The following is a 72,089-nucleotide window of genomic DNA, read 5'->3' as shown; positions in this document are numbered from 1 at the left end:
TTTGGGTTTTGAGACTCTAATGACTCTGAAGCTATTATACTTTTCTTATACCAGGAAGGAAAATTAATTAGATCGATAACAACATGTTAGTCCAAATGACATAGTCAGCAATACCATAGCATCAAGCACAGCTTAGAAAATGACAATTTGTGATAGTTATTTATCTATCACTTTTAACTATGTGAGTTAAATTAAAACCAAGGACAAACCCAACATAAGTTTATAATGAATAAACTCTTCAATATAGCATCTTTCCCCTTTGGGGTGGGGAGTTAAAAGGAGTTGGGGAGGGAGGGACAGGTAGAAAGAACAGGTAAGATTAGCAGTGAGGCCAGAAGACACAGAAAGATCACACAAACTCTTAAGAAGTTGTTAAAGGCAAGAGAAAATGGCAGAATGAAAGAACAAAGATGTGAGTAGAATCACCTAACAGCAACAGGGAGGCTAGATACCAAATTTACTTTCCTTTAAACCTAATGATAATGAAGAGAAGGAAAAAGAGAAGAAAGAACAATAAGGGAGAAATCCGAATTCAGTGCAGAAAGGAACAAATGGGGAGATGAGGAGCAATGTGAGACAGTGAGAGAATGAGTGAAAGAGAAAGAAAAGATAAAAGAAAGAAAAGTAAAACTTTGCAGAGTAGAAAAAAGTAAAAATTAAGAATCAAAAATAAGAAAAAAAATTTTTTTTCTTTTTTGCAAATAGTAATAGAAATTATGGGCCTCCTTCAGGATATGTCTCTGCTGTCCCAGTAGGCAACGTAGGAATCCCTGTGCATACACAAGTCAATGAGTCTCAGCAGCCCAGCAGCAGACCAAGTACAGTGGTCTGATGTGCCTTTATTGCAGAAGTTCTCTTTACTTTTCTGCTGAGCTTCAGTTTTCTTCCAGAAGCCTGAGAAGCCCTCTTTCTGTTACTAACTTCTGCTCTATCTTGTGGCACTCAGGACAAGGGTCTTTATAATCTCCTGTGCCTCTGTAGTGTGGGACCAGGTAGCAGAAAGGCCAGAAGGTAGGCAGGGAAATGAGCGTTGGAGGCGCCCGCGGACCTCACCGTGCCGTGGGCGTGGCCCGGGACGGCTGCAGGAGCTTCAAGCTGCTTGTCTTGTCTCACGGGGCGGTTGCTGCAGCTTCGAGAGCGTCGGGTGGGGATCGACTCATCATTTTATGAATAGGCAAGTATAAGAGATGAGTTGTCCATATGTGTGTGCTTCATTCATTTTATAGACAGTGCTGGGCACAAAGCACAATGAAACCTGCCATAGTACTTAACAGATGCCACGCATAGTAAACATATGAACTATCTTTAAAAATACAGAGAATGCTTAAATTTTAAAAAATGTGTTATAGTAAAAGACACATTGTCGTGACTCTCCCTCAAAATTCTCCCTTTCTCTTTGAACACACTCATCCCATTGTCCTTGCCACTTCCTGCAGCAGCTCTGGAGTCCTCTTTCCTGAGGGTCTTCAGTTGCACTGTTGTTTCCTCAATGTTTTGGAGGGATTTAAAGCATTTCCTTTTTGTGGTCATTTTGACTTTGGGGAAGAGCCGGAAGTCACACAGTGCCAGATCCGGTGACTAAGGTGGATGCGGAGACAGCGTCGTGTGTTTACGAGCTGCCTTTCTGCTGGGTGGTGCTCAGCAGCAGCAGTCACTGTGTTTGTGATCACAGCTGGTAAAGACCGTCAGGACAGAGGACTCCAGAGCTGCTGCAGGAAGTGGTGAGGACGGTGGGATGAGTGTGCTCAGAGTGAGGGGAGGAGTCTGAGGGGAATTACTGGCAATGCATCTTTCACTGTAATACATTTTTCAGTGTAAACATTCGCTGTATATTTGGGTCATACCTCACAGAGTAAGAGGCAGCAGTAAGTGTAACCCAGGACTCTTCTGACCCCTGGACCAACTGTTCTCACCATAGATCCTAAATATGGCAGAGCTCCCATCTGTTTGGCTTCTGTTTCTCCTCTGTGCTTCTCAGAACTGCAGCCAGTCTCATGCCATTATGCCCAATAGAGGCTGTTTTCTCTGCTGGAATGACCCGCCTGGCCCCCACTCTCCACCCCTTCTCCTCAACCACTCATGCTTTTGTATCTTTCAAATATCTTATGTCAGTCTTTTTGTATTTGCTTCATTAACAAACCTGTCCACACAGACAGGAGGATCTCTGCATGAATGCCAAAGAAAGAAGCATTTGAAAAATAAGATACAAAAGGAGGAAGCAGAAAGGATGCAGGTGCTGGATACGATGGCGTCACGTGGCCGGAGCTCCTCCAGCTCATCCTCGCCACCTCAGTCAGTCTCTCCTCCCGCTGTTTGATCAGCCCCCGTGTTCTGGGACACACGTCCCACTCCTGTGCAGCAGGCTCTGTCCTGGGCACAGAAAATACAACGCAGCACTGAACAAGACATGCTCCTCATCTCCGTGAAGTGTGTCAAAAGGGGATCAAGTTGCAGATCAGATTTTCATTTTGCCAAAGGCTTTTCTGGCAGACTGGACAGGATGCATTGGGAGACCAAGTTACCATTAGGAAAGCCCGTTCAAAGGCGCCACCATAATCCAGGTGAGACGGATGAGGAAATAAGCAGGGAGAGGGGCAGTGAGATGGAAATGGTCAGGATCGGTCCCAATAACCACAGGTCCCTTTTCTGGAAAATTTTCTGTGGTCTAGGAACTGTGCAATGCTTAGCATACACTCTCTCCTTCCATCTTTAGAAAACTCTCTAAAGAAGATAAGGTCCTCCTTTAATGGAGGGGAAATTGAGAGATCAGTCTTGTGCCAGGGGGCTCACAGGTAAGACCCATCAGTGCTGGGATGTGAACATGGGGATGTTGGTGTCCAGAGACTGAACTTAAATGGAAATTGGAGTTGAGCCTGATAGAGAGCATGACCAAGAGGGAGGATGTGGGGTCCCCAGATGCACCCTGTGTCCCCACGCACTTCTTCCCAGGCTGCTGCCTCCTGGCTCTTCCCTGCTTGCCCTCTCGTGGACACATCAGCCCAAGTGATGCCTGAATCTTTCCTGGATCCTGTGTGCTACGCTCTTCATTTTCCAATCAACTGATTGCCTCTGTCTCCTAGAGGAGGTGGCCATGGTTCTTGCTGAGATAGGAGCTGCAGGAACTGCACACCTCTGATCCTTCTGGACCCATGGAGATGTTAGTTTTTCTGCAGCCACCCAGAGGGTACAAGGAGACCAAGTAGGAGGAGAGGGGGTGAGATTAGAGTAGATGGAGTGGGTGGTTAAAAGATATATTTAATTTTTAAAGAAACTGCCAAACTTTTTCCTAACATGAATATCATTTTGCTTATTAATCAAAATATAGGGGAGTTTCTGTTGCTCTCCATCCTCACCAGCACTGGGTATAGTCAGTCCTTTTTATTTTCACTATCCAAGAGACACAATGGTGTCTCCTTGTGATTTCAAATTACACTTACCTAGTGGTAATTGCTCTTGAACATTTTTTATGCCTTTTGGGTATTCATATACTTTCTTTGATAGTGTCTGTTCAAAATTTTTAACCATTAAAATCGAGTTGTTGTATTTCTTATATTTGATTTGCAAGAATTTAAAAAATATATTCTGGGGAAGCTGTGGTTTTGGTATGTACGTCTTGCATATTTCTTTCTAGATTAACCCTTTGGTATGCCATAATTTTGATACTACTGAAAATATTGTTGCTTTAATGGACAATGTCACGAATCAGATTTCAGAGTTAAAAAACAAAATTAATTTTAAAAAATATGACTTCAAGGTATGCATTTAAGTAACAAGATAGTACATGAATAGATATATTTACAGGAAAAAATAAATGAATTGATTTTAATTTCTCAAAGATTTGTCCCAGGATTTCTGTAGATACAAAAATCCTTGGTTCAAGTCCCCTGTATCAAGTATTGTAGTGGTTTTATGTATTTTATACACTTTGTTCAGTGTACTTTAAATCATCTCCAGGTTGCTTATGAGAAATATAATGTAAATGCTATGTAAATCACTGTCATATTTTATTATTTAGGAAACAAGGACAAGAAAAATACCTGTAAACATTTGATACACACACAGATTTTTAAAAAAATATTTCCAATTTTCAGTTAGCTGAATTTGCTGGTACAGAATCCATGAATATGAAAGGTTGACTATATTTAAGGTTGATTGAAATTAGAAAAATATTCAGGTTGGTTCTGTAGCAGGGTGAACATTTTTGGTCAAATGGAAACAGGAAGGGGATATAACCCTTGGAATCATTCTACAGAGATGGGCACGCTCTTCCCATGCCATGGCCTACTTCTGTCTGTGTCTTTTCCAACAGACTCTGGGCATCTCAGAGATTGACATTCTGACTTTACTGCAGCTCCCCACTTGCTGCTGTATCTGTGATACACTGACACATTTGCAAACTTTTTTTTTGCTATGAATGACAAAAAAGACCATTTGAATGTGCTTATCTCTTTATATAAATTGTGTAGTCCAGAGAGCATTTATGTGCAGACCGCTGTGCTTTAAATAGTCCCCTACTCCTAGTCTTTACTTTGTCTATCACCATTGTATGCCCGGAAAAGCATTTAATGGGCTAGGACATCTCTTCAAGGCCAAGGCTGAAGATTTTTTTATGTTCCAGTGTTCTGTGCTTCATTGATGTCTGAAGACTTCTCAGAGAATCCTAACAGTTACACACTGACAGGTGTAAATCTCACAGATTATTTTTCACAACACTGGTATACATTAAAAATTAAGTCTTCTGGACTTAGTGATGAATAACACATCATCAATTTCTTTTTCCTTATTTATATATGCTTGGCAGCTCACGCATAATATGATTATCTGATCAATAAACAAATGCTTTTTGAAAAATGGAACATAGTGCATTTTAATATTCTATGGACATGAATTTCAGAGCAATGTGATGCTTGGCAAAGATGATGCTTTTTAAATTTAGAATTATTTTATAGAGTGGAAAGGATTGTATTTGCTCATCTTGCCCCATTTAAATTGTATCCATCCAGCTCCATTGCAGGTTACAAAAGTCACTTGATTTTATGAAGGAGCTGTTTCTGTCTATTGTACTTTTATCCTTCAGGACCCACCCAAAGACATTTCAAAGGAAGACTCTCTTCTCTGTCCCATCTGCTCAGAAAAACTGAAATATCTTCTATTATATTCTGCTAAACTGCTATGTCTTAGTCATTTTCTCATTGCTGGGACTTCATACCTGATATCAATAACTTAAAAGAGAAGAGGTTTACTTTGGTTCATGGATTTTAGAGGATTCAGTCCACGGTGGTTAGGCCTACAGAGAAGGAAGAGTATGGTGGGAGGGTCTGGCGGAGGAGAGCTGCTCCTGTCATGGCAGACAGGAAGCAGAGAGAAGTGAGGAGCCAGGGAGAGAGATGCACCCTTCCAGGTCATGCCCCAGTGACCGCCTCTAATCAGACCCCAACTCCTAATAGCAAGTCAGCTACAGCACCCCATGATCCAATCACCTTCCAAAATCTCCACCTCCAAACATGAGTCTTTAGGGGGCCCTTTCAGGTCCAAACAACAACATGTTCTGTGTCTCCATCAAACCTAGTACCTCACTGTATTAGTCTTAAGTGTACAGCTATTTTGAAAGATGGAAAATGGCAAGTGATTTTTGGCATTCTCAATGCCATTATAGTTAGTGGAGTATGTAATGCTGGCTGAATGTTGCCAAGTCTGAAAAGCACATCAGGATAATTCTGGAACAGAGAAGAAGGCAAAGGGCAGCTTGCAATAAGCTAAAAGGCTCATGACCCCCTGCAATGAGCTGTGTTGGCACCCCGGGGCTCCCTTTTACTTGTTTGGATTCTAATGGGGTGTTGGCAAGGCAGAGGAGTAGAAGGCAGAGGGCAATTTCTGAAAGTAGCTGTGCGCCATCCTGTCCATACTCTGTGCTCTGCATTCGGGAACTCTTAATTTAAGGATTGGTGAGAAAGTCACTCAAGCTATTTCAAAGAGTATGTTTTTAAAAAGATGCCTGGCATGGTGTCTAGGCTGTCAATCTTGGTAATTTCTAGAGCTGGTTAATCCAAGGTGAGCCTGCTCCCAGTTTGACTCCATCCGGTGAAGCCCAATCCTGGCGCTGTGCATGAGTGAAGCCAGAGAGAATTCCAGAAACAAACACTCTTTCTGGTGAAAAGGGGATCCAGCGCTTTTAGTTTAATTTTATTCTTTTAGTTAGAGTAGGGGAAACCCTGTTTCTTTTTTGCTTTCTCTCCCTAAGCAAGTCCTATATTCATACACTGTGATGCTACCTTATGTTTGAAAGTGTAAAATAATAGTCCTAAGCAAAATGTGAAAAATAAATATGAATATTATACATCATACAATAAAGACTAAATTGCAAAAAAATTGAATAATACAATTTTAGGTTTGAAATAAACTTACAGAGCATTTTACTCCAATTCATCATTATATATATATAAAAGCAGAACCCACAATAACAAAAGATAGTCTAGCCAGCCAGTTGGGGTAGCATAGACATCAAGGCTGGGCTCAGGATTTTTATTGTTCAGACTAGTATTCTTTATATAGCAGCATGTAATTTATTTCAGTATCCTTTGGCCATAGAGCACAACTACTTTTGCACATATTGTATGTCTTCCTCAATTAATACTAAAATACACAAGTCCAAGATATCTTTAATCTCAATATGTCCATAATTTTTTTAATGAAGATGCTTTGAATAAAAATATCTAAATATAATAGCTTATTATTCTAACTTAATTTAAATATACATTCAAGGAAAGCCATATTTTTTATCATGAGAAACCTCTAAAAGTGCTTTGGGGAGCCAGAACTTTATTGAATTTTAACCAAAAATGACCTTGCATCAAGATCCTTGAGGGACTGTGACCCTGCCCAGGATGGTCATCTGGCAGATTCTTGAATGAACTCAGGATAAAGTGGGTGGAGAGTTTTGCTTCAACATCTCCAGATCTGACTATCAGTAGTTCCTGCTTTGAATATTCTCTTTAATGTTAACTTGAAATTGCTGTCCAGATCTCCAGAGAATTTTGTAATATTGTTTGTACCTCACTTTGTAGATGAAAAGGACATTTGTCCCTACTTTGCACTTTTAGGGGATAATGCCTAATCACATTTGCAAACGCATTAAAAGGCCTGGCAGTTAGATTCTCTTTGATAAATTCTGAGTTTAAGCTTTGGTTGAATCCATTCTGATTCAATCCTGCTGGCAAATGACAGCCTTGAGAAGCTGAAATATAGGGTGTGACTGTGACATAGATGGCTCATGGGAACAATTTCATCCCAATTAAACTAAGCAAACATTGCCTTTGGACATTCTACGTTTTCTTTGAATGATGTAGTAACCAAAATAATACCTTCACCTGGTAGAGCAGGAAACTGAGGCTCAGAAAACACTTCTGAATTATCCACATTTACCTGGCCTACGAAGTATGATCAAAGTCTATGGTCAATGTTTAAATTTTAAAAAGATCAGAGTAAAAGACACATTGCCATGAATCTCTCAAAATCCTCCTCCTGACTTTGAACACACTCACCCCATCATCCTTGACACTTTCTGCAGCAGCTCTGGAGGCTTCCTTCTTGACTGTCTTTAGCTGAACTGTCCTGGCTGCCTCAGTGTCTGAACTGATGGAAAATGTTTCCCTTTCATGGTCATTTTGACTTTGGGGAAGAGCCAGGAGTGGCAGTGTGCAGGATCTGGTGATTTAAATGGATGAGGATACACCATGTTTTGATTTGATAAAAATTGCCATAAAAAGTTTGAATTGATTCAGGACATCAAGAGAGCCACAAAAAGACACTCAAGAAAAAGGACTTCCAGAACCATTTTTGAAAGTGGCAGAAATGATGGGATAAGTGTGCTCAGAGTAGGGGATTATTTTGAGGGCAACTGATGGCAATGTGTCTTTTCCTGTAGTAAATTTTAAAAAAATTTAATTTACACACTCATCATTTTTTAAAATCACACCTCATAGAGCAGAGACAGAATGAAAAATCAAGACCTGTGTTCTTAATTATCTCATTTCACCTCTGTGCTTTTGTGTGCCAGTGGTTGTGTTCACTGGTACGTATGTGTATTTCTTTCTTGGTGTATAAAAGCATTTGAGAAATGACACAATCAAAGAGTCACATTTTAAAAATGTTCCTCAGGACTGCTCATTACCTAAATGTATAGCATAAAGAAAAAAGGAGAAAAATTCAGTTGCTTTGTTTTTCAATAGAATGTTCATAATCTAATGCCTCAATCAATGCAAAATTGGCCTGATTGAAATGGAATAGCCATATTTCACCGTATTTAATAAGCACTTTGTGCTATTTTATTGAAAAAGCCTTAGCTTAATGTCTGCTCATTAAGACAGATTAAGGTCCTTTGAGGTGTTGAGGATTGCTCACAATTCATAAAAGCTGTTTGGAGAGCATTCCCTGACTGCCCTCCACATTTGCACAGTGATCATCCTGTAAAAGTCAAAACTTCCTGGGCCATAGAGTTTACTCCTCTTCACTGCAATCTACTCCAACATCTCACATTCTGTACAGTGAGAAAGGACTTTCTCATACTAAGCATATTTTCTATGTATTTGTCCTTTTAATTCCTAATTTCCCCTCCACTTGAATGAATACCTCAAAGATGTCTGAAGTTTGTCTTCTGCTTGGCAGTTTAAATTCTTTCATTTTGTAGTTCCTTTTAAAATATGAATATTTATCTAAGTATTGATCCATTAGACATGCAATATTCACAGGCTATGATAGAAATAATAGCATTATATAAACCATAGCCCTTGCTCTGAATGCTTTCCAAACGCTAACTGTCAAATCTTTATAATGACCCCGTGAGTGAAGTTCTGGCTCTCAGGCCCTGCAGCTACTCTACTGGTTTTCCTGGGTCTGCAGCTTGCAGAGGGTAGGAGGTGGTGCTAATAGTCTCTATAAGATCAAGAACAGACACCTTATAATGAGTCTGATAGGCAGAGGCTACCACAAGGTCAGAGGACAAACAAACCCTCTGCCCTAACCTGCTACTTCCTAAGAGCACAATTCACACTGTCTTCTGTGGCATTCAGGGATTTAAGAGCTGTTTTTGCTAAAGAACAGTAACTCCTCACTTGGGCCTGCACATGCCCAATAGGCAACTAAAAACAGAACAAAGCTTGACCTTCATTTTTTATCTCCCTCCTTTATTACCTTAAAACTTCGAGTGTGATCCCTGCTCAGGTATGCATATTCATGTGTTAGTCATCTGGAGGGTCTGCTGGAAAGTTGGCAAAACAAGGCTGATTAGCTCTGAACTTGCAGAATCTATGTCACACCCCATCAAGACTGGGGACACGAAGATAAGAAATTTACAAGGATATCCAACTACCACTGAGCACCCGGAAGTCTCCAGGCATTTCCCTCAACTTGTGTGTGTATATCTATATGCATCCATCCATCCATCCATCCATCCATCCATCCATCCATCTGTCCATCTATCTGTCTATCTAATGTATCTATCCATGTATTTATCTAGGTATCTGTATATCTGTGTACCTATGTCTCTATACATCCACCTATCTATTATCTGTCTGTCTATCTGTCTCTGTCCATCCATCCATTGTCTGCCTGTCTATCCATCATCCCTTTCTCTCTCTCTCTTTCTATGTATACACACACACACACACACACACATCCATTGTCTATCTATCTGTCTATCTGCCTGCTGTCTATCTAATCTGTCTATCCATGTATCTGTCTAGGTATCTATGTATGTATGTATGTATGTATGTAGCTATCCATTCACCCATTATCCATCCATCCATTGTCTATCCATCTTCTCTCTAAATATATATACAGCCATCCACCCATCACCTGTCTATCTATCTCTCTATCCATCCATCCATCTATCTTGTGAACTATGACCAATACAAATATTAGATAATTTTCTTTCCATTCACTCCTCATCTTTTCCTTATAACACTATGAACACAGGAATTACTTTTTCTACTCAATATATTATAATCTGTTTCAAAGTTATTGCTAAATCATCACACATTTAACCCATAGGAGCTTCTTGAAGATGGTCCCTGTGTTCCATCTGAGTTTCCAGTTTTAGTTTCAGTGTCAATTTTTCTCAAGTCACAGTGAAAACTTTGTTGTTTGAGCTGTAAGATGCACCAGCAAGAACTATTCACGCATCAAGTGTTATTTCCTTGGAAAGCTACCTAGCTAGGCAAAATTAAAAGATGGAGAAGGGAACAATGAGAGACCCCTAATTATTCATGGTTTTCTCTATGTCTGTCCCCCACTGGGTGTCCGCAGCCTGTTCAGATGTTGGACTTCCCTGGAGTCCCAGGAAGTAGAGCTTCTGGCTGGCGAGGAACATGGAAGGGGGTTGGAACAGCACTAAGTCTTATGCTAGTGCAGGTCTGGAAGAAGTTATTGTCCACCTGTTCTATTAGTTCAAAGTGACATCATGGAGTTACATCATTGGGTTAAGTCATTCAGCGTTACATCATTACTCTCAAAAGCTCTATGCTCACTATGCTTATGTCTCTCACAGGCAAGGTGGCTGTGTGGTTATTGGTGCTCTTCAGTGTCTTTGAGGTGATGTAACCAGAGACTGCAAGCAGACAAGAAGCATGCTAGAATCCTATTTCACCATACCCAGGACACACTCCTGCATCTGTCCCATGGTCCCCAAAGCTGGGAGCACATCCTCACCTTCGGTCACACATTGCTGTAGATGTATCTAGTCCTTTCCCTGTCTTCCATGTGGAAGTAGACATTTCTCGGGGGACCCTGACTCACTGGCATTTGGGAATTAACATCTGGAGGCCATGTGTGCTTGGGGTTTCTGCGGGCCATTGATTCTAGGTCCTTTCTGCAGAAAAATCAGGAAATATTTATACATTTAAACCATGAGTTTATACTGATACTTCCAATTCAAAGTTTATATATCACAGGGTTTGCATGAACTTGTTTTATTTTACATTTTTATTTTATTTCTCTTACAATGAAAACCTTGGGTTCTAATGATATCTATGTGCTAATTATTTGCTTTTATTTATAGTAGAAATAAATGCTTTCAAATTTTTATAATCAATATTAACACTAACCATAAACCTACTAAATAAGGATGAAAGTTTCTTGGCAGTTCTTTTTGTCCTTCAAGAATATCACACTAAAAATCACATTTAGTGCATTACCCTAAAAATTGGCTTGCTTGGAGCATTCAGTTTCTCTTTCTCGTTATGTTAAAAATTGAAATAAAGTTAGGATTTATTGGCTTTTTGTTTGTTTTTCCAAAAGGTTCCATAACTCTATACCACTTTGATAATTTGCTTTTACTGAATTTTCCGAAACTCCGTATCTATTTTGTGTCTAGAGGTATGTTTCCCTAAAAGTAGAGGACTGTCCCTCTTAATCTTCTCTGCTGTTTGCCTGTATTTTCTTTTACTTATTTCCCATTTATTTTCACTAGAAAAGTAGTTTTAACATGTGTGAGCACTCATCATAATTCATACATTCTTCATTTCATAATAATAACTCACAGTTTAATTACCATACAACCATCACGATTATTTTTTAATTAGAAATCTTATTAGTAGGTCCTTTTTCTTTCCTTCCCATCCTTGCCCTCCCACCTCCCCAGGGCCCCTTCCCGTCTCCACAAAGCCCATCTCCCTGTTCCCATCACCTATTTTTGGCCAGCATGATTCTAAGTATACACGAAATATGATAGATAATATATATTATATGACGTATTTGGTATAGATATATCCTAACCCTAAAAAGGAAAAATTATCTCCATTTTGTAGATGAGAAAAACAAAGATCCGTATTAAGTAAGTCACTTACAAAGAACACATAGCTAAAAAATTAAAAAGGCAACATTACACCATTTAATGCAAATTTCTGCTTAAACTACATTCTTACTCTGCGTACTGTGTCTTTTTAAAGGTTTCACTTTTTGGCACATCCCTCAGAGATATAAAAAAACAAAGACAAACATCAGTCAGGATTGCATTACAGCAGCAGCAGAGACTGAAGAAAGGCGGTTGCCATAGACCCTTGGGGACACAGTGCGTGCCTGACACAGAAGGTTCGCTGGGAACATTTAGGAAGCCAACATTGTGTGCTAGGTATTTTGCATAATTATCTGATATAAGTTGATAACATCAAAATCACTCTAATTTATGAACGTATGGTCCAACAATCTGTAAATTGAAAAATGATACATCTGCCTGGGAACAGAGCATGGATCTATTTACAAGGACATACTGATACTTAAACCATCAGTTGATATTGCTATTTCCAATTCAAATTTTTATTTATATGTTTGTGGCTTCCCAAGACAAAATAATAAAATGACCTTTCCTGAGAAGGCGTTTGTACTTTTGCATATAAGGGCGGAACATTCACTGCAAATGTGCACATCTTCCCTAAGTAGAAATGGCCATCAAACATGCACCAACAGTTGCTAGGGTGGCTAATCATACTTCTTCTTGCTTTTGGGCCAAGTCTGTAATATATACCAATTCTCTGCCAGATTTTATGGAGTGACCAGGGAAAGTTGAAAGTGATCAAATTAGTTTCTCTAATGATCAAAAGGGTATGCATATGATATGATTTCACTAAAAATTAAATAATCCACATGATTTCAAGGTTAATGACCCCAAACTACTCCTCATAACTGCTTAAAACTCCCAGAAGGCACTTGGGCATTTGAATGAGGAAAAGACCTTTAACTAAGAACAGACCCTCCTAGGTTTAATAAGAAGTGATTTTGCCTAATTGCAGTTTACTTGACGAAAGGTATTCAAGGCCTCAGAGTGTGACAAATTATAGCTAGAATTGACCCAGGAGATTCAGTTGAATGAAAAAAAAAAAAAGGAATTTTAGATTCTGCAAGGCCAATGATTTCCTGAATGAGCTTAGCAGTTTTACTCTTTGCTGTGCAGGTGCTCAAAAATATCAAACCAAGTTGAAGAAAATAATGTGTGGGAATTGCTGAGTTCCTGGATTACAACAGTTGTTCCTGTTCGTAGAACCATGACTCAGGAATGAGGCCATAATGATACAAAGTGTGAATATGGTAAATGTTTACATTTTAAACATTATTACAGTAAAAGACACATGGCCCTTTCAGGCCCCTCTAAATCCTCTCCGCCTCTCAAGGACACTCATCCCATCACCTCCCCACTTCCTGTAGCAGCTCTGGAGACCTCTTTCCTGAGGGTCTTTGGCTGGGTTGTTGTGGCTGCCTCGGTGTTCTGAATGGATCCAAAATCTTTCCCTTTTGTGGTCATTTTGACTTGAAGGAGGACCCAGAATACATGCAGTCCTAGATCCAATAAATAAGGTAGATGAGGAAATATTGCAAAATTTCTATTTGACAGAAATTGCTATAAATATTTTTAATTAATTCAGGACACCAAGACGACTGTGATAGAGCAACTTAGACCCTCAGGAAAGAGGACTTCCATACTGCTTTAGAAAATGGCAGAAACAATGGGATACGTATGTTCAAATGAAGGGCAAGTATTTTGAGGTGGATTAATGGCCTACTGTAATAATGTTTTAAAAATGTAAACATTCACTGTATTTTGTGATCATATGAAAGTGATGCTTGTCACAGGGTGATTCACGTTAACTAACCTCTGGAAACAGCCTACGTGCCTATCAACAGATGAATGGATGAAGCAAACAGGGAATATACACACAATGGACTATTATTCAACTCTAAAGAGTGAAATCATGTGATTTTCTGGAAAACGTATGGAACTTGAGACTGTCATGTTAAGCAAAATGCATCAGACACAGAAGTTAAATATTTCAGAGTTTCTTTGCTATGAGAAATCTAAACTATAAACAAGCAATAAAATAAAAGAGAGACAAGATGATATGGAACAAGAAGGTGGACTCGAGACAGGAAAGGTGGTTGGGGACGACAGGAGGGAAGAGAAAGGGGGAGTAACAGGATTGAAAACGATGGAAGTATGTTAGGTGCGTGTATCAATTCCCCCAAAATGTATTCTGTGTTACAAATATGCACTAATAGTAAAAAAAATTTTTAAAGCCTGATGCCTCTGTAAGAGAAGAGAGATCAGAACACCAAAGCTGGTGGGCACGAGAGAGCGCTGGTGTGGTAGCACCCAGATCAAAGAGCGAGGCCTGGGGCATTCGGAAGTCAGAGAGGCTTTGGTGTTTATGCTGAGCTGGTGGAGAGTCCACACTGTGAGCCCCCACATTTGCAGAGAAATGGAGACCCAGGGTTCTCTATCCCACCCCCACATCTTTAAATCCCATTGAGCAATTTCTGTTGATCTAACATTGGGATCATTGGCAATTCTTTGGGATCACAATTCTTCTATTAACCTACCCCATTTAAAAAAATTCAGATAGTATATCTGAATTCTAAGATTTCCTTTTGCTCCTATTTTATGCCTTCCATTTCTCCACTCAGATGTCCTCTATTTTTATTTAAAATGAACTTATTCTTTGACTCCTCTGAACATATTTAGAACAACTACTTTAAAGGTCTGGTCTGCTCATTTAAACAATGGTATGTTTCCAAAGTTTTGCTTTCAGTGACTATCTCTCTCTTGCCTTGAGAATGGTCCTGTTCCCTGGTCCTTTATATGTCAGGTAGTATTAGATTGCATCCCAAATATTGTGAATGTTTTGTTGATGAGACTGGGATTCATAGCATTTCTATGCAGGATGTGATGTCTTTGTTTTAGCTGGTAATTCATCTGGCTGGTGTGTTAGACAAAAATCCAAAATGTAGTCCTTATTCACTGTGGGGAGCTGCAGCTCCAACATAGGTCACTTCTTTTAATGGGATGACCTTGAGTTCCCCAGAGGTCAGCCAGAATCTTGCAGCCTCTCCCTCTACCCGTCCCCCGACTGGATTCTCTTGTCTTACTCCTAAGGCCAGAAAGATGCTGAGTTTTCTATTAGAGCTTAGTCATCACTTGCCACACTGGAACAGATAACCCTCCATTTCCTACAATCTGCAGAAATGTAGCAGAACTGAAATTATATTATTTCTGTATTTCAAATTTCAACTCCTCTCACAAATGTTTTGTACATTTTTCCACTGATCTGTTAGAAATTCACTCCACCATAAAAGAGTAGAACTTCCTCAGTTAAAAACTCCATTGCTGGTGGTTATGAAGTTTCTAGGTATTTTCTAGTCAGTATGAGGATAGCTTGTTAAAGTCCGTCTTCCATGGGTATTAATAATTAGGATGGAGACTGGTTTCCACAGACAGAGACCAGTGCTGGCGAGACAAGTGGAGACCTTGACTGAATTAAAATGTACTAGTGCTTAGGACTGATGAGGAGGGGTGGATCTTAAAGATATTTAAGAAATAAAACTGACAGAGCTTGGTGCACTAGCATTTGGCAGAGTAGAGAAGGGACAATTTGAGAGTGAATCTTAATGGAGTTTTTTTTTGGATGAGTGACTACATAGATTGAAATGCAAGAAACAGGAGCAAGGTTGTTCATGGGAAGGAAGTGGGTATAAGGAATCCAATTTTGGAAATTCTGAGTTCGGGAAGCTGTGGACAACCAAAATAGATGTGTTTGTTACATGCAATTTGATGTGTGGCTTTGGGTCTTTAGCAAAAAAGCCCAGATCTAAGTCTTCAGGACATACGTGGCACTCAGCAGAACTTCTTTCTGTGGGCCTTGTTAGCTGCTGGACCCTTGTGGGAAGGGAATTCAAAGGACTTGGAAAAAAGCACCAGGTGGGTTGGTGGAGGGAGAGCCGATCACTTGAACAGGAGCTTGAGAGCAGGTAGACCACGCTGGGGACTTAGTAGTTCTGAGATGAGGAGTCTCAAAATAAAGAGGGTCCATGGGTGGGTGGATAGATAGTGGGGGATTCTGCAGAGCGAAAGCCAACAGAACCTGCTAAGTACTTACATATGCACTGAACTCATTGCACTTCCTCATGCGTAAAACCAAACAAATAAAAACAGCTACTCCCACTGTACACACCGGTTACCTGCAGCTGGTTCCCACTCACAGCGTTTCTGCTCTGGTGTTAAGGAGGAAGCCACAATGGCCCCGCACAATGGCCTCGCATGCTGGGGTAGACCAAGGCCCAACAGAGCGAGGACTAAACTTAGGCAGAGACCATGGGTTTCAAAGCAAAGCCTAGGAAACATCATAAACCTCCAGTGATGACATTCAGCTCTGGAAAGCCTTAAATTATTCACTCTTTTTATTACTTGCATGCTTTTTTTCTCTGACATTCCACCAGGCTATTAGTCTCCTCTGAATTCTTCAGAGTTTAGCCTTTATCACTTGCAATGCTTAAGATAATCTTTCTGACTTTGGACCTGTCAGTTATTTACAGAAAAATGGTGGAGCTGCCACGCCAAGGCTGTGGGTACAGGATGCTTAAAGACTCCATGCCTTATTCATGTCATAACAATCCGGCTTTTCCTGAAGTTCTTCCTCCTCTTCACCACTTTACAGTCTCAGTTGCTCCCAACTGAACTCCAGAAGTGAGGCTAGTTCTTATCAAAAAGCAGAGGGAAAAATAACTTCTTTATCAGGAACAGAGCTACTTTTATTCACAAGCAACTTCAAAGAATGCATCTGGATTTTGTCAATGAGATACCCAGAGGTGAGTGAGCCATGTCTGTCTTTGTGATTCAAGAAAGTGTGGTTGCATCCATGGCTTAAAAACAGGGACAGGGGCTACACTGCCTCCCACACTGGCTTCTGATGGGTAGCCATGGTCTGGCTTACTTTATGGTATGTAAGCGTGTGTGCATGATGTGTTATTAAACACTTCTGTGATACATACCATGTGGCCAAGCCTTCTTTTTGGTCAGGAATCCCAAACCTTTTTGGCACCAGGGACTGGATTTGTGGGAGACAATTTTTCTACAGGTGTGTGTGTGTGTGTGTGTGTGCGCGCACGCGCGCGTGTGTGTAGGGGGGTATGATTGGGATGATTCAGGTTTGTGACTGTGTGCTTTATTTCTATTACTGCATACGGCATTTTTTCCCTATTGTTACTTCATGCACTTTATTTTTATTATTATTAAGTTGCGCTCTTCGTATTTATTACTATTGTATTGTGCACTATTTCTGCTGTTATTGCTTTGCATTCTCATAAGGAGCAGCAACCTAGCTTTCCCTCATGCGCAGTTCATAGAAGGTCCGGGCTCCTGGGCTTACAACCGGACCTAGGATGCGAGCCCTGGGAGTGGATGGAAACAGAGGAAGCTGCCCTGGATAGCAGCTCACCTCCTGCTGTGCAGCCTCCTTTCCAACAGGCCACTGGCCCAGTACTAGTGTTGGCACTTTGTCCTGGAGATTGAACCGGGGCCTTGTCATGCTGGGTGCTGAGCTACTCCCCAGCCCTGAGGTTGGTACTTGTGAGCCGCCTTCTTCCACATGAGCATCAGAGGCACAGTTTTCAGAGACCAAGAGCGTGACAAGGAGAGAGGATGCCCACGGCCCCACCATATGAAGGGAAAAACAGGGTTTCAATCCGGTTTTCTTTCTGCAGTTCACATTTTCAACTAGTATACTCCACTACTTCTCTCTGTTCCACACCTCTCCTTCCTCCTTGCAAAATGGAAAATTTCAACAGGTGAATTCCAAGGATTTTTTTTTCTGTCCGGTTCAGAGGCTGCATAGTGGTAGTCGCTTTTGCATCTCTGAAAACAATAGGGCACCTTGCATTCGGTCACTGTTTGCCTAACAAATGGGTGTTGTAGTTCAAAAACTTTTAAATTTATAATATGCTTTTTATATAATGATTGTGAAATCATCTAGATTTGCTGCAAATGCCATTTATGTGTGGAATATAATGAAAGCACCTGTTCTTGTACTATTATGGGCTCACTGAGGATTCCACAGGCACAGGAGAATCTTTTCCCCCACGTATACAGTGCTCAGTGGTGATTTTCTGTGTTTTTTTGTTTGTTTGTTTGTTTGTTTTTTTCTCCCCAGGGCAAAGGATAGTGTAGTAGAATAAAGATGGCCACGAAGTCTTGACATTTTCTGTTCCTTTCCCTTGAGCCCTTGTACAGACGGCCTTGGTCGACAGAATTTGGCAATAGTGACACTACGCCAGACTGTGGTTCAGGCCCGGAGGGTGTGCAAGGTTCCACTTCCTGTGGCGACTGTGATGCACTTTCTGTCATGAGCACGACCCACTTCCTACAAGAGCTCAGATGCAGGTCGCAGATGAGCGTGGCAGACACTTGAAGGACACTGGGAGCCCCAGCCCCCACCCCACCATCAGGTCCAGGACGCTGGCCTTTTGCAGGTAACTCGACCTGAGGCAGACATGTGCTCCCCGGAGAGCTGCTCGCTCCATGCTTCACTCACAAGCAACACGGAGAGCTGCTGCTTCGAGCTGGTCGTGTAGGGAGATTTTTTTTTAACATAGCAATGGATAAATGAAACAGGCAGAAGGTATGTAAGTTGTAAAGCGTGTGAGCTCTAAATACCATCAGTAGCACACAACCCAGATTCTGTGGAGTCCGAGGCTCATACATTTCCTGGGACGCATGTTAAAAATAATTTAAAATTAACTATTGAAGTCAGTATTTATTTAGAATGAGAAAATAAATCATTGAAGTATAATGGAAGCATGGAGATTTCAGTGCTCTTTTGAGATTCCTTTAAGGAATTTGCTAGCCATACACAAGCATTTATGCTTCCTGATTGTCACCTGGCCTCCTCCTCCTGTCTAGAATCATCTGTGGCTCCCAGCAGCTCCATTGCTCAAAGAGGCTTTGCAAAGGCCAGAGCCCCAAGAGGAATGTTTGTCAGCTTCCTGCTAAATCTTTCTTGTGTTGAAAATATGCTTTTAGTTTTAAACTGCACATAATTGGGTCTTGCTTTACTGTGTGTGGAGGTGAGGATTGGTGTGTGGGTAGGGGTTGAGTAATCCACTGTAAAAATCTCTGCCTTATAATTAGGTATTTAGGCCATTTCCATTTAATGCAATTATTGAGAGAGTTGGATTTAAATCTACCTTCTTACTATAAATTTCTGTTTTTCATATTTGTTCTTTGTTTCTTTTTCCTTCTTTTTCTACCTGCCTTCAATTTAAAACTATTTTGGAATTATGTTTTATCTTCACTATAGGTTTAGTAGGTACACCTCACTTCTAGTTTTAAGTGATTGTTATATTATATTTTATATATATGTATGGGTCCTATATGGTCTGTATAACAATTGGAGACATATTAATCTTCAAGTTTTTACAGTCTACTTTCAAATAATATAGCATCACTTTGTATATAATATAAATACCTTAAAATAGTGTATTTTAATTCATCCTTTCTAGTATTCGCATTTCTGAACTGTTATTATTATATATTTCACTTTTATGTGTGGTATAAACTCCAGAATACATTACTATAATCTTTGTTTTAGACAGTATGTTGTTTCTAAAATGATAAAAATTAAGAAAATATCTCTATAATTGCTTTGTGAGCACAATTTATAGTACTTTTCATTTTTTCTGCATATTATCAACTTTTGATAAAAGAATGTTCTTTTCCTTCTCTTATAACACCCTAGCAACATCCATGAGTGAGAAAGAAGGAAGGAAGAGGGGAGAAGACAGTCTTTACACAGCCTTTTGTTAGTACCCTCGTGGACCTTATGTTACCAAGTAAACGTGAATCATTACTGATAAGCCAGGTACTGACTACTTTGAACATTTTACATGCATAGTCTCATTTTTCTTCCTTGCAGTTCTGCTGATTAAACCCAGGGCTTTTGCACTGAGCTACATCCAGTCTCTTTTCTTTCTTATTTATTTTGAGACAGGGTCTCGCTAAGTCGCTAAGTCACTAAGTTACCCATTCTAAGCTCTAACTTGTCATCCTCCTGTCTCAGCTTCCCAGAGTTCTGGGATGACAGGGATGCACCACCACACCTGACTTCACATAATCTCATTTCATTATCACATCCGTCTCGTAACATGCACACCAACATTATACCCATTGTTCAGACTCCAAGACTTGGGACATTTAATTTGTTCAAGATCATCCGAGGAGGCCTCTCACCATTACTGTGCAGCCCACACATGCCACACCTGCGCTGTGGCCATGCTTGCTTTACTTTATGGGGGAGAAAGCAGAGATCTAGAAACAGTAAATGACTCCAATAAGAACATAAAGAATTTACACAAATAGCAGAAACAATTGGAAAACAACCATCCCACAAACGAATTGGAAATGGCTGGAGACAGAGAGCCTGTCCAAATTCATCCCAGCTCTGTATACAATGCCTGATACATCATGAAAAGTAGGTGGCTTCTCTCTGAGTGGAAGGAGGAAAAAGGATGAGAAAATGACATAGAGAATGGAGGGAGGGACCAGAAATAGAAACAGAAGGAAGATTATCAAGATAAAAAGGACAGGAAAGAAAGCCCACATTTATAAGACATTTTTAGAAGAGAAATAAAATTTCTCTTTTGCTGCTGTTGGGACATGATTGTTGATTTGTGGCAGTGTAAGCTGCAGAGGCTGCCTGGCTGGGGTCTGGTCTGATCCCCATGACAAAGGCGCGGCCTCCTCTATAAATAGATGGCCAGATTGATTTCACATCCTGCCCTGGGGATCGACAAGTGATTCCATCCACGCCATCAGCGACACAGGCCGGCCTGGCTCTTTCCTGCAAGATGACAATCAGCCTCATTAAAGCTGGCACAAAGAACCTTCAGAGATGTTTGTCCTATCGAAGAACTGAGCCCAGGCCACCACCACTGCATCAAAGGAGCCGTGATTGGATTAGCCCTCCTGCCCGAGCTTATTGTTAGAAAGACAACCCGGAGCTTTCCTGTGCCTCTTTGGATCGATGTCATGGGGGCGAAGTAGCCAGAGCACACGGTGGGAAAGCTCCAGAAGAAGAATGCCCTGTGCTGGCCAAGTGCAAGTCTCCATGGGAGTCGCATGGAGCGGATGTGAGACACCCAGATCTGTGGCCTGGAGACTGACACAGGGATCAGCCACGGAGCTCTCGACCTTAGGCACACCCCTGAATCACCTTGGGACTCCATTTCTCCTTTCCAGGAAGCCTAAGGGCACACACTCTACAACCAGAGAGCACTGGGCCAAGCCCCCAGCTGTGACTCTGTGACCTTGGGTAGTTCACCTATCTCTCCGAACCTCAGTTTGGCCACTCTGTTCCACAGCAGCATGTCTTTCGCAGGTTGTTGTGAGCACTCTGTGAAGAGAATGACTGTGACATGGTTTCCAGGTCATGTGATAGTAAGAGTACCCTCAGCACTCTAGGAGGCTGAGGCAGGAGGATTGCAAATTTTGACCCAGATTGGGAAATTTAGCAACTTAGTGAGACCTTGTCTCAAAGTAAGACAATTTGTAAAAAGGTCTTGGGATGTAGCTCAGTGTCTATCTCAGGACTGAAACCCTTGATTCTTTCTGTTAACCCCAACAGCCCTAGAATGCGGGACTGTTAGGAGGAGGGGTCTGGTTGGAAGGGGCAGTCACAGGGATAGGGGTAACTGGGGGAGTTTATCTCCCTCCCCAGTCCCTCTTTTCTCCCTTGGCTTCCTGACCATCATGATATGAGCAGCTCTCCACTGCCAGCCCCTTCCACCATGCCTTGGAGCTAGCCGACTATGGACTGAACCTCTGGAAACCATAAGCCAAAATAAACCTCTCCTTCTTCAAATTGTGGCTGTTGGGTATTGTGTCCCAGCAGCAGGAAAGTGAGTAAGATATTATTTCCATAGCCAATAGGGAAGGAAAAAGAAACACGAGCCAAGGGTTGGGAATGTAGCTGAGTGGCACAGTGCTTGTCTGGCAGATCAAGGCCTTGGGTTCCATCTCCAGTGTGCGTCAAAGTGTTGTTCTCGCAGGTTGATTAGAGACTGTGTGGAGAGGCAGATGGGCCATCTGGATTTGAGTGAACAAAAGAACCTGCTTCTCTGTAAGGAAGAAAGAAGGCCTTTATCAGTGATTGAAAGCAACAGGAAGTGCATGGTGTTGGGGAGCCAGGGGTGAGGGTGCCCCAGAAGGGGACCATGAATGGTGATCATCCTGGGGGGTTTCAGGGCCCGGAGGCCTATATTTAAAGGAGATTTAAACCCTTTTAGAGGAGGTCTTCTTCTTTCTAGGGAATGAAACCGAAGAAAGGAAATTCAGATTCTTGTGGAATTGGTTTTCTTTATTAATAGTGCCTAATGGCCTGTAATTAAGGCACGACTTGTTAGCTAAACCAACAATTACCATTTGTTTGAAGCTCAAAGAGAGGATAATGAATGGCCTTATTCAGCACTTTTCCCTCCTTCACTGGCTTCAGCAAGAGTTGGTTGAGATTCAAAGCTTTCTCTCTCTCTCTCTTTCTCTCTCTCTCTCTCCTCTCTCTCTCTCCCCTTTCCTCTCCTTCATGTTCTTCCTCCACGCCTCTGTCCCTGCTTTTATCCCTCTCCCTTTCTCTTTTCCTTCCTCTTCCCATATCCTCCATGCCACCGAGACAGTCACAGGCACTGTTGTGCACGCCCCCCCCTCCCCAGTCATGTGCACCCACCCACCCTCACCCTCCATAGTGGAATTCCTCAACTTACACAGAAATTAGCTCTCTCTCTTTTTGAGCATTCAAGGAAATCTGCCCTCCAGATAAAACTTAGCTCAGGACTTTCCTTACCATTCCACCCAGAGTCAGCATCCCAAAGTGTTTCCAACCGGAACCCCAGAAGGCGGGGTGGGCAAGATAGTAAACAAAGTGGACAGGCTCTAGTTAGATGGCAGAAAGCTGAGGAGCAGGACCACCCAGCTGGAAGGCAGCAGACCAGCTCAGCAGGAGGCGGATCTGGGGAGAACAATCACCGCTGCTGAAGGGCAGAAGTGAGAGGGGTGGAGCGGGCGGGGGAGGTTCAGGGAATGGGAAATGGGTGGAGCGGCCTGAGGGGGGCACCTAGACCGGGATTGTCATCATTCTCCCAAACAGTCAGGGGCAGGAGTGCGGATGGGGGAAGATGGGGTTGTAGGGTGGTAGATGGGGAGTGGAGGGGTTTCAGACTTCCCTTAGCCCTCTGGTTTCAGCCTGATGAAAGAGGCCTTTTGTGTTGCCACAGGTATTTCATGGATGCTTGAAGCCAGGGTGAGTAGTGTTTGCTACTGCACACGTGTGTGTTTAATAGGTAGGGAGAATGACCAGAGGGACAGGTGCCGTTATGTTCTGCACCTATGGGGAGCAAGCTTTGGGCATAAAGAGGGAGAAGATGGGATTTCTCTGCAGATGTGTCTCCTGTGAAAAACAAAAGCAGGGCTTTTCTGGTGTTGCTGGACATGGGCTACTGTTAACCCTCTAAATAATCAAGTGGAGGACACAAAACTGGGTTGAAGTTAAGGGCAGGGTGCATTGCTCTGCTTATACATGACAGTTTTTCCATAACTATTTCTTTAATTTTTTTTAAATTTTAATTTTGAGTTAAAGTCTCACTAAATTGTCCACGTTAACCTTCAACTTGAGTTAAAGTCTCACTAAATTGTCCAGGTTAACCTTGAACTTGGAATCTTCCTGCTGCAGCTTCCAAAGTGCTGGGATTACAAGCATTCACGATGGTAACTTACACATCTCACCAATGATCTGAATAAATTTTCAGTGTTTCATAGCAGATCCTGCTTCCATGCATCTTTAAAATCTTTGGAAGGTAACTGTATGTAACAGTTGATTAAATCATATAAACTCCTCCACAGTGTGTGTTTAGTCTTAATTCATTTGTTGTGTTGCTAGAAGTCCAAATTGAAATAATTTCTTCAGAAATGTGTACAGAGGGGGAGGGGAGGGGAGGGGGAGAGAGGGAGGCCTGTGCAGAGAAGAACTGAGACTTAAGGCCTGAGTTCTAGTTCTACATCTTACATTTATTAGCAGTAGTGAGGTTTTAGCCACCCAAATTTTTATTTATTTTTTATTCTTTTTGCTTTTAAAAGGAAGTTGGCTAGATATGGTGGTGTATGTCTGTAATCTCAGCTCTCAGGAAGCTGCAGCAGGAGGGTGTCAAGTTTGAGGCCAGCCTGAGCTACATAGAAAGTTCAAGCTAGCCTGAGCTATATAGTGAGAATCTCAAAAATTAAATTAAATTAAATTTGAAAAATAAAAGGAGGTTAAAAATACATATTTCTATATGCTGGGAAGGCTTTATGAGTACTGAATAATTAGTGTGAAGTCCACAGTGTGATGGCTGCTGTGCAATCAGTGTTCATGTACAATAATAGCTATTACTTATTATGGACTAAATTATGCCCTTGACCTCCACCTTCACACATTGAAGCCTCCTCCGCAGTGTAATTGTAACTGGAAATTGGGCCTAAAGAGGTAATTAGGGTTAAATAAGTAATAAGGATAGGACCCGAGTCTGACAGTGCTGCCAAACGAAGATAGTCAGAAATCTCTCTCCCCTTTCCTCCCCTCTTTCCCGAAGTAAGTCAATGCCGTATGAAGGCACGATAATAAGGCAGGCAGCCTTTTATAAGCCCTAACCAGAAACTCTATTTAATGATGCCATGACTTGATCTTGGGGTTCTGATCTTCAGAACTTTAAGAAAATAGTAATTTAAGTTACCTGGTCTGTAATAGTTTGTTATGTCAAGCTGAGCAGACCATGACACTTAAGTCTTACCTCTGTCACTCTACTTCAAGCACCTCAGAGTCACTCATATGGACAAGAATCTATGAATAGAGAGGGCAAGTCTGAAGGCCAGGGGACATGGCACCTGCCACTCTGGGTATGCAGTTGAGAAGTCCCTTTCTATCCTGGTGGTCCTAGAGACCCTTTGCTTTAGATTCACCTAACCCTTTTCAGTTCACAGTGTGACCATTAATCTTGATCTGTCAAATTCATTGGATTAAGAAACACCTAGCAAATTAGTAGTGAATACGTCTGCATGTACTTGATGGGTCATGGAGGGTGACTTTGGGTATTATCTCTGGACCCTCCTCTTCTGCTCTGGCTCTGTTCCCTTTCTCTGCTTCCTGGCCACCATGAACTGAGCAGCTTTGCTCCCCTACACCCTTCTTCATGATGTTCCTGCCTTGGAACTGAATCCTCTGTGACTGTGAGCCACTTTAACCTTTTTCTCCTTTAAGTTGTGGGTGTTGGGTATTCTGTCTGAGCAATGAGAAAACTGACTAATACAACAGCTAATGCACAAAAACAGGTGCAGAGGAGGAGCACGTCTTGCTTGAACTATGTTTCAGGAAGACCATTTTTTTCCACACTGGGGCACTATGGATTATCTAAGGAACTTCATAGTGTCCATGGTTTCCCAAGACAGGAGCATGGATATTTTCATAGGATGTTTCAGAGAGTTAAAAATATAGTCAGGGAAATTTCCAAAAGTCAAGTCCATGAATACTGTGGGAGCCAGAGGTCCTGGTGTATAGAGAAGATAAGATTGTGCAAGGTCATTCATCAAACACAGTCAAATCATGATGGTGTAGTCACCTGCTCCCTAGAGTTACTAAACTTGGCTAAAAATAGGACTTCTTCTTACTTAATCCGGCACGTTCATTTCCCACACAGTCTTTGGCTCCAAGTAGAATTCCACCATGCAGTAGAATTCAAGAGGTCGAGCAAGTTGTCCTGTGATATTTATTCTTGTGCAATTGCAGTGGCTTAGTTTAGGCTTGAATAAAAAGAGCCACTTCTGGATTCTCCTGTCTTCCAGCCTAGCAGTCCCCAACCTTTCTGGCCGCAGGGAACAGTTTCGTGGAAGACAATTTTTCCACAGAAGGGAGAATAGTTTCAGAATTATTCAAATATGATACATTTATTATGTACTTTATTTCTATTATTACATTGTACACTGTATTATTATTACATTAAATTCTCATCAACCTCCCATCCCCTGCATGTACAGTTCCCAATAGGGTCCGCGCTCCTATGAGAATCTAATGCTCCCTCGTCTGACAGGAAGCAGGGCTCTTATGTTGAGGCAAATGCATCATGCATATCTCTCACTTGTCAGTAGAGCTTGTGGTAAAGTCCCCAACACACAAACTGCTCAGGTCTGGCCTTGTTTCTCTCTCTTCTTGTGACATTATTATACATTTTTTACATTATAAGAGAAAGCAGCATGCATGAGCCTTGAATTTGGAAGAGGGCCTGATGAAATGATTACGGGAAGTGCACCAAGCTTCTTTGGGTTTCAGTCTTGCCATCTGTGTGGTGGAAACGATGTTCCTCATATTTCCTTTGCCTAACTCTCTTTCCCCCCAAAATAAGACCCTGCTGGAAAATAATCCGCCTTGAAAACTAGAAACCAAAAATGCCAGCCCCATCTGTCTATTCTCCCTCACCTGCCATCACTTTTCTCAGGCTTGGTGGCTGCTCTGTGAGGTAGGTGAGGTAAGGAAACATTTTCAAGGAAACATGGTATTATTGTTCAGGTTGACATGAGAAAGCAGGGAAAAGTTTGTACTGTAAATCAGTACAGCTAATGCTGGAAGGAAAAGGACTTGTAAGTGGAACAACGCTATATCTCAGCATCTTTGCATAACTAGCATGAAACTCAAATTTTCTGACCAGAAAGGTGAGAAATTCCGGGAGAGAATTACGTACATGTCCTTTCTGGTGAGAATAATCCTTGTACACAAATATGTTACATTATCATAAGAATCCACTGATATCACTGATTTCAAGTACTCGGCATATATTGTTAGTTCAAAATGTATGATTAAATTACAAAGTAGGCATTTTATTCCTGTGTTAAAGTGGGGGTTTTTTGTTTTTTGGTTTTTTTGCACTGACCCTGGTGATTGAATCCAGGGCCTCTGCACTGAGCTATATCTCCAGCCCCTTTTTACTTTTATTTTGAGACAGGATCTTGCTAACTCACTAAGTTGCCCAGGCTAGGCTTGAACTTGTAACCTTCTGCCTCAGCCTTCCAGAGTGCTGGGATTACAGGTGTGCACCACCATACCCAGCTCTAAAAGATAATATTTTAAGGCTATGCAACTATGTTAAAAGAGGGTGAATTGAAATCCTAGAGCTTGAATGCAGAAGCCAGCCTGACTCCCTGTGTCTGCTCCACCCACCCTGTGTTCTTTGGGGCATCTCTGCCTCTCAAGTATTCTTTTTTTTTTTTTTTTTTTTGGTATGGGGGATTGAGCTCAGGACCTTGTGCTTTTAAGGCAGGTGGCGGCACCACTGAGCTAAATCCCCAGCTCTCCCAAGTATTCTAGAGGCCAAAGGCTCAGGGTGGAATCTCCATGGCTGATTACAATATAGTGATATTAGGTGAGTCATCAATTCTACATTTTCCTCCCTAATCTGGCAATGAAAATATTTACAGAATGAATAAATAATGTAGGATACTTCAATGTAAAAACATTTAATTTCCAGCACTTTGGCTAAATGACAAATCTTTTATCAGCCCAAATTTTGATTTTCCTCAGCAGGCAAGAGGGAATCTGTCTCTTTGATGATAACATTACAGATAAAAGAGTAATAATGAATTTTAAAGGAAACCTTAGGAGATCAAGACGTACCTTAAACTGATGAGCTCCTTGTCTTAACATTACCTTAGCAACACAGCTTTGATTTTCTCTGGGAAGTGAGTAGAGAATACATCCTAAAATTTCCTCATTTCACACTGGTAATAACTGCTCAGCCCTACTATGTTAGAAAGACATTTCTGTGTCCCAAGGAACTGAGCTTTTAAAAACAAGATAGACTAAATGAATTGAAGGACTTGAAATTATTTACATAAATTGTGAAAAATAACACAACTATTTGATGATTTAAAATATTATACTTCACTATCAATAGAAAACCAGAAATCAAAAATGCGCTACAAACATCATCTCATGGTCAGATCTATAGATATGTATGCTGGGTAGTCATCAAACTTGACCACCAGTAATGCCTTCCCTCCTGGACACACATCTCTCATTTTCAGGAATGAGTCATTTTCCCTTCTCTTGAATCTTGGCTAGCTGGTGAGTGGTTTTAAGTATAATAAAGGTGCTTCTGTGTGCCCGATGAACTAAGTCTGGAAATCTGTGGGGTCATCTCCACCACCTCTATGAAGAGCTATATGAATAGCTGTCTGAAGAGGAATCTACTTAGTGGAGGAGTAACTGTGCAAAATTAACAACTTTTTAGTGCTGAAATTGACTTCTGTGAAGGCAGATTTTAACTGGGCCTCCACATTCTACAAGACAACTTTAGGTAAAGAACCATATGTATTGTTCACTGTGCGATGATGCTATTTCCACTTTCCTGTGTAGAAAACAAGGCCCAGGGAAAGAAATGATTTCCTCCATCTGGGATGAGGCTGCTGTGGGTTCCGGGGGTACTTGGGTTATGTCTGTGCACCTAGTGGCTTCAGGATAAAGATGATCAGTCCGTGCTCCCAACAGCTGGTAAGGGACGCTATCAGAATGCAAAGCTCAGGTCCTCTTACTTTGAAGCCTGTGGGACACTCCTTCATCCCAGTATCTTTTCTGTCACTGTTAAGAATTCTATTGTATCAGATCTTGATCGGATGATCCTGGTGCTCACTGTGCATGATTTATCACTGCCCTCTCACTAGGGATGCCTTTTTGATATTTCAGGAGGGGAATTGTATACCCGAAAAATGGCTATGTAAATGTCAAACATGACCTGTCTAGGACAGGAAGTATGTAGAGGGTGATGGAGGGCAGATACAGGACAAGGGCACAAAAGCAGAATGAGATATTCACAGAATATAAGGAAGTACTGAAAACTCAGCAATCCTGAAGAATAATAGTTTAATTCTACATTTTAACATGAAAATGGTTGCAAAATATCCATAATGAATAAAATAAGTAGATCAAAATTTTAAGTAAAGACAGAATTTCACCTTGAACTTGGATAACTCATCCACTGCTTCACCTTTGTTACCTCATGACCTTGAGGAAGGAGAAGGAAGAGAGAGCTGGGCCAGAGAAAAAGAGACCATTTTCTCCCCCAGGCTTCTAGGAACAAAAAGGAGGGCTTCCTGGGTCCCGGAGATGTGGTCTCAGAGAGGTGATGGTGATTTTTGGGAAAAAGCAGACTTTCTCAGTAAACTTCCAACCTCGAGTTTCCTGTGGAAGGAAAAGGGCATCAGAGACCTGTGTTCCAGCCTGGAGGGTAGCACTAACTCACCGTGGGATGTGGGGGCAGCCTTTCTCTTTGGGCCTCAGGTTACTCCTTTAAAGGAGTTTGGGAACAGATGTTTTCTGAGTTTTTCTTCAACTCAGATGTTCTAGAAAGCTACACACTAGCAGTTCCCAGGGTGGGCACCCTGTCCCTTGGTCTACGTGGAAGAACAGAATCTCGGAGAAAACTTTGACTACACCAGATGTGGATGTCGGCCGTCTGTTAGCTTTCCTGGCCTCTTGCCCTTTTGTTTGGGGATCAGTGGATCCCAAGAACAAGCCAGTAGACACTCCCATGCTGGTCCGCAAAACTTAGGGTCCATCGAGGCCAACAGGCCGACGGATGTTCTTATCTTCTTGTGGCTGTATAACGTGGTTCAGCTACTTCATTGCTGCATTTGTATTCAAGTTAATAGCCAGTGCTTAAAGATCCATAATGGCACAACAATGTCATCCAAGAGGCAGTACAGCACAATGGTTGTCTCCCACGTGCAGCTGGCTGGTTTAGAGTTCAGCATCTTCTTAACAGATGCACTGGTCAGGTTACAGACAGGACACAGACTATAAAGGTTATTAATATACCACATGGTTAAAAAGGTATAAGGTTGCTAACTGGGCGATGGGCAGGGTAAGAATACTCTACAGTATCACAGAAGTAGCATGCTCAGGGTGTATCCATACCCTTAGGAATGAGGGAATGAACTGAAGAGTTTGAGAAGATTAGGGCTTTGATTTAATCAGTGCTCTGGGAGCAAAATCAAAGACGTTGAGAACAGGATGTGTCAGCTGGGGGTGTGTTCTGGGGACAGGTGAATGGCTCTGTCCCGAAAGAGTGAAGAAATCTGGCTGCAACTGGGAGGGCAGTTCTCAGCAAGGGCAACAGGTGTCGCTAGGGAGCACCAAGGGTCTGGTCTTTCCATGCCGGGCAGGGCATAAACAGGAACCCAGTTACCAACACACATTTCTGTCCCAGGAGCACAAGGCAGAGTGCAGAATGGGGGTTTGGAGCTGAGAGTCCAGGACTCAGTAATGGCCATGCTGGCTATTAAGGGTGTGACCTTAAGACAATCACCTGAGCTTTCTGTGCACTCACCTGTAACATGCAAATGCGAATGGCATTCTCTGCCTGGGGCTGCTATAAAGATTAAATGAGTTAAATGTGAAAAGTGAAGAGAATGGTTCTGGGACAAGACAGTGGCTCAGCAAAATTCGTCTGTTTGACGGTTAATTTTATGTGTTGATTTGGATGAGCTGAGAGGGGACCAGAAAGCTGGTAAAATATTATTCCTGGGCATGTCTGTGAGGCTGTGTCAGGAGGATGTTAGCATCTGAGTATGGAGATCGAGTAGAGACAGTTGCTCTCCCCGGAGTAGACTGGTGTCATCCCGTTTCCTGAAGGCCCGAGCAGAATGGAAAGTAATGAAGAACGAGTGCTCTCTGAGTGAGCAGTGAGGTTATCTGTGCCCGCCCTCCAGCATCACTGCTTCGGGTCCTGGACACTCGGGTTTGGATCGAATCACTGCATCAGCCTGCTTGGTTCTTCAGTCTGCATATGGCAGATGGAAGGGCCTTCCTGACCTTTATAATCTCGTGAGACAACTCATTTCCACAACACATATAGTGCATGTGTACATACCATACAGTGGCACCGCTATTCACAAACTTAATTCCACTCATGATTCTGGGGAAGATGGCTGGTCATGTTCACCTGCCAATGTGGAGTTTGCAAATGGAAGGGAAGGATGCTTCCATTGGCAAGCCAAATTCTTGGCAAACAGCAACATCTGTGAACTGAGGCATTGCTGTACTTAGGCACTTGTGTGTGCATATTAGTGTAGTATTGATTGTATTTCTCTGGAAGAACCTGAATTATATAGTATCTGGTGCTATTATACAAAAGAAAGAAGAGAAAGCAAATATAGAAGTGTGTCTGCCCTGCCTGGGCACCAGAATGGCATTTTCCTGACATTTCCTAGCTTGGTTTCCAGAATGACTCTGAAAAGTGAATCCCATTTTCCTCTTGTTGTTACACAGGAAGCGAGGTTTATTGATATTAGTAGTTTACTGAGGGTGCTCAGGTAGAAGCAATTTTGTTGAGCAGAAGTTCAAATTTAGCGTGTTCCCTTTCAAAGACCGCCTGTGTGTGTGTGTGTGTTTGTGTGTGTGTGTGTGACTGAAGAATGAGCCTAGGGCCTTCACATTGAGCTACATCCCCAGCCTTTATTTATTTGGAGACAGGATCTTGCTAACTTGCTATATTGCTGGGCTCACACTCGTAACCCTCCTGCCTCAGGCTCCCAGACTGTGGGGATCACAGGTGTGTACCACTTTACCATGTTTCCATGTTGTCAGGAGACAAGTAATTCTAATTCCCAAGTCACGCCTTCCTTATGAAAAGTTGTTAGGCCTTTTTCTCCTGAAACCCCAATAAGCCATTTCTAAAGGAAGAATAGAACAGCACTTGGAACACCTAAGCAAACATCACCAAAACATTACCAAAAAACAGCAAAATTGACCTCAATTTTGCTCTGTGGTGCATCTGCTGTAACACATCAAATGTGTTCCTATAAATTACAGCTCTGTGCAGTAGTGTGCCATAAACACCACATGGAAGAAATCAGGTGGCAACAGTCAGGACTTTATCAATGACTCATAGTCACACAGACAGTCATCCAATAAAAACAGTAACAGGCTTGTACACCTGTCCAGCGGTTAAGGTACACACAAATACCAGAATAAAGAAGGCACTTTAACCTTGGAGAGACCTGGACTTTGCTTGTGGAATTCAGAGCCAGAAGGGGGCAGCTTGTGAGCTCCTGTGAAGTGCAGGAAGGAAGCAGTGGAAATCAGAGGCGGCTCCATCCCCAGCTGCAGGTGGGTGCGGCACATGGCTGCTGCAGTGGCTGGTGGAAGGATGAGGTATGGTTTGCATTTTCTTATGAAGTTCTGTTCAGCTGTGTGCAGCTTCTGGTAGAAGGAAGAACCCCCATACAAATGTCTATTCACACTGTGCTGAAACTGTTCTCTGACATATCGATCATGCTAGAGGAGAGTCACATTTTCAGAACAAGTGCTGCAATAAATCTGATTGTTTTCAGATCCAAAAACCTAGCAGGAAAAATACAAGATGAGAGAGATAGGCATTAACAACGGGTAGGATGTCTCCTTGTTTGGCAATCAGCAATGTAAAAGCTGTGTCCCATGGTGACAAAACCTAGGTTTCATTAAAAAAATAGATTGACAACAGCAGCATCAGCAGCAGCATTAATAATAAAGCATTTCACATTCAGGGACCTGTGTAGGGAAGATTATGTTAATTGTTCAAACACACAATTACACTGACTCTCTTCTGAGCAGGGCAGAACCAACTCTTTCCTGGGAGGAAGAGGTTGGCCAAGAAAGACACTTAGGGTGCCTTACAGCACATAGATGCCATTGCCTCCCTGGGGTTGGGTTTTCCAAACCTCCTAGCAGCTTCCTGGGAGTAGATCAGAGCTGGACTGAGGCCAGGATTCAAGCCTGAACAAGTCGGCTTCCTTGTTTTCTGTTACAGTTCATATGTCCCTCAAGAGCCCTGTGTGCTCGTAGGTGGGGCTTTTGGAAAGTGATGGATTATGGGGGCTTAGAGCTGACTTGCAGTTCGGAGTGGGGAGGGTCCCTGTGAGTGTGACCTGGAAGTGTTTATCTCCCTTTTCTGCAGGCTCCTCCCTTTTCTCCTTGCTTCCTATCTGCCATGCCATGAGCAGCCAGAACCTTCTGGCATGCTGTTCTGCCCTGGAGCCAGCTAACGATGGACTTAAATGTGAGCCAAAATAAACCCCTCCTCTTTTTAGTTGTGGGTGTCAGGTACTGTGTGCCAGTGACAAGGAAATTAACTAAGACAGCATCATAAGGCTCTAGCACAAGGTTCTTACTTAAAAGATGAGATGCCTGAGATGTCGGCTTAAGGAGGACAGAGAGAAGTCCCCATGTCACCCCTTGGTGTCTAGCCAGGCTCTGGGACCACAGAGGTATGCAGGAAACACGGTCGACTGGAAGCACAATTGTTTGCATTACCTCAGCTAACTAAATACAAATATACCTGTGGAAAATTATATGGTCAGCGGGGGAAAAAGGCTGAAGAACTTTTTACTGACAGGAGTGAACATTCAGAATATAATGCTGAGTGAAAACCAAATTCTGTGTACAGATATGTAAACTCAATATGATCCCCAATATGTTGATGGAATGGCCTCTGGTTTACAGTGGTTTTTCTCTGGTTCCTGACATTTACAGTGACTTTTGCAGTCAGGGTTTTATCTTTAGGTCATTTCCCAAATTATCTGAATTAACCTTGCACATTACTTTAAAAATTGCAAAGAAATCACTTTAAGAACAAATAATTTTATCTGGTGCTTTAGTTTGAATTTATTAAGTTGGGGACTTCTCGGGATAGGATGACTTCTGATAAGGGGAAAATGCACATAATTGTTTTCTTTTCTTTGTCTAAGAAGGCCAGACTTTCTTTCAGTTCAGTGGGTCTGGGAATTCTCACAATTAGCTAGAGGCCTTCAGAGCTTGTGGTGGGCTGAAGCAGAAGAATCTTGATTTCAGGGTTTTCTGTTTCAGAGCAAGAAGGAATCCAGGAACACGAGGGCCCTCCAGTCTTGACTTATTCGGTCTGTTTACTCTAATTGTGTGGGTTAGCTCTAAATTGTGCCTGGAGGTGGTACAGAATTAAGATATACTAGCACTGACTACATCAACCATGTTTCTAGTGGAATTTTTTTCAGGGTGTTTGAGGAGTCTATGGAAAATATTAGTTTCAGACTTTTATTTTTATCCCATCAAAATGTATGTCATTTCAAAAACAATTCTTTCATGAGTATAAATCTTTTTCATAATGTTGTAGTCCCTCAAGAGAGTATACCAGGGATGATTGTAATATATACCACAGGCAAAAATCTGGCCCACAGCCTGTTTATGTATGGCCCGTGAACTAAGACTATATTTCACAGATTTAACTGCTGAAAAACAAATAGAAAGAGGAATGATGTTTCTTGACCTGTGGGAGCTATAGGAAATTAAAATTTCAGTGTCCATAAAGTTTTACTGGGACACAAACATGTCCGCTCACTTGCCTCTTGACCATGGCTACTTTTGCTCTACGGTGGCAGAACTGAGTAGTTGCTATAGAAACCAAGTGGCCATCAAGACTGAAATACTTACTCTCTGGCTCTTTATAGAAACATTTGGCTGACTTCTATAATAGATCTATGTCAGTTTTGAAAGGAAACTTGGAATAACTTCAAACTATATCAAGGTCAAATTAGATCATACTGAGAAACAGATTCAGAATTTTGTGCTAGGAGAGGTGGGGAAAAGATGACATCCCATTGTGACATGGCTGAGGCCTGCATCCTCTGTCCTCTGCACAGCTCCGGCAGCCTCTGAGCCTGCTCTGTCCCTCACTGGACACAAAGGCCATGTCACAGCTTAACCCGCCTCTGCTGCTGCCCTACCACAACTCTGCCAAACCTACCTTGCCAAAGTGAAGCTGGTCACATCCGGGCACTCCATGCTGTCTCACTCTGGTCTTTGCCCTGTGCTTTGGGAGTCTTGGGTTCCTTGGAGGATACAGGAGATGCGGAGATGCTACATGACATTTGCCGTGTAGGAATATAACCAGCGGGGCCAAATAAACTTTGGAATATTTTTTTCTTTAGATTCAAGTGGATTTCTCTAACTTCCTCGGGCCAAGGACATAACTACCAGCCCTTCCTCTCTAAAGATGGTGCTCCTAGGAAATCAAATCCAGTTCCCTTTACACAGCGGGAGAAACAGCAATCTTGGAGTTGTCTGCTGTCTCATTCTGTTCTTTCTCCCCTGTTTCTTACTCTAAAAGACCCTTCAGTGTCTGCACTCAGATGTGGTTTATGGCCTTATGAATCCCCCCATCTCTGTGGAGCTCTCTTTAAATAAAATCTTTTATTTCTGGCAGGAAAAATAGCTTATCATGGTTTGTTTGGGAGGAACAAATGGACCTGAGCAGCCGGTATAGGAAGAGTTGTGGATTTTTCTCCCTGTGCCCTCATTTCAAACAGAACAGATCTATTTTTGCATTATCAATATATTGTATTTTATTTTGAGAGTGGATCCATTTGCTTAAAAATAAACAGCTTGAGAACTAGTAAGAGATAAAGTTTAGGCCTCTTGCCATGGGCCGGTGTGATTCGATATGGAGTTCAGTCAGTTTACTAAATACTTGATGCATTCCCTTCCATTTCCCAGACTCCCAGTGAGGGGTGGGTTGCGTGAGGGGTTATTCCCTGTTATCTTTCAGTAGACGTGAGTCCTGCCTCTTCCGGGCTGAGAAGGCCAAGAGGTTACGTGTATCTTCCCTCTGATTCTACCCCTGTCGCCTTGAATCCACTTGTTCAGAATGTCCTAGCTAAAAGATCATGGACCACACGTCAGCCTGAATCTCTGAATGGCCATGTGGAACCTGATTCTTCACCTTGAAGTGCTATTGAGACTTGCATGGAAATTTAAAGCATCTGGTTATAGTGGAGAACCTCTGACTGTTTGGGTTTATTTATTACTAGAGGATAGCTGAGAAATGTATCTGTTCCTGGTTTACTTGTCGTTTGTTACCTGGCTGTTAGGTGGTTGACTGAGTGACTGATTCATTCATTCATTCATTCACTTATTCATTCACTCATTCAATGCCAACAGACATGTATGAAGAGCCTAGTGTGTGAATGCTAGGCACCAAGGGACCAAAGGCTTATGTATGGGCCTAGCTCTCCACTCTGAGCAATTGACAGTGGGGTTGCTTTATCTCCACAGTTCCACTCCTCAGAGAGCGGCTACCAGGCATTTTTGCACTCTGTGTATCCTGGAGCTCACCCTAGCAATTCACACGTCTCTATCCTGGTCAACATTTTCTCTTCCCTGTGGATGGAGGAACCTCAGGATATGATCAGCTGCGTCATACAAACACACCACGATATTTCCTGTTGTTTGTCAGTCTGATAAAAAGATTCTGGAAGCAAAATGTAGTAGAGTTGTCTGCCTAGATCAAGGTGACCAATGTGTCCCAGGCTGTAGAGGAAAGTGAAACCTTCCATATCTCATGGTGCTTTCATTTCATGATCCTCAACACCTAGATATTAGGAAATACACCTGTCTATGATGATGGGAATGCTCCACATCTGCTTTGTTATATCTGACAGCCCTCCAGGCATAATGGCATAGGGCTAGAACCCCAGCACTTTGGAGGCTGAGGCAGAATGGTCTCAAGTTCAAACCCAGCCTGTGCAATTAATGAGGCACTGACTAAAAAAAAACTCTGGCCACATATCATCACCAAATAATGGAAGTGAGGTTAATGTGATGGAGGAACTTAATTTTTAACTTTAATAACATTAAATTGGTTTTGATTTAAATAGCCACCTGTGACTACTAGAGTACGTCATGGCCCAGTGTAGCTCTGGATCGGTGATGGCAAACACTTTGGAGCCTTCAGTGATACAAATAGCCCTCTGTGACATGCATGCCATAGGTTTGCCACTTCTGTGCTAGATGATGTTTAGATCTGTTTGTCACCATAGCCAAAATATACTAAGTTTAAGGAATAGTGGGACAGAACATGACAAGCTGTCTCCAGCTAAGTGCTGAAGAGTAATTTTCTCCAATGCTTCTCCTCTCGCGGGCACTTCTATCAACTCCCTGTCAGTTAGGTGCAGCTCTGGACCATAGTCTGGGCCCCTGGACTGGTATCTGAGGTCGCCAGAGTCATGCACTCCCTGAGCCCTGATACCTCTGGTATTAGACGGTCTGTCTACAGCAGAGCAGCATGTTCAGTCATCCGAAGATGTATCCAAGTAAACACGTACTCAAAGTATTCTTTGTATTCTTTCAAGAAAAAAATGGTTGAAAATTCAGTATGTGGCAAGCATGGCTATCCTAGGTGCTAGGGTTACACAGCCAACAGACCAGCAGAAGATGCCAGACTTTGTGGGTTTTGTTTTGGTGGCAGAGCCTAGATAGCAGCTATAAATAAATACAGTCCATAGCTAGGTCACAGAGTGTCTTAGTAATACTGTTTCAAAAGAAGCAGGACGAGATCAGGGACAGAGGAGCAATTATATGAGAGCGAGTGCTGGCTGGATGGTGAAGAGTGGCATGGAAAGGCACACGGGCTTGTGTCACTTGTGCTCTGGCCCAAGACTCGACATCTGTACCCGGAGGGTATGGACGGTGGGTAGATGAAGCCTTGAACTGAGGAGGAGGGCATCTTAGAGAGCTGCCTCATTCTAAGGTGGTGGCACTTTTTTTTTTTCCTTTTTACAGTTTTGAGCCAGGGTCTCACTAAGTTGCTAAATTGTCCAGGCTGGGCTTGAACTTGAGATCCTCCTACTTCAGCTTCCCAGAGTGCTGGGATTAAATCATTTGCCATACATGTGGCTCGAGGGCAGTTTTATAGTGAATAACAACTGTCCCTGTGTATCTCATGGCAAGGAAGCTTGGTGTAAAGAGCACATTCTTGCCTGCTTAGCTGGAGTCAAGAGGTCCAGTCCACCCTCCACCTGGAGCTGTGGGGACCTTTCTAGGCATCACTGCCTTGTGGACGGTGTGGTTGATTTCATGAGTGGCTCTATGTGCTCCTTCTCCATCTAGCAGTCTCCAAGGCTCAGGGTTGCTAGGTGCACATGCTAAGTGCTGTGTGGTTCAGGCTGGCCTTGAGCTTTCCATCCTCCTGCCTCAGCCTCCTGAGTGCTGGGATTGCAGGCCTGCACCACAATATCCAGCTTCCCAATTTCCTTTTATATCTAAGGATGCCAGCTATAATGGCTTAGGGGATCACTCTACCCAATCGCAAACTCTTCATACATAACAGATGATATCTGCAATGAAGGGTTGGAAATCGACCCAGGACTTTGAGGGGCATAATCCGTCCCTGAACACAGCCATAAGACCCAGGAATAAAGTTGGCTCCAAGCACATCTGGCCTTATTCTCTGTGCCTATGTAGGCAAATCAACACGGTCCCCCCAAAGCCCTTCCCTGTATGCCACTGGGGTAATCACAGAGTGATTTATTAACCAGCTTAGCAATCATGCTAACATGAAAGACACTGATATTATAATGATATTTTTAATGTAAAACAGAAAAAAAGGTCTTATTTGGATCTCTTTTCTCCTAGAAATGGATGTCTATTTTCAAAATATTGCACTGGCAGCTTTAGCAGAAGCAATCTATTGCCTGCAAAGGAGGAGCGGAGCCAACATATGTGTGCACGTATCAATACAAGCCCGGAGTTTTACATAAGCAGAGTTCTGACGGGGATCCGGGCAGCCTGCCATGCGAGCGGCTCCCGTTCCCTTCCCAATTCCTAAGCATCGCGCCTGATACGCAGGCAGCAGGGAGGATGACACCGCGGGCTCTTCTGGGATTAACGTGACACTGGCACCGACTCAGCCCTTCTCCGGGTTTCAGAATCGATCCGGGCAGCGTGGCCTTACTCTTAAACAGGGAGCCCAGCCTTCTCGGCTCTGCTTTATAGATTAATCAATAGTCAGAAGGCCGAGTGACGTACTAAAGGCAACACAGCAACGCCGTCAGACAGCAGCGCTGGGATTTGAGATCAGGACAGCAGGAGGATTCTAGAGTTCACATCCTGCATCCCAGCCTCCAGAAACGGAAGTTGGAAATCTAAAAGCCAGGACAGAAGGTTGAAGATCAATATATATCTCATTAAGAAAGGCGAAGCGAAACAACTCCCAAACCTCCTGAAGACTTGAAGACTGGAAATCTGCCCCTGTGTAAAAAATGCATGATTATGGGATTAAGAATAACAAAGAGTGTTTGAACGTTTACTCAGTTTCTGGCCTGTGGAGCTCACTATGTGTCAGAAGTTTAGGGTGGATACTTGGTGCACACAGGGGAAACCGAGGCCAATGGGGCTAGGACGCCGCTGAGCAGAACACACACCTGTATTCACATCAAAGGCAGACTTGGCCTGTTTCCTTACATGCTGTTTATTTTAATTCTGGTTTTGTTGTGGAGCCAGCGGACCTGAACGAAAGCTTGTCACAACTCAGTGTTCCTCCGCCTTGTGGAGGACCCCGTGGAGCATTCACCCCGGCCGAGCCCGCTGTGAGCTTTGGCTGCTCTTGACTCTGCATCTGGTGGTGAGGGGTGGACCCCGGGGGCTCTTCTCTGGTTCTGCTCTCTTGCTGCATATCCAAGCCCTGATTAAGAGAAGGTGTCTGTCCGAGTCTCACCCCGGCCCTGGGCATCAGCTGGCCTGGCTGCTGGGGCTCCCTTGACCCTCTGCTTCTGGCTGTGGATTGGCAGCATGCTGGGCTCTGGAGGGGCTGGCTAGTGGGGTCCAGTTTCTCTCTTTTTCTTCCCTTGTCAGGTTCTGCATGGACAACGCCTCCCCTCAGGGGCTGGATCACACTTCAAAAAACAGATAGATGCTGGACCTAATAGCCTAGGAGGCTGAGGCAGGAGCATCTCAGGTTCAAGTCCAGCCAGAGAAACTTAGGAACTTAGCCAGATCCTGTCTCAAAACAAACAAACAAACAAGCAAACAAACAAACAAACAAAAACAAGTCTGAGGACATAGCTCAATGCAAAGGCTAGTACCAGCACCACACACACAAAAGACTTGATTCAAATAAAAGAATTGGAGGGACATTTTCTGTGGCTTGGGGGCTGGTTCTTCAATGACTTCCTCCTCAGGTGGCCTTGAAGTCTGCTTCTCTGTCTTCTTTGAACTTGGGGACCTGTGTAGGCCAAGCACCCTCCTCTCCTGCAGGTTTGAGCTGTCTGCATCCACCAGTCGTAGACACTGGGGTGTTTTTACACAGCTGAGTGAATGGCTCTGTACTGCACAGAAGGCTGGACTGAGGGTGGGGCCTTTCAGAAATCTTTACCGGAAGTCATCAAGGTCATCTGTAGCGAGATGGTGTAGGAGACACAGTAACCGTGGGAAGACAGGAGAAAAGAGTGGGTGTCCGAGGTTTGGAGGGCCCATGGGGTAAATTCACCTGAGAAGTTACAGGCAGGCAGAAAAAACTCCTTCCCCTGCAACTGTTTTTGTTGCTTTTTCTTTTCCAAGACAATGCTACTATTATACCTATCATATTTTCTTTGTCGTTTGGGTCCATAAAATACAGATTAAAATTAAGACAATAGAAGGCAGGTGGGGTGGTGCATGCTGGTAACCTCAGCACGCTGGGAGGCTGAGGCAGGAGGATCGCAAATGTGAACCCAGCCTGGGCAACTTGGTGACTTGGAAGAGAGAGTGTTGCAAAAATCTCGGAAAGAAATACCCGGGGAGACACAGGATTCGGATAAAGTAATAAAATTTCTTCTCCCGAGCGGGTGGAATGCCAGAAACCGGTCTGGTCAGTATCTGCGCCCCCTTTGTTCAGTGTTTCCCTTTTTTATATCCTTTTTAGCCATTATCTCATCCCTAGTGGTCTTTGATGTGTAAATACAATTCCAGTTCCTATTCACAAGTCACAGACACAAGATAGGCCACATACATTGTAAATTCACCCTGGCATGGTAACTTTGTTAGGCTAATGAAGTTACTGGTTAGAGTCAGATAATCCTCACCTTAAACAAGCAGTTACAGGAAAAACAAATCTTAAAAGAACACATTACTTATTTTGCTTCTACAACTACCTTAATAGTCAATCTATTAAGTTATCTAAAGCTTTTCTGTATCAAGAGCTTCTCTCAAAAAAAGTTTTAAGTTAGTAAAAAGGGTTAGGGATGTGGCTCAGTACCGTGGCCTTGGGTTCAATCCCCAGTGCCATGAAGAACAACAACAAAAGCAATTAAAACATTTAGTCTATTTAAGGTATGGGAGTGAGGAAAGAATTCAGCTTTCCAGGTTCCGTGAGAGCCCGTAACTGCTGTGAGCCTCTAAGAATTCCCTCGCAGTCCAGGTGTGTCTCATTTAGGGTAAACTACTTTGGGAATATAGTTAATAATTTCAAATTACTTGCTGCCCATGCCTATTAATTTAATTTCTTTTTCAAGTTTACTTTTAAAGTGATAACTAAAATGGTATGTATTTATTGTGTAAAACATGGCGTTTTGAATACATGGGAAGGGATTTGTGAAATGGCCAAAGCAAGCGCTCTTGTGAGTGCATCACCACATGGCTTCTGTGTGCGTGAAGAACGATTAACTCTAACACTTAACTCTGCTCTCAGCAGTTCCCAAGTACGTCATATCGTCATGAACTCTGGTGATCATGATTTACAATAGATCCCTTGAATTTATTCCTCTTGTTGAACTAAAATTTGAGTCTTTTGACGGACATCTCCTTATTCTCCCCAACTCCCGGTCCCTGCAACCAGCATTGTACTCTTTACTCCTTTGCATTTGAGTTTTGCACATTTCACATACAGGTGTTTGTCTTTCTGTGCCTTTTTAATTCCACTTAACACAGTGTCCTGCTGATTCACCCTTTTGGTTGTCAGTGGCCAGATTTCTGTCTTTTTAGCGGGTGCATAGTATTCTACTGTGCGTACTGACATTTCCTTTATTCATTCATTGGTTGATGGATACTTACGTTTGGTTTCTTATCTTTGCTATTGTAATTAAGGCTACATGGAACTACAGCCTGCAACAGTCTGATTTCACATCCTTTGTAAATAAGCTCTCATGAAATTTTAGATTCATAGTGTCTCTGAGCTATATTGGTAGTGGGAAGAACCTGTTATAGAATTGATTGGGTACAGGGGAAGGGAAACTGAGGCCCAGGAAGGAAGGTGACCTTGTGGAGGTGTCCCATCTGCTCTCTCTGTTCCACGCTCTTCCAGGAGCCTAACCCAGGGCCCCAGTGAGGATGGCTTCGGTGCACTCCTTAATCAGTCCACTCCTTCTCACTTGTATTCACAGGGATATTCACCTGACCAGTGGCTGGTGACCTCTGGATCTTGAGTGGACATAAGAGGTGTGAAGAAAATCTACAGTGAATGTTCAAAAAATTTTTAAAATTGATTACATTATATACACAGCCATGAATCTACCTCAAAATCCTCCCTCTCACTTTGAAGACACTCGTCCCATCATCCTTGCCACTTCCTGCAGCAGCTCTGGTGTCCTCTTTCCTGAGGGTCTTTAGCTGCACTGTCCTGGCTGCCTCCATGTCCTGAGTGGATTCAATATGTTTTCCTTTCATGGTCATTGTGACTTTGGGGAAGAGCTGGAAGTCACACGGTGACAGACCCGGTGACTAAGGTGGATGAGGACACAGCGTTGTGTGTTTATGAGCTGCCTTTCTGCTGGATGGGGCTAGGCAGCAGCAGTCACTGTATTTGTGATCACACCAGGTAAAGACCCCCAGGAAAGAGGACTTCAGAGCTGCTGCAGGAAGTGGCAAGGATGATGGGATGAGTGTGTGCAAAGCGAGGAGGAGAATTTTGAGGAAGATTCATGGCAATGTCTCTTTTCCTGTAATAAGTTTTAAAATTTAAACATTCACTGTACTTTTCCTGTCCATAGATGGCTGTGTGTTCCCATGCAGACCCTGTAGCTAAGACAGCTCTCCCATGGTCTGCTACCTTTCCATACACATTGTTGACACCATTCTGCAAGTTTTGATGCTGGTGATAATTTTCTACTCTCATTTGCTTCACTAATATCAACTTTATGCCCCAGTATTCTGTTCAAGTGCCCTTTCTTGCATGCAATGGCTGGTTATTTAATGTTGAATCATAAAATTGTCCCCTTGAAGACATTTTAAAGGCAGTGAAACTCACTGTGGTTTGTACTAGTGATCTGCCTGATTTGTGAAAGAGGTCATAGTTTGGCCATCTCTGAGCAGCAGAGACACTGCACCCCCAACTGCCACCCCTTGGCTAGGAGCAATTTTAAAAGATGTTTAAAACATGTAAAATTCACATATAAAGATGTTAAAATATGTGATTTAGAATGTATGAAATGCATGCTTTTGGTAAAAAATGTTTTTGTCTGAAGACTGTAAGGTCTTCCAAAAACTAGATCTTGCATTGTAAACTTGGCATTGAAGACGCTAGCAGAGGACAGGAAACTGGCATTTATTAGACATCCCCCAGCTGCTGGGTAGGGGCTACCAGTGTCACCAGGCTTATTTAGTTGGTCACTGCAGTGACCAAGTATGACCAGCACTTTGACCACTTTGTAGAATATTTTAAAAAGTTACACGGGGTACACCCCGCATGACTTTAGGCACAGAAAATGGGGGCATTTGTGAAATGAAGCAATGTGTAGTGATTAAATAACCTTGTCTTGGTCGGGCATTAGGTTGATTAAATCAAAGTGATCTGTGATTTGGCTGACTCAAAGCCATGCTTTTGGCAGTGGCTAATGTGGCTCAGCGTGGGGTGGGGTGGTGACTTCATGATGTGGTAACTCATGGAAGCCAAAAATGTGTTGGCTGAGTTGGTTGGGGAAAGGGAGGAAGAGAGGGAAGGCAAAAAAGGTGAAAGAAAAGAGAGCAAAGAATCCAGAAATGAAAACCAGAAAAAGGAAGGAGGGGAAGCAAGGGAAAGAAGGAAGAAAGGAAGGAAAGAAGGAGGGAAGGATGGAGGGGTGGAGGGACAGGATTGGAATTCGGGAGACCCGGATTCGGGTCTTGTCATTGTTGCACATTTACCGGGGGCTTTGGACAGGCTGGTCCTCAGCAATCTGGGAAGCTGACACAAGAGGATCTCAAGTTCTAGTTCAGCCTGTACAATTTAGCAACTTAGAGAGAGCCTGGCTCAAAAAATTTTTTTTTCTTTTAAAAAAGGTTGGAGCTGTAGTTCAGGGTCAAGGCCCTGGGTTCAACCTACAGAACCCCCGTCTCCAAATTAGCTGATTCAATTTTGTGACACAATACTAAACAGTGCTATCGTTTCAGTGTCACAGCTGTGGTACACAGTCAAGGCGAACTTCCTGTACCCCTAGAAATACCATTCTTTGTGTAATACCATGCTTTAATCAAATCATAACAATAATACACATTTCTTTCAGAAACTTTGGAAAGTATGGGAAAATGTGAAAGAAAAGATAATCCTATCAAGTAGAGATAATCCTTATTAATATTTTAATGTATCATCTTCTAGTCCCATTAATGAACAGCCTTTTATAAACTTATTAAAAGTGTATTGCATAGATTTTAGTTCCCTTTAAAATTATTTGTTTTTATTAATTTAAACAATATCCTATGCCTTTAAATCATTATCTTTAAAAGACTAATTTTTTAGTGATCATATATAAAGATACCAAATGGATTATATATAATTAATTTTAACCTTTTCTTTTTGGCAGTACTGGGGATTAAACCACGGCCTCTGCACTGAGCTACAGCCCCAGGCATTTTAAATTGTTTTCTTTTTAAACACAGGGTCTCTTGCTAAGTTGCTAAGTTGCCCAGCTGGACTCAAACTTGGCAATGCTCCTGCTTCAGCCTCCTACAACACTGGGATAACTGGCATGCACCCTCATGGCCTGCTAAATAGATTTCTATTCTTGGTCTTTTCAGTTATTTTTGTGGCTATTACAAAAATACAGGCGTGAGCAACTACACCATCGCTTCAATTACACTATCCTAAATAAATCGGACGGGTTAGAGTTAGAATTGCTATGTTAGAGGACGAGGGCCCATTTCGAATGATCCCGCAGGAAATCTGCCAACAGCAGGAGGCGAGAAGGCGTTTGCTGTACACCCGCTCGCCGGAGTCGGATAACGCCCAGAACAGCCACAAGGAAGCTGCACAACATTCTCTCTCACCGTCCCAGGAACAAATTTTGCTTTACCTGTCTGTCAATATTCATTTCTTTGATCTCTGGGAAGGTTAACGTTTTTGTTTTATATTTAGTTGCCATTTGCAATGGTTCTTGTAAAAACTGTCTTTTATATCATTTGGATGTTTTTGGAGGGGTGGGGAGAGATGTTCCTTCTTTGCCTGCAAATTTCAAGTTGTGAAATGATAGTGACGGAAAACATTGATATGTTTGCTAGCGATTTTTTGGCCATATTTTCTTTTATTATTGTGTACAGTGTTTTGTTTATAATATCTCAGGAAATATATTTTTAGGACCCAAGTCGAGTTCCCTGAAGCCATGGAAATATATCCCTTCCCACCAGAAATACATTCTTTTCGTGATAGCACGGAACTCTTAAAACAATAAACAGAAGATTCACATCAGAATTGTCTCTGTGTTTTCAGTGAGGTCCAATTCCCAGCCCTTAAAAATAGCAAAACATACGTACAAGGCTCTTCTAAAAATTCTATAGCTATTTTTGGTGCAAAATCTCCAAAGGACAGGGTAGGCATCACTGTATCAGGGAAGATTTTGGTCCATCTTCCTGGAGCAGTCTTGGTGAAGTCAGGGCATTTCTTCCACGTGGGAATATCACTGCTTCCGAGGAGCCCAGCATGATACAACCGGAGGAATGGTATCTCTACCCAAACTGGCAAAAAGGAGGAATGAAAGCCTTGCTGGGAACCTCATCCCAAAATGTATCAGTGCTATTCTTCGTGCCATAAACTCCAGTCTTGTGTAGGCAAAGGGATGCACGCTGAGACATCACATGGTTTCTATTATATGAGAAACTCAAAGTCTAAATAAAGAGCAAAATAAAAGGCAGGAACCGGAAACAGGGAGCTAGATTTTGTTCACATGGGAAGAGATGGAGGGGGGGAGTTTGAGGAATTAAGATGTGCTGTGCGCTTGCGCCAGCCCCACACACGGGATGCAGTAGGTCGGCTCTGCAAACACGGACTCGTAATGGTTAACAACCTTAAAAAGAAAAGAAATGAAACACGGATCCAACACATTTTAGAACCGAGATGCTTTAGACTGAGCATCATCGGCGAGTGTCTTTCTCAGCCCCACTCATTCGGCCTTGAGGAACCCAAGTCCCTGCATGCAGCCCAGGACTGGTGCCCGCTGCGCTCTCTCCCCCGCCCCCCTTCTTTCCAGTACTGGGAGTTGAACCCAGAGCCTTCACACCAAACTACATCCCCAGCCCTTTTTATTTTTTATTTTGAGGCTAAGTCACTATATGGCTAAGGCTGGGTTCAAACCTGTGATCCTCCTGCCTCAGCCTCCCAGAGTGCTGTGAATGCAGGTATGGGTCACCGTGCATTCCCAGCTTATAGTTGGTTATTTCTGCTTTGCTTATTTGTGATTTGCAATGAGAAGATACAGTGTGTTTCCAAGAGCATCTATAGATTTTTTAAAAGCATGAAATGCTGTCTGGGTCATGTACATTAGAGGAGGAGGGCAGGGCTTCCCTTAGGAAACTCACTGCAGTCACTGGATGAGTGGGTGACAAAGGGAGGTGACAGTGCAAAGGCAGCGAAGGCACAGAGGTGCTGCTGCTCCTCGGCAGCAGTCCAGGGGGCGCCAGTCTCCCCACACCATCTGTAAGGTCTTCTCGGAGAAGAGTGGGAGCCTCCGCCCTCCCACCCAGGGGAGTGGGAGTCTCTTCCCTGAACATCCGGTGGACGTCAGGGTCACAGGCAATGGGCCGGAAGCTCAGTCGGAAAGCACTGAGGTCCGCCCCCGGCTGCAGGAAGAGCTGGCCCCCAGGCCGCGGGGTCTGAGTCACCTAAGGGGACATCCGTTTCCTTCAGGCCCAGTGGAGCCTTATGGATGAGAGGAGCACACTGCGGGGCATTGGTCAGATCAAGGCGTGCTGGTGCTCGGTCAGCTCACATTTCTGCCATTTTATTTTCATTTATATTTTGAAATCGGAAGATACAAAGGATGTGAGATGAAACTTTTCTTTTCCCCTACCCCTCCAACTTCCTGTTCCCTGGAGGGGTTGAAGGGAGGGCAGGGGAAGGGGGAAAAAACAGAACCAAAGATGGATTATGTAAAGGTGCAAATTTCCAATGATGAATGTCATTATTTTGTATACCTTAAATGTACCAATAAAATTAATTTTTAAAAAAGCAAAAAAAATTTCTCTTCTGTCTTTCACCAATGTGTACAGATCTCTCTTATTGTCTCTTACCTGGTTGTCTTTTAACTAGAGGTGCTTTTAAAACATATAACAAAAGACACATCTGTGCATATGTGTTGGCTTGTGTGCGATAACATATTAATATAACATTTACATAATTGTGCATGCAGTCACAGTTTTTGTCTTTTCTATATAAGTGGTAAATATCACACACCCTGTTCAACTCGCCTTTTTACTTAGCAGCATACCCCTGAGAACGTTCCATATTAGTACTTTGTGACTAATCACTGATTCTTTGCTCAATATGTGCAATCTTTATATTCCTAGTTCAATATTGACGTATCGTAAAGATATTTCTGACATTTTTGTCATAACCAGTGGTACAGTGAGTAATTCTAAATACAGTTCATTGTGCCCATATGTTGTTTTAGTTTAGCTGTAAAATACAGTTATAGAGAAAAAATTGCTGAATTAAGGCCAGGTATGTTTCAAGTTTCTTTTTTCCCCTAGAATACTTTTTATTTATTTTTTGACTAGTTAATACATGGGTTTGGCACTCAATTCAAAAAGATCAATCAGTTAATAAATAGTGAAAATGAATCTCATGTGCTTTTCTTCTAGGACCAATTTCTCTTTCTTTTTAAACTTTTAATTAATTTAAAATTTAATCATTGAATTATTTTAATTATTTGCTTCAGTTTGGCCATTTAAGTTTAGATCACAGTTTCTTAGGGTCACACTTTTTAGTTTTACTCATATGTGGGGATACATAGGTTGCTGAGAATTTAAAATATGTAGTCTCACATGTTTTAGGTTGGATGATGCTTTGTCATGGTTATTAAAACTTAAAATTCATTTAAATTTAGTTTAGCAGTGCCATTCTTAGGAAATTTACTTCACCATGATTTTTGCACATGTTCATCAGAATCAATGTAGAGTAGTATCCAGAGCAACATTATTTTTAAGAGTAAACAATAAATGTGCAAAACTAATGAGTTTATCAATATTGGGCTGCTTAACTTTATTAAAGCACATCCGGGAATTCTGTGCCCCTTTTATAAAAATGAACTCTGAGTGTGATAATACTGAAAGGACTCTGAAAATTTCTAGAATAAGACAAAGGCATGATGTAAAAGAATGTTCATGATAGGAATTGATTACGCAAACAGAACAGAAGGTGATGTATTTACAGGTAACTTTTAATGGTGGTGACATTACAGACAGGCCAGTTAGGCAGAGGAGAACTGCAGGAAAAAAGGCCCTGGGCCCAGGATAGAGCCAGGAGGACCAGGCCTTGGTCAGAGAGCAGGAGCCTAAGGTCAAGACTTAATGAGGATCAGCTGGACACTTAAATCCAGGGCTGTGACAAGGGAGGTAACAGCATGGTGACCAATGGCTATGATGGCTTCTGCTCCTACCTATCTGGAAAATACTATTTTCTCTCACTTTGTTCTTTTAATAAACCAGTTAGGACAGAGGCCAGGAGGCGTCTTCAGACATAATGCTTGCTAAGGGCCTTGACTCCTCATAGGCCCAATTTCTCATTTAATAAGATTGTTTTGGTCCTTAAGTTGATCTTAGTTTGATTAAGAGAGGTCTGAGCCCTTACTATTTTTTATATAAAGATCTTAGACAAAAAGCCCCAGTAGCAGCACACTTTTGGGTCCCCTCCCAACTACTGGGAGCTATTTCTCTCTTCTTAATAAACATTCCTCCTGTCCACCTTCTTTGTCCTTGACTTCATTCTTTGATTTTGTGAGACACAGACCCTGAACACACTGTTACAGTAGCTTTTGAGGAAAGCAAAGAAATGGGCGTGGAAAGACTTATTTTCCCTATGATAGTTTCTATGCTGCAAGTGTATACATATGCACATGTGTGCATGTTGTGTGTCTGTGTGCCTGTACCATGCTCCCCCAAATAAGACCTTACTGGAGAACAACCAGCCTTTAAAACTAGAGACAAAAAGATGCCAGGCCAGTCACTTCACCATACCTGCCTGACAGAGCAGCCACTGAGCAAGAGAACAGGGAGGTGTAATCTTTGGTGTGACACTGGCATCACCATGGTAATGACCAGTGCCTATTTTCTTGTTAGGTCTTATTTTCAGGGAAACGTGTGTGTGTGTGTGTGTGTGTGATTTTTCTAAATAATCACAGATGTATAAGATAATAGATCTTCAAGTTGAGGTAATGAAATTTTTATCTTTGCCTTTTTCATTTTAAGGTATGTATTCAAAATGAAATCATACATGTGAGAGAAGAAAAGAGCTACCAAGTCATGAAGGTGTAGCATAGTTTTTAACCAAATGGCTTTCTGTGTTCTTCTAGATAAAACCATATTGGGAGTTACACAAAACATAGATCTAGGGATCAGATTCTGGGGACTGTGATTCAACAGGGATAGGGAGGAACTCAGTGTACATTCACAAAGCAAATTATGGTAACCATAAAACGGTTGTGTGGTTTCGTGGAGAACCTCCAGACAGCTCATGCACTGTGGTAGGACCCCCGGGTCCCTCTCAGTCTCGAAGTTGGGACATCAAGTCACCACATTCTCTCACATATACATCCTGCTCACTTTTATTATCTTCGTATATTTGAAGGTCATATACTTAGAAGAAAACGTGAACTTTGTAGCCAGAATCAACTAGGTTTGAATTTTGACCCTAAAAGTTTCTCTCTGAAGTATACTAGGAAATTATCTAACTTCTTTGAGCAGTTACATTTATGTAAAAAGCCAGTATGAGAATGAAAGATTATTTATGTAACACATTTAACAAGGCATGTAGAATACAGAGGTACTCAGTGAGAGCTAGTATTATTTTTAAAGAAAGACATACTATTACATATTCATCTTTATATTGTGTTAAATGCTAGCTTATAACAGATGTTGGCAATAAAATAAGCTTGTGTTTCAAGCACACTAAGTGGAAGAGCCCTGGAGTGCAATAATTTAGAGGCAGAGCAGGGACTCTTACAGGTTTCTGCTCTTTTAGGATGGCTTTCAGGAAGCTACTTGTCAGGGCTCTTAGACGACTTTTAATTACATTCCTTGCAAACGCAGTGTGATTTCATCCTAGATTATAGCAGCAACTCTAGTCCCAGGATGTGGAAAATTGATAATCAATCACAGCATCTAGAACTTAGGAGGAAAAAGTCATATTTCACATTATTTTGGTTATCTCGTGCCCGGATGTTGGGTTTCACAGGGCACCTAGGCACATTTTTGAGATCTGCTTCTAAATGCCCAAGCAATGTGTCATGATACTGAATATAGCATGTTAGAGCTGTAAGAGACTTCAGGGACAACCCAGTTATTAGTTTGTTCATTAACTTATGTGTGCACTAAAGATAACTTTAGAGCACAATGATTTAGCATCTGCGGTGATGCAGGTGTTCTGTTAATCACTTTCCATCCACAATCTGCAGTCCTTCCGCTGCTCATCAGGAAGGCATCATTGCCACAGGTTATGGTTGAGTGGCTGCCATTCAGTGAGTTTAGGAAGCTGCTAGAGGTGACATCATTCACAGGGGTGGAAGTGGTGACAGAAGCGAGACATGTCTGAGTGCAAAGCCCACAAATTCACACCACCCCATTAAGCGCTCTACGTGCCAGACGGCAGTGCAGTGTGTCTGAGCCCTCTGCAAAAAGCAGCGAGACGGCAAAAGGTCTTGTGGTCAGAGGATGCCACCCTCTAGGGCTGCTGCCTGGGGACAGTGTGGCTCAGGCCAGCCCCATATTGCAGCTTCCAATGCTAAGGACCCAGCCCACCCCATGGACGGGAGAAGTAGTGGGAAACTTGGGGCGGATGGATTGGAATTCTTCCTGGTCCCTCTTGCTTTGATTTCCATCCTCTCAATGTAAAGATTGTTCCATTGTCTCTTACTCCTGTTCCTGTCCCACAGCAGATTGTTTCAGATGAGAAAACCACCTTTGTTTCCTTTCTAGATGTCCTCCTTCAAAACAAAACATGCATCTGATGCTACACGAGAGGAGATGAAGTTTGTAGACCATTTTCTGGTCTTTTCCCTAACGAGAATCATTGAGCTCTCTGGCCCTACACTTTCTTCTGAAGGTATCTGGTCTAAAACTACAGTTTCTCTCCCCAGATCCTACCAACTCGCTTTCAGCACCATTGGCTTCCCCATAGGTGATGATTCAGAGAGACCCTCGGTCCTCAGTGTCAGGCCCCACGCTGTGGGCGGCAAGGTTAAAGGAAGGGGGAGTGGGGAGCAGGAAGCCGATCTCAGACAGTCTTGGGCTCGAAGCAAGGTGTCCAAGCCTTGCTCGAGTAAATCCCAGTGCCTCTGGGGTGAGCCCAGGTGGCAGAGAGATGCTCCTGGTGGCCAAAGAAAACAGGGTTGAGATGATACAGGAACCACATGATTTTATCCCTTCCCTCTCTGCAAACACTCCTGCAGTGTCTCTCAGTTCCTATTACACAGCAAGGAAAGGACTGCACAGACCATGAATAAAATGAGAAAGTGAAATGTGAGGCTCAGTTCACGTTCAAGTTCAGGGTGGGAAGTACATATCTGTGGTGAGTTTTCCTGAGCAAGGAGCTATGGGCTGTCTCAAAGGGGCCCTGCTGTGTTTGGAAACCAGGGCTCTTTTGAACTTGCAAGTCTTGCTTTCCTCACCACCTCCCTGCTGTCCCCTGCAGGGCTCACTTTCCACAATGACAGCCTTTACTTCCATCCTCTCCGAGCTCTGTCCCAGCCCTGAAGCCTCAGGGAAGAGGGGAGCAGTCAGTCTCACCTAGGCCTCTGACAGCCAAGCTGCAGGCTCCTGTCTCCATGTTTAACGAGAAAAGCCCCAGGTCAGGAAGGCTGGTTCCAAGGTTTTATGGGGGATCTCAGCCAAAGGGCTTTGCCAGGAATTCAACAAGCTCTGGCCTCTCGCTCCCCCAGGAGCTGCAAAATGCAAATGGCTCGGGTAAAACAGAAGAGCAATTTCCCAAGCAGGAGACTGGGAGCTTTTAACGAGCTGAAGTGAGCCTGCCTGTTCCTTCCCTGGTCTTCTAGGGGGCTAATTAGATTGCCGGTTGTAAGGAGGGCTTTGATGGCTCAGAGAGGGGACTGAGGGTGGGGCTCCTGGCCAGCAATACAGATTGAGCTGAAAGTAACAAGGAAGCCAGGCGATGGGCCTGCAAGCGTTTTGCAAGATCTCCTTTCCTTTTCACCCTTTCTGCCTCTTTCCTCCCTCCAAGTCATGCCTCAAATCCTAATGGTGGAAATTTGAATTTTTCAAAGGGAAATGTTGCAGTCAAACGAAGCATGCAGATTTCCCCCCAAGAGGACAGGATACACTCTCAGTATGGCATCCATCCATTCACTTCTGTTGCTGGCTTCTCTTTCTGCCTCTTCTTCTCCTGCTTCTCTTGCTCTTCCTTCTCCATTTCTTCTCCCCCTCTTTCTCTTCTTGCTCTCCTCCTCCTCTTCTTCCCCTTCCTCCTCTGTGCCTCCTCCTCCTCCTCTCTTCCTCCTTTTCTTCCTCCTCCCCCTCCTCTTTCTCTTCCTCACCTTCTTAATTTTGTTAGATTCTAGGCTAGGTGGAGCACCAAAAAATAACTTTGTTGCACATTTAAGAGAGTTAATCCAGATACACAGAGAATTAACAAATAATTAGGAAAGTAACGGCACCAACTTTATAGATAGAATATCACAGCAAAGGAGGGCAACGAGAAGAGATGAAGCAGGAGAGAAGACACATTGAACTGGGTCTTACAAAACAAATTATTTTCATGATAAAACATACAAAAGCACGAAGATACGTGAACATTAGTGAGTTGAGAAGATAGAAAGTTGGAATAAGAAGAGCAAGAGAATCTTTTAAAATGTATGAGGACCTTCTCATGGGCCACGTGATAGATGTGTGAACCCTGACCTGAAGCCTCTCCAACATCTACAAAGGCTCATCCTAGGTCCTCACTGGTTTGGGGGTGAAAGGAGAGAAGGACCTACTTATTCCCAGCTCCAGGAGCCAAAAGCTGAGGTCCTTGGTATGATTTTCAAAGAGTGGGTCTGTTATGGGGTCTTTTTGCCAAACCTCATCACACGTTGAGTCTCCAGTCCCTGTGGTAGCCAGTAGGGCTCCATGTTTGGAGCTAGGCCTTCAAGAAAGAAATTGCAGTAGCTTTCTCCTCATCTAAGGGAGATATGTCCCCAGACTCCCGTGGATGCCTGAAACCTTAGTCTTGAACCCAATCTATCTCTCTGCCTATCTAACTTTCCATCTATCATTTACCTACCGACCACTTATCTGCCATCTATGTATCTGTATCTACTATGACTTTCCTCATACATATATATGGTAAGTTTGATATATAAATTAGGCACAGTAAGAGATCAATAACAACAATAATAAAATAGAATAATTATAACAATATCCTGAAATAAATTATTTATATTTTATGACTTACATATTTCTGGAATTTTCCATTTAGTGTGTTCAGACTGCAGTCGACCACTGATAACTGAAACCACAGAAAGCAGGAATACAGTTAAAGGGACCAGTGTGAAGTCAAGGGAGGTGCTGGGGTGGGGCCTTCATCTGGTGGAATTAGTGACTTTATAAGGCAAAAGGTCCTTGCCAGGATCTTGCGGGCTAGGCTCACTGCTGAAGTGACCAATAGCTATGATATGTCAGCTTGACCTGTGTAAGAACCACCTAGCAGATGAGCAGATTCTCTGTTGTGCTTTAACTGCACACATGGTGGAAAAGCCTTCCGAGAACATAGCAACGGGAAATGACTCTTCACCAGAAACAAGTCAGCTGGAACCCTGACTTTGGACTTCTAGGCACCAGAATTATAAATAAATTTCTGGTGTTTACACTATCCAGTCTATGGTTTCTTGTTACAGCAGCGCATGCTGACTAATTCATGATCTCAGAACCACTGGGATGGGGGCTTTCCTCTTATCTTGTTCACAGGGTCATCCTTAAAGGACAAATCCCTGTCAATTAAAGATCTGAATATTGATTTATTGATCCCCAGGTTTTCCTGTCTTTCCATTAAAATGACCACATCCCCATCCCTTGCCATGAGATTCAGATTATACCAGAGTTCTTTTTTTCCCTATAAGATCATTCTCAGTTAGGTGACATAATCTGGCTAATAGATTAGGAGAGAAAGTAAAGCCATATATCCTTGGTGTGGGAGCATGAGATTTCAGAGCCTTTATATGATCCTAACATCTCTCTTCTACTTCTTGAGAACAGCAAGCTCCCCAAAGGGGCTCTTCTTTATCCCATACCCTGGAACAAAAATGTCACATGGAACCAGGTAATAGCCATAGCCAACAGACATTGAAAACAGTGACATAAAATGTGAGAGAAACCATCAGCATTGTTGGTGGGGTTGTTTGTTACTACAGACTAACAAAGAGAATGCTGACCAATGCACCCATCTCATAGGGGTGGCACAAACTGGAGCCACAGTGACACACATTAGATAGCTGCCTGGTACTTCTTGGTCTTGTCGGCCTTCTCCCATACCATTTCTCATTTCCTCTTTCCTCAGGATGGCTTTTTCATAACTTTCAATACTTAGTTCAGACTTTAATTTCTCTTTTCCCAGGATCCTATGAGTTGGGCCCACTGTTGATGTGACTATTAATTGTGATGTATCAACTGGTGTAAGAACTGCCTAGCAGATTAGTAACTTCTGGGTATAACTGTGGATGATTAACATGTGGGTCAGCCAACTGAGGGGGAACAACCTGCCCCAGGTGCGGGTAGCACCAACCAATAAGCTTATCTCTGAGACAATAAAAAGGCAAAGAAGAAGGAAGTGGTTGCCCTTCCCAGGAGAGCTCTGGTCTTCACCATTGCTTATGGATGTTGGTGTCCAGTTCTTTTGGCATTCCAGTGCAAACACTTCAGCCTTCCAACAAAGACTTGCACTGACGACTACAGTGAACTTCCCAGCCTTCAACCTTTGACTGCTACTAAATCCCCTGGCTCTCCTCATGGAGGCTACCATGTTGGATTCTTCCACCTCTGATCCAGCAGGTGGCCATTGGAATCTTCTGCTTTGGAACCTGTAAGCCTGGATAATAATAAATCCTAACACAACCATACATGTATTTTATATTGAATCTGTTCCTCTATAAAACTCTAATACAACTGATGTCTCTAAACTTTTATTCATAGCTTCATCACTGTGTTTACAAAGACAGACAGAAGAGTCATCTCTCTCCCCAGCTAGATTTCAAAAGGTGGGGATCTTGTCTCATTCATTTGTCTCCAATGTGTCTGGCTAAGGGCTGGCACGGAAGGATGTCTTTGAGAATGACCTATCTTCATGTCAGAGAGCATGGAATGTCTGCCCAGTGGATGTGGTCTGATTAGACATGTGTTGGCCCAAAGGTCCTTACTGCATGGATAGAGAGAGGTGGGCTGTGCCCCACACTATTATAGAAAGACCAAGGGACAGACCAAGGAACATAAAGGAGGAAGACTCAATGTGATGGCTACTCATCTGTGGCAGGTAAGCTGGATTGCCAATTTGACTGGCTTGAGAGCTGCCTAGGGGATTAGTAGAGAACATTTTTGGATGTGTCTGGGGGGTCATGGAGGGTGACCTTGGGGGTCTATATTTGGTCCCTCCCCTTCCTCTCTGGTGCTGTTCTCCTGCTTTGCTTCCTGGACATCATAAATTGAGCAGCTTTGCTCTCACTGTGCTGTTCCTCCATGATGCTCCTGCATTGGAGCAGCCAACTGTGGACTGAGTCCCCTGAAACCATGAGTCAATTAAACCTCTCCTCCTTTAAGTTGTGGGTGTTGTGTTCAAGCAGTAGGGGTGCTGACTACTACAACATGAGAGGTACCAAGGAATCTGAAAAATGCACTAACACTGTGGCATCTCTACATCAGGGCTGGGCTGGCTGGCTTTCTAGGAGTTCAGGTCATAGTAAGGAGAAATAAAGGAGGCAGATCAGGACAGCCAGGCCAGCATGTTCTTCTTACAGGCACACACCTGTCTGGTTTCATCACACACATGTACACATGTCACAAATGACAAGATTGACTGGGGACATGAAAAGCCCTAAACTTGCCACAGTAAAATCAGTGCAGATCAAGAAAGTGCCATGTTTAACACAAAATATACAGTCAGGATCTGGATTACAGTGTTATGTTTTGAATTATTCATTGTAATAATGGGGCTACCCAAATTAGGCTGTTTTGAAAGAAATAATAATTAGATCAAAATTCATATTTAAAACAGACTTGTGTATTTTCCTTGTGCTTGTTATTGTGCTAGATAATGAGGAAACAGATCAAAAGACAAGGGAACCAGGTGAAGTGGCACAGTCTCTAATCCCAGGATTCTGGGAGGCTGAGGCAGAAGGATCACAAGTTTGAGCCCAGCCTGGACCAGTTCATGAGATCGTGTCTCAAAAAACAAAAAAGGACCGGGGATGTAGCTAAGTGTGGAGACCCTGGATGCAGTCCTTAGTATCACACACACACACACACACACACACACACACACACAAAACACAATGGTTACCATTTTCAAGTAGCTCTGAGTCAGGGAAAGTACATGGTTCTCTACACAGGGTATCTTTGAACATGTGTTAGAATGGCTGTAGCGGACTTTTTGGGGGGAAGTGATGGAGTACAGAGGGAATGATAAGTTCTGACCTGATTGGCCAGAGGCAGTAAGTAGTGTGAGTGTTGAGAAATGAGAATAAACATACACATGCATGCACACACACACAGACACGCACTGGGGTGATTTATGACCTAATATGCATGGAATGTATGTTTAATACAGGAGTGTTTTTAAACAAATGAGTTTCTCTGGGGGCTGTGGAGATATTACAGCAGAGACTTTATGGAAGCCTTGATTCAGTGTAATTCATTCATTAAGCCAGCGATACTCATTGACATCTTCTGATTTCACAGTCTTTGTTCATGTCAAATTTTCCTTCGACTTGGCTATTAGTGGACAATAAGGGGAGCGTTCGGCAGTGTCACAGAATAGTCACTTCTCATTTGGCTTCTGGCTTAATGATTCAATTTAAAAGACATTATAACAATGGGAAGAGAAATAGACTTGCTGCCTGAAATATTGGTCTCTATTCTTTCCTGATTGTTTCCTTGGGTGAATACCTGGTACCCAGATTCCCATCTGTGAGATGGGAAGAAAAGGAATATAGTTTCAGTGCAGTAGTAAAAGTGGTAAAACAAGGCACCAGCCACATAATGGTCATGTAAGAGATGGTGTGAGTGACTTTGACTTTTGGAATCAATTGACTGTGATTCCAGGAAACCAAGCCTACAAACTATTAGAAAATTATGAAAATTTCCTGTTCTCTAAGAATATTCAAAGTAGTTTGTCTAGGATCTGACAGTAAATTTAAAACAGTTTTCAATGTGAAAATGGGCCATTTTAGAATGTGGTCTTGGTTGTACCTTTTAAACATCCTTACTACTTATAGAAAACAGAATGGGATTTAAGAGTGTTTATAGGTAAAATAAATTGTCATTTGTGCTTTGTGCCTAAATAATATATTTTCTAGAAGAAGCCAAATAATTGTGTAAAATGTTCTCGACTTTGGTATCAGACTTAAATTTCAGAACCCAATATTACATTGTCACTCTTTTGCTGAAAATGCTTCTGAGGTTTTCAAAGTCCAAAACAGTCAAGCCAAAATTAGCTGATCTTTGAACGAGACTTCACAGTTTGGTTCTGTGCACTGCTTCTTTGCACACTGAACTTCGATCAGGAGAAACTCTCTCCTCCTCTCCACTCTTCTTGTGTCCGTTCACAGTTCCTTATTTGAAGTATGATCAAGAAATACAATGAATATGAAATTATTTTTAAATTTATTAGAGTAAAAGATGCATGGCCATGAATCTACCTCAAAATCCCCCCTTCACTTTGAACACACCCATGCCACCATCTTTGCCACTTTTACAGCTGCTCTGCAGTCTTCTCTCTGAGGGTCTTTAGTTGCACTGTCCTGGCTGTTTTGAAGTCTTGAATTGGGTAAAAGTTCTCCCTTTCATGTTCATTTTGACTTTGGGGAAGAGGCAGAAGTTGCACAGTGCCAGATCCAGTGAACTAGGGTGCTAAGGACAGACTGTCATGGTTTCATTTGACAGAAAATGGAAAAGTTTGGCCAATGAGGGGTATTATAAAATACTATAACGTTTACATTTTTAAAATTAGTACATTAAAAGACATATTGTCATTAATCACCCTGAAGATACTCAAAATACTCCTCCTCCCTTTTAACTCATTTATCTTATCATTCTTGGCAATGTCTTTTACTGTAGAAAGTTGTGGGGTTTTAAAAAAAATTTAGACATTTAGCATATCTTTCAATCATTCCTTCTGTGCAAATATCATTCAGTTTTTCCTGCACAACCATTCTCAAGCAAGGTCCACAGATTCCTAACAGATCTATAGATAGGAAGCCTGTGAACTTGTCTGGGAATTTTTTCTTTCATGTTTTCTTTTTCCCATTTGCACCAACAGAAATGTATCATTTCTTTCTATTATGAGTTGAGTAAATAAACTACAGCTGTAGCTCTCATGGTAATTTATAATTTCTAAGATGACAGGTTTTCCTCATATCACCTTACAATTGTAGATACCTGGAAATACTGTTTATGCCAACTGCGACTCTGAAGTTATGGTAGTGTCAGACCATTGGTGGAGCATCATGTTTATAAGATCCACAAGCCTGGGAGTGTAGCTGAGAGGGAGAGCATTACTATACGATGGTCAGGAACAGGACCATAGGCGCAATCCCTAGCACCCCAGAACAAAAGCAAACTAATAAAACTATGGAAACTTTAACAAAGAGACAATGGTTTACATTTTTAAAAAAAACTTTAAAATTTACTTTAGTATAACATCTGTGATAGTTAACTGTTGTGTTAACTTGAGAATAAAAGGCCAAGCTGGTTGGCTTAGCATAGTTCTGGGTGGCTGAATGGATTTACTGAAGCCGGAAGCTCCACCCTGAGGCTTGTAGCCTCCTGTTTCTTTGGAGGAGCTACAGTCTTCACCTTCACCTTGGACTTCATCTCCTGGTGTCCAGCACAGACCCTTTTGGTTCCTCATGTGGACTCGCAGAGTACTCTCCAGTGAGCTCCAGACTGGATCCATTGGCTCTCCTGCACTCAGAAGGCCCTTCTGCACCCTTCCACACCTGACTCTGTACATGGCCATTGTGAGACTCCCTTGTAAATACTTACATTTATATATCTTATATTAAATCTGCTTCTTAGTGAGCACTGACTGATACAACATTGTAAGTCTGTATAGTTTCCTTTGTAAGTCTCTGTATTTGTTTTAGTGCATTTAAATGTCATGTCATATTTTAATGTTTAAATATCATTACTCTGAGAAGGAGTTGAGAGGTTTTGCTAGATTGTTCAAAAGGTCCATGGCATAAGAAAGTTGGGTGAATCCAGTTGTCTTCCAGCTGGACCAGAGCTCATTGAATCACCCATGTCATCTCATCTAGGTGGTCTTGGTGACCAGCTTGGTTCTCATAGTGACCACGTGCAACTTTGAATTTGGTGACCTACTAGCATGAATGAGTGGATGGTGTTCGTTCATTTGAGAAAAAGATCTAAATAAACCCTGGGGGTGAAGTGCCAATCAGGTAATTTTGTCTGTGAATGCAACTCTGTGCAAGTATCATTTATCTGATTATTTCAAAACCTCTTGGTTTTCCTACTTTGTCACACTGCTGATAAAGGACCTGGCCAGTTCTGCTCTTTAAGGAACTGGAAGAATGTCTTGCAAAAAATGAAACTTTTCCATCATTTGGCTTAGCTTAACATCCATGAGGGACCATAAGGACTTAGCTACTATGCTTGAGATGTGGGTTTTGTCTGTACATGTGTGAGATCCACAACATACATATAAATTCTCAATAGTTTATATACTAAAGTGTTTGTGCATTTTGGGAAGGAGAACAATTTATATTTAGAAAATAGAATTGCAACCTATTTCAGACATAGTAAATTACATTGACTTGTAACATGATGAATCAACAAATAGTTTGTGTCTTTAAATGACTTTCTATATTAAATCATCTGTAGTGGGAAAATATTTTCTTATATTATTAATGTGATCTTTCATTTCACGAATATGTCCTATTGCTCTATTGACTTCCTGTCTTCAAGCAGAATGCAGAGAAAGAAAGTGGCAGATCTAGGTGACCTAGCAAAAATAGAAAAGATTCAGAATAATGTTTAATTTTATCTTGCCCAGAAGGAAAAGGAACATAGGAGAGATGATATTAGAGAGATGAGCAGCTCCCTGGGGAGAAGAGGTGGATGGAAGACTTCCAGAGAGGCAGCCTACCCTCAGAAGTGAGCTGTTAGGCAGAAAACCTTGGGCCAGTTTAGGAAATCAACTTGCTGAGAGAGACATAGAAACCACAAGATTATTTCCTGTGGGCTCCTGGGTAGTTCAAATGATCAACAGCCGGTGGAGTGCCTGGCTCTCATCTCACCAGGTGGGGACAAGCATAGTGTTACCCATGTCAGTGTGGACAGAAGGCTGTGACCTCTGACGATGGCTGTGGTCAGGTTGTTTGAGTCTCCCCAAACTTTGTATGTTGAGCCTAATCCCTAGTGTGGTATTAGGTGGGGCCTTTGGGAGGAGATCTGATGATAAATAGGATCAGTGGTTTATAGAAGTGACCATGAGGAGCTTGTCCTGTCCCTTCCCCAATGTGAGGATGTAGAGCAGGTGCCACCAAAGACATCAAATCTGCTGGCACCTTGATCATGGACATCTCAGCCTCCAGATTTGTGAGCAGTACATTTCTCTTGTTTGTAAATTACCCAGTCTAGCGTACTTGGTTACAGCAGCCCACTCTGACCAAGACAATCTAAGACAGGGGACACAACACCTCTCTCCAGTACTATTCATGGTGTAGGACAGGGTTTGTCCCCTAGAACTTAAAAGGGACACCAGGAAGAGAATAGGTGAGCCACTGAAAGAGACCTCAGTTACGTTTCCAGTCTGGTGGCATGGGATTTGCAAACATGCATCGTAAACTCAGGTAGAGAAAGATTATTGCTTAATTCTTTTTTTTTTTTTTGGTACTCGGGATCAAACTTAGGTCCTTGAGCTTGTGAGGCAGGCGGTGGAACCACTGAGCTAAATCCCTGGCCGGATTATTGTTTAATTCTTAAACTCTCGGATTCGCTACTTGTCAATATACATATATTGTACCTGTACCTGTACATATACATACACATATACATATACACAGGAGATGGTTCTTATTCTAAGTGCCCTGAGATGGTTTGAATGTGGCTCCCAAAAAGCCTAGGTTGGGACCTTAATCCCTAGTAAAACAGTGTTAGGAGCTGCAACTCTTGAGAAAGGATGAGCTGCCTTCGTGATGGATGGACGCAGGTTACATAATGGGCTTGATGTTGTGATTTCCTCCCACCGCTCTGCCTCTCTCTCGCTCTGACCATATGATGCCCGCTGCCACATTATGATGTGGTGACCCCTCTGCAGACCAGGGTACTGTGCTCTCACACTCCCAGGCTCCAGAACCATGTGCTCTCTATAAAGTTACCCAGTTTTAAAATTTTGTAATAGCAACACAAGTAGATGTGTTTTTTTATGACACTTCTATACCTGCCTTCCAAAAACAACTCTCTTTAGTGTTCTAATATAGGCATATTTTACTTCACTTTGTTTATAAATTCATTTATCTCATTTTTCCATTTAAATATAACAAATTCAACTACATTTTCTACAAGATACCTTTTAGTGATATCATTCTGAAATCTTGATTCCATAAATCAGGGCTTCATAAGCTGTATGTATATATTTATATCTTTACAAAGAAACCAAATATTCTGAAGTCTTATAAACATATTTTTTAATTAGAATATTACTCATAGCTTCAACTACAGCAATACATGGACAAGATATAAATGTCACTTAAACTAGAATCTTAAAATAAAAGGCAAACTTCATAGCATGCCTCATGTGGTTTTGCCACTAATACCTGGACATTTCCTGTTTTGACTCATTCATTGGCCTTTCTGTTCTGTAAATAACCACATTAACCTTGTGTAGAAGCTTGTACCTTTATTATTTCTTTTATGAGATGGGATGAAAATATACAATAAATGTTGAAATTTAAAAATAATTATTATAGTAAAAGACATCTTGCATTAACTCCACTCAAAATTCTCCCCCTCACTTCAAACACATTGATCCCATTGTTCCACTTTCTGCAGCAGCTCTGGAGCCCCCTTTCCTGAGGGTCTTTTTGAGATGTGATCACAAATACAGTGAATCCTGCTGCCCAGCGCCATCCAATGGAAAGGTAGGCTGTGCAAACATGATGCTGTGTCCTCATTCACCTTAGTCACTGGATCTGGCACCATTGGACTTCTGGCTCTTCCCCAAAGTCAAGATGACTGTGAAAGGGAAATGTTTCGAATTGATTTAGGACATGGAGGCAGCCAGGACAGTGCAACTAAAGAGCCTCAAGAAAGAGGACTCCAGAGCTTTTGCAGGAAGTAGCAATGATGATGGGATGAGTGTGTTTAAAGCAACGTGGGAAGATTTTCAAGGGGATTTATGGTAATTTGTCTTTTACTGTAATACTTTTTAAATTTAAATACTCACCATATTTATTGATCATACCTCATATATGGAATGCTGTTCCCCCAACTCTCCATCAGTGGTCTTGTCCCATCTTTGATAATCTCCAAACCAACAAGATCACACAGGTCACACTGATCTGACGTGTCCCCCCACTGCTGTTGCCCCTGGACACGTAACTGTGTCTGCATCTGTGTCCAGAGGGGCCTCACAGACCTCTCATGGTAGGTGCTGCCTAGGGAGCCAGGCTGTAGGGTGGGTGCTGGGTCAAGTATGAAATGTGGATTTCTCCTGATTGCTAGAGCAGTGCCACCTTTATGTCACTTGAAGGAAGTATTGAGTCACTGCAAAGGAGGTAACGTTTTTTTCTTCTATTTTGTGCTTTTACAGGGGCAGCTGCTTTTCTAATTCTACAGTGATACCTGACCTAGCAATACTCTCTAACATTTCTGGGTTGGTTTACTTACTTGTTGTTACTCATTTTCAAATTTATTTATCATCTATTTTAACCCACTAGAAATATAAATTCCATATGATAATGACCAAGACTCTTTGGTTTCACTCTGTAATTCCTAGTTTTAGAATGTTACACCGTTCGTATTGGTTACTTGACAATTATTTATAAGATTAGTTTGTAGTAAAGACTTCTATTCCATAATTTCAAATGTCATTAATGTATTACATGTTATGAATTTCAAAGACATGATGATGATTTCTGATGTCCTCCATTTGCCCTTCAAATGACCTAATTCCTGCTTTCCCAAATACCTTGTACATCCTGATTATGAATTCTTGATTCTTTAGGTTTATTCTGACCAGAATGTTCTCTCACCCTGCTAGATATCCCTGAAGAAGCTCTATACTCCCTGGATATGTCTTGAGTTTCCTCCTGTTCTGTACTTGCCAGAAAGTTTGGCCAATTCTTGGTAAATTCTCCAATTACCTTCTCCTGCATCTTGGAATCATTGATTTAGAACTTGAGTCTTTTAAACAGAATAATTTATTTATAGATATACGCCTTCCTCTCCACCATACCTTACTGTTAACTTCTAGAGGAAGTGTGATTTGCATCTTTGTATTACCTATTAGGCTCATGTTAGAAATACTGGGTAATTTGTAGTTTAAAAAGGCATCAATCTTAGAAGATGCTTACATAGTCCTTCTAAATAGGGCCTCCATCTCTACGTATGGAGGAAAAGAGAGATCATTTGTGTGCCCATAATCATGGTGATAGACACATAGACAGATGGTCTGGACTAGGAGTAAAAGACACACAGTGCAATGGGTGGGTGCTGTCCATGCAGAGCATGGTGAAAAAGTCAGAAACACAGTGGGATAGAAAAGCAATGCTGCTTGCAGAAATGAAGATGCCTGCTTAGAAAATGAGAGGACCTACAGCATGCAGTGACAAACATCAATCAGAAAAAAATCGTTGCTTAAAGTGGGAATAGGAGAAATGGGAGTGAGAGATGCTGAGAAAGGGGAGTAAGTGAAAAGTCAAATGTATGAACCAAAAGAAATAGGGGTGGGTTCTTAGTGCGCGCATTTGAATAAGAAGCCAGGAACTGAGCTGAGGTGCAGTGAAGCCACAGCTCTGCCTTTGTTCCACACAAACAAAACACAGATGGGCAACACCAAAAGACAAACAAAAAGAGCCCTCAGGTGCATTCTCTGCCCTTCTCCTCTGCCCTCTGCTCGGCAGGGACTGGGGGCAACGCCCCTCTGTGCAGGGAGCACCCCAAGGCCCCTGAACTGTGCTCTGCAGTTGACTCACACCTGTTTGTGCTATTTTGGCAGAAAATGCCCACAGCAACAGACTTCATATTTCCACAGCATTAAACAAGTAGAAAGTGTTAGATAAACATTTGTTGACTGCATTAATTACTGATGGAAAACACAGATGTGTTGGACATAAGTTAATAGAACTCACCAATCTTCATCAGGGTGGTCCCTGTTGAGTATGAGTGCCCTCTCTTTCTCTTTTTTCACTCCTGGAAGATAATGTGCATGTATGTAATTTTAAAGCTTTCACCATTATTTTCAAAGTGCTGTAATTTTTTGGGATGATACTTGGGTTTGAACCAAGGTGTTCACACTGAGCCATCTACCCAGACTTTATTTTAAGTTTTTTAAAAAAAATTTGAGATAAGGTCTTACTAAGTCTCTAAGTTGCCCAGGCTGGGTTCAAAGTTGTGACCCTCCTGCCTCAGCCTCCAAGTGTGCTGGGATTACAGGTATGTGCCACCAGGCCCAGTTTAAAGCATTATGACTTCTATTAAGCAAACCATATTTATGCCTCATCTCTAAGTCTAACTTCAAGATAACAAACTGTTCCAAAATTCCTTTTCAAAATTAACATTGGAATCTACATTTCAGTGTCTCAGGCGGGTCCAGTTCGGCATGGTGCGGACTAGAACAAGGGTTTAGTGCTTCACGTGCAGAAGTGTATCCTACTACACACAGACTCTTGAGTCCTTGTTTCCTTTTCTAACTTGAGCCTGTACCAAGCAGGACCACTTGAAAATATTTTTGTCCCAAGGTCATTTCTGCCAAGGCAAAGGCGTCTTTGCAACTTAAGCGTAACATACTGCTTGTTGAAGATAAGCTATCAAACAATTCAAAGGCAGTTAGGTTCTCTAATAGATGCTTTGTCTATGGTAAGTGTATTTGCTTTTGCTCTTTAATCTGAGAATACTTATCAGTGAAACAGCCGCCCTGACATTGAAGCAATGGCAGATTAACAATGGTTTTACAAAAGGGCATGTTAAGTTTATGTCCTTTAGTCTCTGCAATCCTTTTAACTGCTGGAAATGCCACCCCTAACCCTGAGGAGAGCTCTTAATCCTGTCTCTCTAAAGCTACACATTAGATGAGTGAAATATCTCATCAATATCGACAGCACTTACTAAGCCTCAGGACATTATTTGAAAAAGTCAAATAGAAGCTGTGCCCATATGAACATGGTGTTGATTTTAAATGTGCAGTTCTTCTGGCCCTCTATAAAGAAGTATGTCTAGCAATTATAATAACTTGACTCAAGAATCAAATATTTAGGGCAGCAAACCATGTCTATTTCAGGCTTCGCAGCTGACGTACATTCTTAGGATGCACAGGTTAAACACAGTATTTCATTTCAAGTTCCTAAGAAGGGAAAGGTCCGAGAGCAGAATGAAAAGGCTGTGTTTCCACACATGGTTCACTTTGGTGGATGGCTGGAGTTGGGGCAGCTGAATCAGGAGGCCATTAATAAAAGTCTGACACAGCCTTGAAGGAGGATATTTAAAAGGTTAACATATTTCAGTCTCACACAGAGCCATACAGAAGCACACAGTTACAGAGTTATTAATAGATTAGTCCAGCCTGTAATTATTATCCTAATGGCTCTTATCAAAAACAGCAAGAGGTAGGCAAGAAATAGATAATTACAGGATGAGCACAGGGAGATGGCTTCATTTTGCCTATTATCCAAAAAGCTTTTCATCAGCATAGTGACCAAAATATCTGAGATCCATTCTGAAGCACATTAACCAGGTGATATGATTACTGAGTCACTTATTTAATTAGCCCTGTTCACAAAAGTTTAGTGCAATCCAAACTCATCATCCTCCCCCTACCTACCCCCAGGTAGAAACTGTGCTCTTTCTCTTCAAACAGACATCTACTCATCCTCTTAGACCAATCTTGAATGTGTTGTCCCATCAGTGATGTTTTGTACCACTCTCTGAAAGAAAAATTTATCTTCTTATCACTCTATCTATCTATCCACCCATCCATCCATCCATCCATCCATCCACATATCCATCCATCTATCTATCTATACATGTATCCACCCATCCATCCATCCATCCATCCATCCATCCACATATCCATCCATGTATCCACCCACCCACCCATCCATCCATCCACATATCCATCCATGTATCCACCCACACACCCATCCATCCATCCACATATTCATCCATCTATCTATCCATCCATGTATCCATCCATCCATCCATCCACATATCCATCCATCTATCTATCCATCCATGTATCCATCCACCTACCCACCCACCCTTCCATCTATCCATCCATCCATCCATCCACATATCCATCCATCCACATATCCATCCATCTATCTATCCATCCATGTATCCATCCACCCACCCACCCATCTATCTATCCATCCATGTATACATCTATCATCCATCCATCCATCCATCCATCCATGCACATATCCATCCATCTATCTATCCATCCATGTATCCATCCACCCACCCATCCATCCATCCACATATCCATCCATGTATCCATCCATCCATCCACCCACCCACCCATCCATCTATCTATCCATCCATGTATCCATCCATCCATCCATCCACATATCCATCCATCTATCCATCCATCCATCCATCCATCCATCTATCCATCCATCCACATATCCATCCATCTATCCATCTATGTATCCATCCACCCATCCATCCATCCATCCATCCATCCATCTAATTTCCTGATTTTTGCAAAATGAATTTGAATTATCTGTTAACAAATCATTAAATACAGTAAGATTTGCTTTTAGAGTGATGAGGACAAAAGAATAAAGGGAGAGATGGACAAAATGGAATACAATTAGTATGCGTGAGTGCATGTGGTTGTGAAGGGCTACTACATGTTGCCCTCAACTTTATAATAAAAATAAATAAAAAATTTATATATATGTAAAAGTAGCTGTTTTCTTATTTTTTCTTAAGGCAAACATGACCAGTAGCTAAGGAGAAACAGTTATCTTTTTTTCCTGAAATCAAAGCTCCATTCACCCTAGGCTGCCATAAAGGGAACAGTATGCGATGCTGTGGGTGCCCCTCTCCCTGGCTTCCCACCACGAGAAGGGCACATTTTTACTGCTGTCTTCTGCATGACCCCTCTTTGCAGCCAGGGTATAACAGCCATGTGGAAACAAGCAAATGAAAACTGAGAAACAGTGGGTTTCCATCACACACTGGACCTCTACAGCTTAAATGATGCTCTAGTGTCTTCAACGTCATGCTCAGCTGTCCATCTCTGCATCAAGTCAACAGACAGTAATATACAGAACACTTTAAACATGAGGAAAACATCAGCTCTGAGACAAAGAACAGATTCTACTTACCTGTGGATACATGGAGATCGATGCAACACTGACAGTTCTTATTTCTCACATTAACCGAGAGGTGCGGATATGGGTTTTTCTGATTTCTTTTTGTTTGTTTTAGATGGCGTCGTTTCTCAGAGTGATCAGAGTTTGGAAGCGTGGATTAAAATCCTCAGCAGAGAACATTGGAAAGGCAGTGCACCTCTGCTGTTTTTCCATAGTGCCCGTGGACAAGATTTATATTTAAATGAGCAGGCCTTAATTAGAGCTGGTGCACTCCATAACATGAGTGGGCATCAGGTCATCAGCTAAGGGCCTGAGCAGAACTAAACCTCTTCTCCCTTCTGCCAGCAACCAGGAGTTTTGCAGAAGGTTGCTTCTGGACCCAGCAGTAACTCTCACTGCCCCAGTGCTGGCCTGCCAGCCTCCCCGTGAGAACCCTGACTCTCCCAGCCTATACGATCACCAGAGCCAGTTTTTCAAATAAATCTACTATTAGCTATACCTATATCTACATATGGGCTATGCTTTAAACATATGGTGTGTGCTTAATTTTTAAAAAGTTATTACAGTAAAAGAGGGCCGGGGATTTAGCTCAGTGGTTTTGCCACCTGCTGTGCAAGCGCAAGGACCTGAGTTCGATCCCTGGTACCAAAAAAAAAAGTTATTACAGTAAAAGACATATTGCCATGAATCCCCCTCAAAATCCTCCCCTCACTCTGAAAACACTCATCCCATCGTTCTTGCCACTTCCTGCAGCAGCTCTGGAGTCCTCTGTCCTGAGGGTCTTTAGCTGCGCTGTCCTGGCTGCCTCGATGTCCTGAATGGATTCAAAACGTCTCCCTTTCATGGTCACTGTGACTTTGGGGAAGAACCAGGAGCCACAGGGTGCCCGATTCGATGACTAAGGTGGATGAGGATGCAGTGTCATGTTTTTAGTAGCTGCCTTTCTGTGGGATGGCGCTCGGCAGTAGCATTCACCTTAGTTTTGACCATACCTCATAAAGACACTCAGGAAAGAGGACTTCGAGAACTTCTACAGAGAGTGGTCAGAACGATGGGATGAGTGTGTTGAAAGTGAGGAGGAGGACTCTGAGGGAGATTCATGGCAAAGGCTCTTTTGTTGGGAATTTTAAAAAATGTACCGATTCATGTATTTTCCCTGACTCTTGCATATAGATACGCACAGCCAGCCTATCAACCCTGCTGGCTCTCTTTCTCTGAGGAGCCCTGATAGAAGCCCTTGTACTGGTCACTGCAAGGTGGCTTTACTTCTCTGAGACACTTGGCTGCCCTTTCTTCCCCTGATCCGTCCAAGAGGAAACCTCATCATCATAGCAACTGTTGTTAAGGTCATAGTCTGAAGCCACCAGAAAGTCTCACTGTAAAGGACAACAGATCCATGGTGGCAAAAATCCCACTGAGGAGGAAGCAACATCCGGGGACCTGAAGATCCTGGCAACCACGTCCAGACCCTGGTTATTAAGTCATCTCATCCTGCTGCTTTGTTTTCTTGCTGTAAAGAAGGAAGCAGTGTGAACCACCAGACCCGGGCGGGCACTGCAGAAGGGTGCAGTGTGACCTTTAAGACCAGATAAGTAGGAGACAGAAGGGTATCGGGGAAACCCAGGATGTCAAAGGGGATGGGAAAATAAACATCTCAGGGCCATATGGCTTTCCCCCAGCACTGTAGGTACTAATTAAGGACATGAAATTCAAACAACCCTCTAGAATTTGCCAGGGTTCAGGGGTATAAGTCCCTTGTTGATGAAAATAAGCTTTTATCAGGTGAAGTGTAGGCTTGAAGTGCCTATCATGTTTGTAGAAAGCAGCTACATTTCTTGTATTATTGAACATTTTTTCCCTTTTTTATCAGTACGTGTTTGGGGTACACAATAAATGTATTCATTGGGGAAAACTGGTACAGATGCACATGCAGACTTGGTCCTGTTTGCTTCCCATCCCTCTTGTCTCTCCTCAGCTCCAAATCCCCAGCATTCTTGGACTTTTCAGAGGCTTAAATTTGTATGTGCTGCACAAGTTAGTGTTTCTCAGTATTGGTGATATGTCCATTGATATTTAGATTGCGTATATTCAAATATGAATTTAAACGAGTAAAATAAAATGTTGTGTTTAGCTATCATGATGAATGCATAGCATATAAAGTTGATTGACAACGCAAAGGAGAATAAACTAGTGGTTTTGTAATCAAACAGACTGGAACTCATCCTACAGTCATGACTTGCTTGGGGAACATTTTACAGGTTCTGAAATTTTCTTAGGTTTTATGCTTCTCTGTCAAGTGGGAGAAAAATCTTTCCACTGGACTCGGAGGGGTTTTGTAGAAACAAATTTGGTGTCTAATAAAAAAGTCCAGCTTCTAACCGAAGAGGGCTCAGCAAGGGGTGACTCCTTCCTTTGGTCCCATTGGGTAAGCCATGTATGCCTGGGCAGCAGGTCTGAGGGAAGGGAGGAGAACAGAAACACTTCTGTTGGGGTGATGAAATGATGCATGTTTAATTTTTCATTTTTCAAGATTTTCTGTACTATTGCATCATTTTATTCAGCAGAAAAACCTGTTTTAGGAAGTTGTCCAGTGCAGATCACAGGGCTGAAGTCACAAAGTAAACAGAGGCCTGCTCAAGCCTTGGCTCCCGCCTGTGCCACCCACTGGGAGCTCAGCGGGGAATCAGCCTCGGTTCCCCCTTAGTCCCAGCCTGGCTGACTGAGACACCCAAAACGTCCTGGGGCTTTACTCGGCCTTTCAGCATCTTAATGAACTGCTGTTCAAGGGCAAGGCTTTTTGTCAAACAGACCTGCAAGGTTGCTAGGTGCAAGCAAGGATAAGGAGAGATTCCAGTTGCTCAATACTTGTTTGCCTTAATGTGTTTAAAAGAATTGCACCATATCCGGGTTGACGATTATGCAATGCAGGGTGGATACTTAAATCGAAGGTTAAGTCTGAGCTCCAGGCACCTTTGCGATTGAGACATCCATTTATACTCACATGGAAAGTATTCAGTTTTTCTGATTAAAAACAAAGTGTAGGAAGCCAATAAAAACAGACCTCAGTGTCCCTTGCACATATAAAGTACGCACAGCAAACATCCCCTCCTGTTTCTTCTCAGGAATTTGTTATATTGTTCTCATGTGGTGACTACAAATAAAATTCGCTGTGGGTCCTTCAGGATCTAAATTCCTGCTAACAACCCTAATTTATTCAGAATCGCCTTTTAATATAAAGAGCATCCATCAATCCTGGAATTGCTCAGGCTGGGTTCAGGTCTCAATTCTGACATTTATTAGGGTCAGGCGACTCTGGGCAAATGAATGAGGACTTCTGGATGTGACTCCTTTCACCGTGAGGATGAGAATGATACCCTTAAAGCAGGAAACTGACAAGGGCTCGCCTGTACAGGGCCAAGGTCACAGCCGGCACGCGGTAGGGATCAGTATACAGCGGTTCCCTTCCAACACCGGATCTTCTCCGTCGTAGACTGCCTGCCTCTGTCCTGTACCCCACCTCGGGTGGGCGCCTCTGAGGGCAGTGGAGGACCGTGCCGTGTCCGCTGAGGAGGAAGCTGATGGGCCGCAGAGTGGGGCGTCTGGAGAGATGGAGAAAGCAGGACGCCCCGCAAAAGCAGAGATCCCAGAAAACTCAAAGGTTCACAATGAGCAAGGCAAAAAAAAATGCTGGGGAATTTGAGCTGTGGCCCTCAAAACAAAGCCGCCAGGCTCAGCCTCTTTACCCTGGTGCTTTTCTACTCTGCGGCGTTTCTGAACTTCGGTGCCATTGACCCGCGGGAGCTTCTGTTTCCTCAACCCGCAGAACCAGGCCAGCCCTGCACACCCACCCCGAGGGCTCCTGGCTTCTGAGGGACAGGTGCGCGGGGCCGGGAGCGGGGCAGAGCTGGAGCTTCCTTAAGGATCACGGGTACCTGGCATGAAAGTTCGCCAGGCCCGGGAGCTTGGGAGGATGTGGGGTTATCAAGGTGCATCCTTTTGGGCCACTGTGAGTAACGTGGGTGCTGTTCTTCTCTTATCTGAAGGGGAGAAACTGAAGCAAGCAAGCGGCTCAGAGCGCAGCCCAGCTGCAGATTCCTTCCCTTCTACGCATGTTCTGTGTTACACACTCGGCTGTCTTTGGCACAGGAAGTGCACACACATTCCCAGGGGCCAAGGGTCGTGCAGATGACACACTTTCCACAAGGCCTAGAGGAATCCTGCTGGGGACAGACCTGAAATCCCAGCGTGTAACCAAGCTGGGGCCTTCCTGCCAACTGGATTCTTTGATTTCTGAAGT

At 42.5% G+C, this 72,089-nt stretch overlaps 1 long non-coding RNA gene across 1 annotated transcript; it reads left to right on the top strand.

The window, feature by feature from the left end:
* Nucleotides 1-32,835: 32,835 nt before the first annotated feature.
* LOC147821624 (uncharacterized) lies at nucleotides 32,836-45,219 on the top strand. The gene is made up of 2 exons (XR_015446737.1): nucleotides 32,836-32,913; nucleotides 38,298-45,219. It is a non-coding gene; the product is annotated as an uncharacterized LOC147821624 (long non-coding RNA).
* Nucleotides 45,220-72,089: the final 26,870 nt, after the last annotated feature.

Source organism: Heterocephalus glaber, unplaced genomic scaffold (genome assembly GCF_053883595.1).
Source record: "Heterocephalus glaber isolate CG9 unplaced genomic scaffold, H.glaber_assembly_v1.0 deba00001724, whole genome shotgun sequence".
NCBI lineage: Eukaryota > Metazoa > Chordata > Mammalia > Rodentia > Bathyergidae > Heterocephalus > Heterocephalus glaber.
The sequence above is the reverse complement of the archived record's forward strand: the minus strand, read 5'-3'. Positions and strand labels throughout refer to the sequence as shown.